The sequence below is a fragment of the Magallana gigas genome, chromosome 8, assembly GCF_963853765.1.
Source record: "Magallana gigas chromosome 8, xbMagGiga1.1, whole genome shotgun sequence".
Classification (NCBI taxonomy): Eukaryota; Metazoa; Mollusca; class Bivalvia; order Ostreida; family Ostreidae; genus Magallana; species Magallana gigas.
The window spans coordinates 5,188,697-5,245,203 of NC_088860.1; the positions used below are offsets into that span (position 1 = coordinate 5,188,697).

The 56,507-nt window shown below is 32.1% G+C and overlaps 3 protein-coding genes across 4 annotated transcripts in view; 1 reads left to right on the forward strand and 2 right to left on the reverse strand.

Moving 5' to 3' along the window:
- The window catches only part of LOC105318947 (uncharacterized), a 3,256-nt gene extending 885 nt beyond the window's left edge, over window positions 1–2,371 (reverse strand). Inside the window, exons 1-3 of the mRNA XM_011416277.4 lie at window positions 2,215–2,371; window positions 1,236–1,329; window positions 385–501 (exon numbers count right to left, since the gene is read on the reverse strand). Coding sequence (XP_011414579.3) covers window positions 385–501; window positions 1,236–1,329; window positions 2,215–2,310 — 307 coding nt within the window. The 5' untranslated portion in view covers window positions 2,311–2,371. The remainder of the gene's footprint in view (window positions 1–384; window positions 502–1,235; window positions 1,330–2,214) is intronic.
- A 7,105-nt stretch (window positions 2,372–9,476) lies between these two features.
- On the forward strand, window positions 9,477–31,130 carry LOC105318946 (prominin-1-A). The gene is made up of 25 exons (XM_066069618.1): window positions 9,477–9,958; window positions 12,555–12,613; window positions 13,032–13,237; window positions 13,457–13,577; window positions 21,308–21,377; window positions 21,486–21,557; window positions 22,847–22,944; window positions 23,996–24,040; window positions 24,162–24,216; window positions 24,352–24,437; window positions 24,586–24,665; window positions 24,776–24,928; window positions 25,134–25,266; window positions 25,624–25,706; window positions 25,793–25,901; window positions 26,317–26,460; window positions 26,610–26,654; window positions 27,190–27,222; window positions 27,403–27,456; window positions 28,094–28,165; window positions 28,266–28,334; window positions 29,684–29,776; window positions 29,982–30,106; window positions 30,403–30,429; window positions 30,541–31,130. The coding sequence occupies exons 1-25, from the start codon at window positions 9,730–9,732 to the stop codon at window positions 30,575–30,577; spliced, it is 2,298 nt and encodes a 765-aa protein (XP_065925690.1). The 5' UTR covers window positions 9,477–9,729; the 3' UTR covers window positions 30,578–31,130.
- An 11,474-nt stretch (window positions 31,131–42,604) lies between these two features.
- LOC105318945 (hematopoietically-expressed homeobox protein hhex) lies at window positions 42,605–53,078 on the reverse strand. Of its 2 annotated transcripts, none has more exons than XM_066068853.1 (4): window positions 52,319–53,078; window positions 44,517–44,698; window positions 43,295–43,345; window positions 42,605–43,143 (listed from the first exon to the last, which is right to left on the reverse strand). In XM_066068853.1, the coding sequence occupies exons 1-4, from the start codon at window positions 52,803–52,805 to the stop codon at window positions 42,976–42,978; spliced, it is 888 nt and encodes a 295-aa protein (XP_065924925.1). In that variant the 5' UTR covers window positions 52,806–53,078; the 3' UTR covers window positions 42,605–42,975. The 2 variants fall into 2 exon arrangements, with proteins under 2 accessions (XP_065924925.1, XP_011414576.1); XM_011416274.4 differs by having other exon boundaries at window positions 44,517–44,701; window positions 52,319–53,072.
- Window positions 53,079–56,507: the final 3,429 nt, after the last annotated feature.

Genomic DNA, 56,507 nt, shown 5'->3' on the forward strand with positions numbered 1-56,507 from the left:
TGCAAAGTAAATTCGATCAAAATCAGATAATTAACATCAACGGAATTAGAGAAATACTCACATTGTGTGTTTTTGAGTGATTTTTGTTGAATTATGTCCATTACGAAATGTTATGATTATTTTATACTTTTAAGTACCATTTGTAATCGATATATTAATTAGAAATTTAAAGCGCACCTCAGCTTAATACAATAAAATGAACTATTCAGCATATTAATCAAGTAAAAGATAATAGATAAAACACACATATATCGATATATCTTTATAATAGGGTTTTTTTTTTCTGTAAAAAGGTGTTTTGTATATGCAGCGCATATCACCATAGAAATGTGATACTGGTTTAAATATTTGGTATAAAAAATTAATTAAGAATTGTGGTCTAACCTTCATACGGGCCAATGGCGTTCTCTTGGCAAAGTTCCAGCACTCTTGTTTGGTTATTCTGATATAAACACAGACAATTGTCTTCACCACAGCTCACGCACGTGAACGCTCCAGTAACTGTCAACAATGCAGAACGGTCAACGAAACATGCTTGCTGATAGAAAACCACCACATTTAATGCAACAAAATAAGCTAGACTGTGAGTACACTTAAAATATATGCATTCTAGTTTTATTATCATAAACTTTTTTACACACTTGAGCGAGATCAGCATTTCGAATACGAGCATCACATATTTGTATGTATCTCACGGTGGTCCTAAGTGGGAATGAGTGACTATCCCGTGGATACAGACAGGTGAAATCACATATTTGCAGGTAAACGAGACTTTCTAATATTATTTCTTTTTCATGAAGGTCATTCAAATAAGAAAGATAAGAACTTCACTACACGATGCACACATTCTTTTACTTAATAAGATAAATGTATAACATCTGTTATTCATATTTTGTGTTCGACGCTATTCCAAGGCTACCTTGAAGTAAATTAACACGTGATCTTTAAAACAAATGATTTGCTATATTTCAAAAAATTCTTTAATCCAGACTTATTAAGTTGAGTTTTTAAAGCAATTTTATCTTATGTTTCTCATAATGGTTTAGATCATAAGAAGAACTATAATTACATTCTGGCAGCATTATTCGATTTTGAAACAGAAGAAAATCATATACTCAAAAGAGAAATTGCTGGGCTTTAAACTTTAATATATATCAATGAGATTTATTGCATGAAATCAGTATGAAATCAGCATAGAATATTTACAATCAATAAATGTACATAAAGAGCTTTACCGTTGCACTCCTGGTTTTGTGATTCTGCGCAGTCTTTAATGGCCGTTTTACAGACATCCTTATTGTAACATTCACAAGTTTTCTCTTCATCAGCCTGAAATGTTTACCGAAATCATGAAATTTAATATATTTTTACACAATGCTTAATAACAGAACATAAATTTGAAAATTGCCTTTTTGTTTGAATGAGAAATCGAGTTAAGTTATGACTGAGACGTGCATCTACTGCTGTATGATTTAAACACGTTGATGGGGTTCTCCAATAATACTGAGTCTTTTTATACATGTTTTATGATATTTAAACATAATGAATGTGTGAAATAAATGTAAAACGATTTAGAAGATGTAACACATGTTCTGACATTATTGCAACACAGTCATTATTTTAATATTGTGTTGTATATATTTTGATATTTTTGTAACCTTTTTATTGATATATTAATGTAATAATTTCTCTAAGTTACTGTAACCCGTTTGACATGCAACCATTTGTCTAAGTTTTTGTAACGTTAGCTAAGCCTAAACTCTTAAACTCCCAAATATAATTGTCAAAGAGTTCAAATCATTACAAAAAGGGACCAAAAAAAATATGCTGATAAAAGTCTTGCATTTCTGGTTTTGAGTTTGTTTTTTTTTTTACTGTTCAGAGTTCAGATGTTACAGATAGAAAACACACAACGAGTTGGATAAGAAATCATAAACCATTGCAAATCTATGCTAATTTACACCTTCTCTGATATTTCTATTACACATTTTCTAATACAATAGTAGCATTGATATTAATGATATTACAATTACACATTTTCTACTGAAGCATTCTTTGATATAGCTATGACATATTTTCCTGTATTACTATTACACTATTTCTATTATGACTGTTACAGATGGTACACGTTTTTAGATATAAATGTTACAATTTCTCTAATCCATCTATTTCATTCTACAACTGTTATACATTCTCAATTCAAGTGTTACTTACTGAGTTGTCACTGAGAGATACCCCCAACAGACAGACCAACAGGAGACCAGTTACCCTCCACATCTTGCCTCTCTCGTCCGGATGGCTCTTCTGCATCTTCACAGATCAAGTCTCTTTTATAAATTTGATGGACTAATGACTATAACCACGTGACGTTCAGGTGACGAAATGCTAGTTACCACCCTATGCTCTTAAAACAAAAAAATAACAACACGAACTTCTTCAAGCATGAATCCTTTACTTAGATAACGAATGAGTGGAAATATACGTAAGCAATATCGTAAGTATGAATATTTATAGAGTTATCTATGATATTTATTTGCTGCATTTCCCATTAATCAATCAAATAAATCGCCGTCAGAAAACAATTTATGTTTTTTGTCCTCGCTCCAGAAACATTCTTTTCTCTCGGAAAATCTACAAATAATTTACAAAGTGGAAAAACCAGCAAAAACAAATTTTAAAGTTTGTTACCTATATTGTTCTGTCTATTAAAGGAAACTTTAAAATATCCATTTTAAACAACCTTTTCTTATGACTCGGGAAAAAAGAATGCATGATAATTTAAATATTTTGATAATAAACACCCCGTTTCAACCCGCTCATCATCATTTATCTGGAAAATGTGACTTTAATTTAGCATTATGATCAATGGTGAATACATAAAGGTCATTTAACCTAATGGTGTTGGAGTTAACAATACCATGGACTTTTCATAATGTGATGCGTCAAACATCACTCAATTAATATGTAAATAGTTGTAATTATTTAAAGCAATATTAGCTGTATTTCTTCGAATTTTATTTTGTTGCAAAAACCTGCTGGTATGATAAGTCTGCATGTAACTTAAGCCTTAATGATAAATAAGATTTTAAAAAATCATTAATTTTTGTCAGAAGAAAGATTTCTCTTCTAAGGAATATATAGCATATCAATTTTTGTACAGGACGACAATAATTTAATTTTGCTCCAATTAAGGCTTCTTAACGGCTTTTTCCACAAAAATATGGCAAACAGAATTTTCAAAACCATGATATATTTTGTCATTTTAGAAAATATCATTTTCGTAAAAAAAAAAAAATTCGAGATGAAAATTGCAGTTAATATTGCTTTAATGATTGTACATTATTTGCATCGACGTTGCATTCTTTTCTTCTCTAATCATTTGATAATAAAACCTAAGACCCTTTCGTTGTCCATGCAAAACATAACATGTAAAACATAGTACCTTATGATACGAGTTGACACGATTCTCTTCATTGATTGCGATCAAACTAATCCATTTAATCCGCCTGGAAACCTCATACTTTACCTTTACTGAAAATAAAGTATTTTAAACACAGTTTTATCTCCTTCTAAATTTAAGATGTAATTCTATAGTTTTATTGAAAATCAGTGTTGATCTCTCTCTCTCTCTCTCTCTCTCTCTCTCTCTCTCCAATTAAATAATAATAACGCGTAAAGTATTAAAATTCAGTAGAAAATGATAAAGAGAGCACAAACAATCAAGAAAAAAAGTTTTCCTTGTTCAACCTATTGCTTTAAATCTTTTCTATAACATAATGCCCATTGTTCACATTGCTCGCCCGAAATGTTTGTTTAATATTGTTACATTTTTACTGTATTACGTTCTATCATGTCAAAAATAACAATGGGTTCTCTGCTACTTAATACGCTCAATATAGGCGTGGGGGCATCATAATCTATTTGTTCTGTTCCCACATTATGATCTTTTTCCGTTTGCGTTGTTTGAAAATACAAAAATCTGTAATCGATTTAAGTTCGAATGATTTGTATAACTATTAGTTGTGTATGTATCACGTTATTCCTTTTAATATCGTACAAGTTTCCATCATTGGTTTACTTATTCTCTCTATTAGAGCTCAAGGTGTAAATTAACTCGAAACTAACATTCAGCATGCGTCTTTTTTTTTTAACTCTTTTAAACTATCAGGGGTTAAGATGTGAATACACTTTGCTCTATACAAACCTTTATCTATTCCTAAGGAATCTTTTGTAATTGTTTAGTTAGTTTCTTTATTTTGTTCTTATAATGAAGAATTTTAAAACCATACACTATATGTATAATTTTTTTCTAATCATCTGCCTTTGGAAAGGGGCATGGTCCTTATTTTAAGCGACTTTCATAGGATGCTTTGTATGTTAGTAAATTTGGTTGAAATTTGCCAGTAGTTCTGGAGAAGTCAAAAGTAAACAAAATTATGACAAAAATAATCAAGGTTTTTGGTAGAGTATAGAACCATTTTAACAAGACCTTGGAATTGCGGTAGCGCGTAACTATCTTTTTTGCGTCAAAACAAGTTGAAAATGACCATGGTTTCAAGCGAAATATGTACCGACTGCGTATTAAGCTCAGAAGCTAGACAATTATTGTTGATTTCAATGAGCAATGAGATAAAAAGGCCTAAGTCACATTGCTTTTTGACACAACTACCAAAAGTCCAAGCCCTTGTTAAAACGGTTTAAAAAACAGAAATGTTATAAGATCAATACATGTATATAAGAGGTGATATATGCAGTCAACCATTTGAGCCAGCTTGTAGGGACTATCAACACAAATGATCAAAACTTCTTCATAGCTGCAAACACTATCATACAACTAAAAAGAAATTCAAATCTGATAAATAAAATAATATAATGAAAAAGAAAGATTGTTACTAGTGATCAATATACACATTCGTGAAATTTTATTAGGATTTTGTCAGTTTTCGCTTTATCTAAAAATTATGCAAGAATGTTTAAAACAAAAGTACATTATGAATTAAGCAGTTGATTTATTGGTAAGGGATTAAAACTTGTTTTACATGTAACTAGGCCAGACCAGGTCAAATTGTAAGTATATTTCAATTACAATCAAGAAATATTTGTGAGAAAAGGTAAAAATTGTATAGCATCAAAAGGCATGGTTTCAAATACAATACATATCAGAATTGTGGAAAGTTAAAGAACCTTTTAACTGATCTTCATTTATTTTACAACGATTGATAAACAAGTTCTACAACTTATATTAATATCTCTCGTTGGCACGGATGTTAGGATGTTAGAACTTTCAAAATGGATTAGCAAGTAAACGTTATATCTTTGATTCAGCATGTACATATAATTTCCTTTCTCTTGAAATTTCTTTTTTTTTTAACAATTCAACATGTACAATCCGAATTTTACCTTTTTACACAGAAAATAACCATATTGTTTTCTTCTTCACGGCGCTAAGCACAATGCTTTGAACTCCACAATCACATAACCTTGGAAAATCAGAAAAAATTCTATATTTTTGGTTAGATATATACTTCTCACCTTTCTTTGCGACACAGTTATTTGTCAGACAGTAGTTTACCGTGGTCTTCTCTAATCTATCTTGGATTAGGTTTAAATAAAAAGTATAATATCTGTATCATTAACTACTTTGTTGTATTTTGAAACCGCAGTATGTCTAGCAAGCAAAATAAATAATAAAATAAGTTTTATTTAGTATGTTTCATTTAGCTATATTTTGTTTATTATTTAGCTGTAAGAGTTTCTATCTGAACTGATTAAAGTTTGAGCTTTGCTTTTCCAGGCAAATTGTGCTTAAGAAGATTATTTTTAAAAATTTGTCCCTTTATCTTCCTCTGTAAAATTCGACCCCCCCCCCCCATTGTGACCCCATCCTACCCCTGGGGATCATGGTTTGAACAGACTTGAATCTACACTATCTGAGTATTCCACAAAAGTTACAGCTTTTCTGGCTGATCAGTTTCAGATAAGAAAATTTTTCAAGATTTTTCTCTACATGTTCATATGTAAAAATTCGACCCCCATTGTGGCCCCACCCTACCCCTGGGGATAGTGATTTGAACCAATTTAAATCTACACTACCTTAGGATACATCCACACAAGTTATAGCTTTTCTGATTGCTCAGTTTCAGAGTAAAGATTTTTCAAGATTTGTCCTTATATATTCCTATGTAAAAATTTAACCCCCCCCCTCCCCACACCATTGTGGCCCGACCCTACCCTGGGAATCATAATTTAAACAACCTTAAACCTACACTACCTAAGGATGGTTCCACACGTTACAGCTTTTCTGGCTGCTCAGTTTCAGAGAAGAAATTTTTTAAAGATTTTTCCTTATATATTCCTATGTAGAAATTCAACTCCTTATTGTAGCCCCACCCTACCCCTGGGGATCATGATTTGAACAAACTTGAATCTACACTACCTGAGGATGCTACCACACAAGTTTCAGCTTTTTTGGCCAAATATTTAAAAAAAAAATATGTAAAAAAAAATACAGACAGACGGACGGACGGACGGACGCCGGACAAAAGGTAATCAGAGTAGCTCACTTATATAATGGACAAGTTGCTGTCCTTTAAAAAAGGACTACAATACGTGGACCATTTGCATGTGTTTCCAACAAAAACGTAAAAGCCTTAAGATTTTCAGAGATTCCACCGACTCTAGCCCTCTGCTTTTAACCACTAAATTTGTACGTTGTATTACGTATACATGTATGTATAGCCCTGACTTTTTTTTTTATCTCAGAATTGAAAGGATTCATACTTCTAAAATAATTATGATCTATCTATGAATGAAGTTTGTATGTATAGTATCAGGCATTCGGTGAATTCTACTATTTGCGCACACATTACGATTCGCACTACTTTGTTAACTATACAGTGAGAGCTTTGTGTAAATTAAAAATTTCATATTTTGATGCATTTTTCTTGAGATTTTAACTTTTATACAGTGACATAATTATTCAATCATACTTTAATGCTTAAAAAAATTTAATCGGGAAGTTCTCTAGCCTCGCCTACTATAAAAGTAAAGTTAAGTTACATGTGTATTCGGAAAACAACAAAACATTGCAAATTATGCTAGTTGATGCATGTTGTAGTTTCGGCATAACATTAACTTATTTCATAATACTGACAGTTCATATCACATACCGATCATTTCTTTTAAAGGAATACTTTGTTTCTGTACTGTTTACCGACAACTTTACAATTACAGCGCCTTTGAACTTATGTGTGCATATGGCACGGAATCCCGATCCCGATTCATATAAATGTGTGCTAGCCTGGTTCCCTGAGCTACCCATTACGCACAGGAACCAGGCTAGCTCATGCGCAGGCTGAATTTTCCCCATAGCATCCGGTTTAACCTCGCTTATATATTTTCTGCGTGGACCTCAGGGTCCACGCAAAAAGAAAAATTGTTTCTAGTGACCACTTTACACATTCGTGTAATAACGATTTTGTCAGTTTTCGCTTTATCTAAATATTATGCAAGAATGTTTTAAACAAAAGTACACCATGAATAAAGTGGCTGATTTATTTGTTGGAGATTAAAGACTTGTTTTACATGTAACTAGGCCAAACCAAATAGAATTTCAACTATATTTCAACAACAATAAAAAAATAAAAAGGTAAAAGCTGTGAAGCATCTCAAGACGGGGTTTCAGATACAAGATGTATCACAATTGTGGAAGGGTATAAAACCTTCAAACTGGAGTAGCAAGCAAACATTACATCATAGATTTAGCATGTACACAATATTTCCCTTCTCTGGAAATTTCTATTTTGTTGAACATTTAAAAAAGTACAACCCAAATTTTACCTTTCTACACAGAAAATATGTCTCATTTATATTAAATATGTTGAATTTTCAACATGTAAACCCACATTGCCTCCATCTTTCTGACGCTAAGTATACTGCTTTGAATTCCGCAACCAAATAACTTTGGAGAAAAAAAATAGAAACAGAAAAAATCCAGAGTTTTGGATAGATATATACATGTACTTCCCATATTTTTTTGCGGCACAGTTATTGCTCAGACAGAATTATACAACGGTCTTCTTCAGGTCATCTAAGATTCATCTAAGATTAGGATTGATTAAAAATCATATTATCTGTATCATATACTACTTTGTTGTATTTTGATACCGAAGTATTGACCAGCAAGCAGAATTGATAATAGAATGTTTTATTTAGTATGAGTCATTTTATACTGAAAATCTGTTCTTATCATTTGAATGTAAACTTTTATTTATATTTTTTCAATTATTTAGCTGAAGAGTTTTTCAAAATAATTTTACATTAATGATTTTTTTTGAGTTTGTCATAATAAAAAAATATATGTATTCTTGTTGTATGTTGTATTGTTGAAATACATTGTGAAAAAAAATAACAAATCAAGTTAATTTCATTTTATTGCTCTCGCGTACAACTCAATTCAGAATAATATTTATAAAGCGATAACTACTCCCCCCCCCCTTCCCGCTTTCTCTAAACGTCCCCCTTTACAACATACTGACAGAAAATGACGGTAATCTAGGTACCTTCGCTCCCTTTATATCTATAAGTAAGGACAGATTCAGAGTGATATATAAATCTATTAATACAAAAATCTGTCCGACCCAATTAAAAACAAATATATAGAAAACAACAATCTGAAAAAAAGTGACAGCCGCTTATTTCTAATTTTCACTACTTTATATATAGTCGTATAGACACATATCGGCTTTTTAAGATCATTTTAGGAATATTGAACTATTTTCAAATACGTATGCTGGGTTGTCTTATCTATGAAAAATCGAATCCAAAATATCGTTAATAGGATAAAACGTCATATAAAACTGTTTTTCCTACCCGATAGCGAGAAACCGAGTTCAACAAGACATGCATAATGGTCTATAAATTCAGTTATTCAAAACCCGATTTCATTTTATTTATACGTGTTTTCTCGCCTATTTTCTCTCAAAAATTGAAATGAAAAAAAAACCCCTCACAACCAAACGATAGCAGTTGTAAAGATTAATGGCGGCAATAGTTTTACTTGTGGTATTTTTGCGACACTCAAGTCACTTTACAACTTTCATAGCTGCATACACCTAAGGGAAAATTGACAGCACATTTTAACCCGAATTTTCCCGTATAGCGTCAGATCTGCAGCAAAGATTATTACAGTGTCACCAAGAACATTTCTATATTCTCCATAATGTAAAGTACAATCTTCATTTAAGACGTTGATTGCGAGGCTTACACCCTGGACTTTATTTGCACACAGCTTTGTACCGACTGAAGTTTTTGAGGACAACATGGATTTGAAATTTTGATTTATATATCACCGGGTTTGACAATATTGATCCACCAAGGAATCTATTTACTTATAGACAAGCAATTGCGATAAGGTTTTTAATTTTGACCCAAGAAAAAATTCTCACAAAATCAAATTGCCAGAAAAAGAAGGTAGTTAACGAAACAGTTCCTATTTAATTGAAGAAGACTAAAAATAATTGTTTTCGACAGATGTAACCAAATTCTATAAATGACAGTTCGAGAAATCGACGTACCCGGAAGTCATATTGATTGATTTACAGGATTCTTATTATCCGGGTATTTGGTTAGGCTACCCCTCGTTGTGTCTTATCTCGCTGTATGAAACGTTTAATGCTCCAAACATATTACATTGAAACATTTCACAATGGTCTGAGCATAAAATAACACATGGAAGGGATGAAGTTACGAGTGTGGTTGTATCTTAGTGTGTGGGGTGCGTTGTGTGTTTGGATGGTGGTGGGAGCTAACGGCGGATTCACTTTACCCCCGGGGCCACCTTCTCCGGACTACAAAGCCGATGACGTCAAATACGAGGATGGAGGAATGGGGCCCCTGTACAACTTTGCCCGGAAGTTCATCAACATGTGTTTGTCCGACATCAAAGATGTTATAGAAGGTGATGAGACTATACTATGTGTCTTACGAATTGCCCAACATTAAGAGAAATAGGATTTTTTTTAAAAATGAGATAAGAGTGTCTAAATTGGTACAAAGTTCACTTATCGTTTGTTGTTCTGATAAACAATGTTTGGTAATTATTGTTGAGAAGGTATTTAAAAAGTTTGAATAATCTTGCCACATGGAAAAAAATGTGATTTAATATCTTACAATATCTTTTAAAAGATATTTCAACAATTTGTCTCTAAAACGCATAACATTGGTAATAAATATAAAAAAAGAAAAAGAAAGAAAATGAAAAGAAAATATGTACATGTAAAAGTCTAGTCAACTCATTGTTTAACGTCAAACTAATCGCGAAAGATATTCAGAATTAAAAATAATGTTTACAAAAGAATCTACCAAAATCGCAAGCTTCGAATCATTTTATTTGTAAATTACTACAGGGAAGCATATAGCTTTTGTCATAACTGACAATTTTGGTAAATGAGCGTAATTTCATAAAATAGCGAAAATATCATCGGTAACATTAACTGTACAGAATTTCATTTATAGCAGTATAAACAAACCTTTTTTCACACATTTAAGTTAAACTATTTCAAAATACATGTATATGTAGCAAATCCTTAACAAACAAAAATACATGTTGTAACAGGTTAACAGAAAATTAGTAAATGTTTGTCTTTATTATTTTTCTTGATTTTTCCTTATTTATCATTCAGGCTGATTAACATGAAACATCTCTCTCTCTCTCTCTCTCTCTCTCTCTCTCTCTCTCTCTCTCTCTCTCTCTCTCTCTCTCTCTCACATTAACTGCCTATTTAATTCCAAATAATGGAAAAGCATACATTTCCAAAGTAAAAAGTACAAATCAGATTTCCATAAACAACATTTCAAACTGATTTTATTTTTATAAATGAATGTTCTGTCAATTAAAACAAGATCACAAAACCTTTATCATTTTACATTTTATTCATGAGTATTTTAGCAGGCATAAAATGACAGAGTGCCATTTTCTATTATCATATTCAATAACTAAACTCATCAGTATACTCATCAGCCTACTCCTAATACTTAAACAACCCTGATGGATAGGAAAAATTCAATGACCTCTCATTTTAAGTTTCTTCTCCTTATCATATTAACACTACAACTTTATGTAGAAATTTTGTAATCGTATTTGTTGACAGAACTACATGGGACATATCCTAGAAACTTTTGAATTGTCAGTGAGTCGGGTGGTTCAATAAAATACTGTATTTGATAATCTTTATAAAAAAGTAATTATAGATTTCATTGAATTTTCGTTTGACGCTAGGTTCTATGAAAGCACAGTTTAACGAAAAACTACACTGATGTTAAACATGAATAATCAATTAAAGTTCCTTCAATTAATAATTATACTATTAACAACCTCTTTGACATTCGGTATATTTCGTGAATCACTATAGATGAGATGTGTCAAGTATTATCGAATAGAGATCGCGGCCCAGTTCGCGCTGCCACGATAAAAATCCATTTTTGTTAAATTTGACATATTGAAAGTCCTATTGAAAAATCCACATGCTGGCCTAACTGACTTTAGGAAAAACACTTTATCAAACAAGTGTACATTGATGTGAAGAGTTAATCCTCAATAGTATGAACTCACTTAAAATGTTCAGAGAAAGATAATATACTGAAATTCAAAAAAACGCATATTATTTATTTAAACATTATATTATGACTTATAAAAAAAATCAATATATTGGAAACTATTTTTTTCCTACAATATTATTCACCTCAAAATTATTTTCATTTCAAAAATTATATGACATCCATCAAAAACATCATCTACGAACAAAATAGTTTACTTAATGATAAAAAACTTGAGAATCTGCACTAAAGTGAGGTATAATCTTGCAAAAAAAAAAGCTCAGAATTTTTTTTGATAAAATACAGATTGCTTTAAAAACTCTTTGGAAGATCAATACAAGTTTACGCATTCCTCTAGTGAGATCAATAAAACAAATCCCTTATTTATTTTGTAGAGATAACGGCATTGCTTCGTCGTCTGCGATGATTTGGTGTTACAGAAAAATCCCCCCCCCCCCTCTTTCCAAAAACACACAAACAAGAAAAAATGTTGAAAAAATTACAAATATTACATGTAACCTCTGCATGAATATTGTCAGTATGGAAAAGTAACAGAAGTAAAACACATACTAAGTAATGTTATTTCGATGTCCGATAATGTTACTCTAACAAGCCTATTTGTACAATGGTTCAATAATTTTTCTAAGTATCCTAATGATGCCAATGATATTTTAGTTATATTGCGCCGAATTCACTTTTAATCGACTGGGCAACTCTATCATTGTCATCAAATGTCAAACAAAGTATGAAATATTTAATTTTTTTGTTCTTTCAAAATAATCTTAGCCCATAAACCGAGATATAGAGCAATTGATAAGTTATCATGCACAATTGATCACAAAACGGGATACGTTTTTTTTTGTTTTTTTATAAAAACTCAACATATTTTTGTTTTGATGTTGATAACCCATGCATAACTTTGCATAATAAATACACATTATGCGGCTTTATATCAACAGTTATTAAAGATGCCATCAAGGGCAAAATCGGAAGCAACGTACAAGATATTCTTCAAATGGTGAGTGGTTTTCTCTATCGTATCATCTTTTGTATACTTTACGTGGAAAGAATGCAATCGTGGCGGGATATCTCACGGCTACAGCGCTTGGTATCAAAAGCATCGGAGCGCTACAACATTTAAAGTTGGTGTTATGAATACAAATATATCATTTTTTCATAATTCATTAAAAAATAATTCACACAAACAACAAAAACTGTACATGTTTTCCATTTAGGATTAAACTTTGTTTATGTATTTTAAAGATATATTTGTATAGCACTATGCTCCATCAATTGTTAACAGTAAATATGACAATTTTTGTCTTTATCGAACCTCTGTTGTTTGATAACAATTTGTAGACATTTTTTGTATGCAGCTTTGCTCAGTCGTTAGTTAATGATGTGTGGACGTTTTTGTACGGTCTTGTTTCCTGTAGGTCCGTAGTAACTTCCTGGGCTTCTCTATCTCCGTGGTGGTCGGTCTCCTTTTCATCGTCATCTTCCCAATCGTCGGTTGCTGCTTCTGTTGCTGTAGAGTAGCCTGCAAGGCATGCTGCGCTCAGCCTGCCGAAGAGGACCCCAGTGTGTCCTGTAAAAAGGCCATCTATGGAACCATTCTTTTCGTGATTGTGGCATTCACCGCGTAAGTCCTGTTTCAATAATCTCCCGTTCGTGTGTTGAACAAAGAAAAATTAAAATATTTTTCATCAAATGGTGCATATATTCTAACCTTTGAAATATTTAATGCTGTTTATTTGAATATGAATATTTAAAATCTCAAAATTATATTTAATTATATTTTGGTTATTAAAAAAATTTTGCTCTCCTAATTTTAGATGTATAATTCATTTTTCTGTTGTAGAGCTGGAAACATCTGTGTTTATGTATCAAACGACAGGATTTCTTTGGCACTGACAGAAATCGTGGACAACGTGGACAAAAACCTAGACGACATAAAGCTATTTATGGAACACAGCTCCAAAGTAAGTCAGTGTACATGTTACACGTCAGGTTTAACTTTCACACATGCGCATCTATAGCTACCACTTTCAATTTCTACAGTCAAAGTGCAATTTAATGTACTGCTTCTATGATATTTTAAATGATTTTTCATGTTTCAGTTAGGAATATACATTTTCATTACATTAAGTACATTTAGTTTTACCTCCGAGTTAGTTTTTTTCCTACCTCAATTCGGTGTAATATAACTACATTATACTATCAATATGCTTAAACTGAAGCTGGTATACAGTGACATTGAAAGAATAAAAACCACTCGTAATTGATATCATTGTACTTGATATGATATAAAAAAAGGGTCCCTTTACACCAATGTAATTGAATATTTATGAGATTTTGGTGAATTTTTCTATAGAAGGGGTAGATATCACGGTCAATTTTCCCCCAGATAGCATACAAAGATATGACATTCTTTCTTTCCTTGACCTTGTGAGACTTAAGTTATCAGAACATCAGGTTCACTGGACGTCAACCATTGGCAAAGCGTCAGCAATGAACGAAAACCGACACAAAGTGGAATCACTATAAACATTATTTACTTGTTGAATAATCAAAGTAAACTAGACACGATCTCGTTGCGAGCAACGAGGAGGTCTTCCGTCCGATTTTCAGAAGAGGAAATAAAATTGCCTTTGATATTCGTTAACGAAACATATGAGGAAATGCGGAGGGGGATCTAAAGTGCGATTGGTAAAGGATTAAATACCCCTTTGGATCTTGAATTTGAAGGGGCAGCCCCTTTTTCTTGATGTCAAAAGAAAGCTCATGTCATATCAAACACATTTTGTTCAACAAGTGTTTAGAAATTATATACCGTGCTCGAGATATCTGGAAAAGATCATTGTAGGGGCTGACTCTATAACTCCTTTTAGGGATCGGTAAACAAAATAAATGATGGTGATATATTGTTAAGCACATTATTTTAGGTCATGTTTTGTTCAATTTTACTTTTCAAAACTTGTCTCCATATTGAGATATTGAAGATTGAAATTTCTTACTTCTGGCCCCTTAAAATCCCTAATTACGTAACAAAGGAGTAAACAATTGTCATTTATAGGTTTATAATGTTTTCATGAACATAATTATTTCTATGTATTACAAAATATTTCACAATTAAAAGTTATTATTAAAAGATGTCTAGCCCCTTAAAATTCCTAATTACGTAACATATGAGAAAATTTTTATTATAAATGGATACATAACTTAAAGATTAACATTTTTGCTTCTTAACATATTACAAAATATTTCTCAATAAAGTGCTATGGATGAAAAACTTCAGAGCCCTTTTGGCCCCTAAATGGAGGGGCCAGATCCTTTTTCTTGATGTCAAATAAAAGGTATTTTGATATCAAACATATTTTGTTCAACAAGTGTGTAGAAATTCGTTACCGTTCTTGGGCTATCTGGAAAAGAACGTTTTAGGGGCCGACCCCTTATCTCCATATTGGGGCCACGGAACGAAATTTTGATAGTTGAATATTGTTTAGATAAGCATTCTAAGCAACTATTTATTCTATATTGCTTTTCAAAATATTTGTCCTTTTTAGGATATAAGTGATCGATATTTTGGACTTCAGGACCCTTAAAACCCTTAATTACGTAATGCATGAAATTTGTTTTATAATACATAGTAAATTACTTATAAGATGAACATTTTTGCTTCTTAAACATATTACAAAATATTTCTCAGTAAAGTGCTATGGATGAAAGATTTCAGAGACCTTTAAGTCCCTAATTTGAGGGACCAGCCCCTTTTTCTTGATGTCAAATGAAATGTCTCTTAAAATTAAACATATTTTGTTCAACAACTGTTAAGAAATTCGTTACCGTCCTTGGGCTATCTGGAAAAGAACGTTTTAGGGCCGACCCCTTATCTCCTTTTTGGGGCCATTGGACGAAATTTTGATGGTTGAATATTGTTTAAATAAGCATTCTAAGCATCTTTTATTCTATATTTCTTTTCAAAATATTTGTCCTTTTTTGTGATATATGTGACCGATATTTTAGACTTCTGGCCCCTTAAAATCTTTTATTACGTAACGCATGAATTTTTTTTACAATGTTTAGTTGAATAACCGTAATATAAACATGTTTGCTTCTGAAACATATTACAAAATATTTCTTAGTAAAGTGCTATGTAAGAAAGACTTTAGAGACCTTTTGACCCCAATTTGAGGGGCCAGCCCCTTTTTCTTGATATCAAATAAAAGGTCATTTAAATATCAACACATTTTATTCAACAACTGTTTAGAAATTCGTTACCGTTCTTGAGATATATGGGAAAGAACATTTTAGGGGCCGATCCCTTATCTCCTTTTAGGGGCCGTTTCACGAAATTTTGAAAATTGCATATCATTAAATACATCATTTTGAGCATCTTTTCTTCTTTACTGCATTTCAAAATATTTTTTCTGTCTGTGATATGGGTGATCAAAATTCTGGACTTTTGGCCCCTAAAAACCCCTAATTGCGCAACACATGATAAAATTATTACATTGCTTGGATACATAACTGTAAGATAAACATATTTGTTTCTATAACCTTTCACAAAATGTCCCTCAGTAAAGGACTACAGATGGAAGACTTTAGAGCCCTTTGGTCCCCTAATTTGAGGGGCCAGCCCCTTTTTCTTGATATCAAATGAAAGGTCTTGTAGATATAAACTTTTTTTAATTTACATGTGTTAACAAAATATTTTTCAGAAAAGAGATAAACTAAGAAAACCGTGAAAAATTACGATGTTTTTTTAGTCTCAATTTTCGGGACCAGGCGAGCTTTAACGCCTTTTGAGTATGACAAATATGAATGCCAAATAGCATATCTACAATCTCTTGTCTACAATCCCTGAAAGTTTGACCTCAATATATTTTACCGTTTAGGAGGAGATCCCTGGACAAGCCGACCCTCTGAAAATCGTTAAAACGTCATTTTCTCAAGAACGGAAATGACGTCATCAAAATAAAAAACTGTATATTAAGTTCGGACCAATATCTATTAGTTCTGAAAGATTCACGAAAATCGGTTTAGCCATTTCCGAGAAATCGACTGCACAAATTTTGTAAGAAAAAAAATAATAACTAGACACGATCTCGTTGCGAGCAACGAGGAGGTCTTCCGTCCGATTTTTAGAACGGAATATGACATCATCGGATTTGATTTTCGACAACAAAATATGTTATGGAAAAGGGATTGAAGTACTAAGGCTTTATTGTATCGCTGTTTATAAGTTCTCTGACATTGTTTTTTTAAATATTTGCATTTCTTCCAATTAAGATAGAAAAGATTAAACTTGTTTACCTCTGGTCCCTAAAAACCTTAATTGGGTAACGCAAGAGAAAATCATTATATTGTTAGGATATATAAACGTATTATACCAAATCTAGCTTTATTAACCTTTCACAAAATGGCTCTCATTAAAGGGCTATAGATAGAAGATTTTATAGCTCTTTGATCCCCTAATTTAAGGGTCCAGTCCCTTTTTCTTGATATCAAATGAAAGGACATTTAATTCTGAACACATTTTGTCAACAAGTGTTTAGAAATTCGTTACCGTTCTGGAGATATATGAGAAAGAAGGTATTAGGGGCCGATCCCTTATCTCCTTATAGGGGCCGTTTGACGAAATTTTGAAGGTTGCATACTGTTAAGAACATAATTTTGAACAACTTTTCTTCTGTACTGCATTTCAAAATATTTTTCCTTTCTGAGATATAGGTGATCAAAATTTTGGACTTTTGGCCCCTAAAAACCCCTAATTACAAAACACATGATAAAATCATTACATTGCTTGAATACATATCTGTAAGGTAAACACATTTGCTTCTATAACCTTCACAAAATATCTCTCGGTAAAGGGCTACAGATGAAAGACATTGGAGCCCTTTGGTCTCCTTATTTGAGGGGCCAGCCCCTTTTTCTTGATATCAAATGAAAGGTCATTTAATTCTAAACACATTTTGTTCAACAAGTTTTAAGAAATGTCTTACCGTTCTGGATATATATGAGAAAGAAGGTTTTAGGGGCCAGTCCCTTATCTCCTTATAGGGGCCGTTTGACGAAATTTTGAAGGTTGCATACTGTTAAGAACATAATTTTGAACAACTTTTCTTCTGTACTGCATTTCAAAATATTTTTCCTTTCTGAGATATAGGTGATCAAAATTTTGGACTTTTGGCCCCTAAAAACCCCTAATTACAAAACACATGAAAAAATCATTACATTGCTTGAATACATAACTGTAAGATAAACACATTTGCTTCTATAACCTTTCACAAAATATCTCTCGGTAAAGGGCTACAAATAAAAGACTTTGGAGCCCTTTGGTCCCCTTATTTGAGGGGCCAGCTCTTTTTCTTGATATCAAATGAAAGGTCATTTAATTCTGAACACATTTTGTTCAACAAGTTTTTAGAAATTTCTTACCGTTCTGGAGATATATGAGAAAGAAGGTTTTAGGGGCCAATCCCTTATCTCCTTATAGGGGCCGTTTGACGAAATTTTGAAGGTTGCATATTGTTAAGAAAATAATTTTAAACATCTTTTTTTTCTGTACTGCATTACAAAATATTTTTCCTTTCTGAAATATGGGTGATCAAAATTCTGGACTTTTGGCCTCTAAAAAACCCTAATTACGTAACACACGATAAAATCATTACATTGCTTGGATACATAACTGTAAGATAAACATATTTGCTTCTATAACTGTTCACAAAATATCCCTCAGTAAAGGGCTACAGATGAAAGACTTTCAAGCCCTTTGGTCCCTTAATTTGAGGGGCCAGCCCCTTTTTCTTGATATCAAATGAAAAGTCTTGTAAATATGAACTTTTTTTGCTTTACATGTGTTATCAAAATATTTTTCAGAAAAGAGATAAACTAAGAAAACCATTAAAAATAACGACGTTTTTTTAGTCTCAATTTTCTGGACCAGGCGAGCTGTAACGCCTTTTGAGCAAGACAAATATGAATGCAAAATAGCACATCTACAATCTCTTGCCTACAATCCCTGAAAGTTTGAACTCAATATCTTTTACCGTTTAGGAGGAGATCCCTGGACAAGCCGACCCTCTGAAAATCGTTAAAACGTCATTTTCCCAAGTACGGAAATGACGTCATCAAAATAAAAAAATGTATATTAAGTTCGGATTAATATCTATTAGATCTGAAAGTCACGAAAATCGGCTGAGCCATTTCCGAGAAATCGCCTGCACAAATTTTGTAAGAAAAAAAATAATAATAGGGAAAAAGAAACCGAACGAAAACAATAAGGTCTTCCGTTGGAAAACGGAAGACCTTAATAATAGGGAAAAAGAAACCGAACGAAAACAATAAGGTCTTCCGTTGGAAAACGGAAGACCTTAATTACGTCTACGTTAAGTTATATTCTGTTCATTTTTTCTCACGCTACATTATTAAAATAAAAGAGAAAAGATATGCATACAATGTCAAACTGGATAAAAAACAAGACTACAACACTCCTCATCAACCTAAAAAATTGACTTCTTGATTACATTAATAAATTTACTAATTTTAATGACAAATGCTATTTTTTGTATATGAGAACAAAAACTGAGATGCACTTAGTCGAATTATAAATATTGATTTTTTTACTTAACTACTGTTACACGAATTGAGATTTTGTTTTTGTTTTTTATAATGGCTTTGTTTCGCGATATCGTCTTAATTAGTACTGACACTAGTAACATTGAAGTATTCCCTGGCACATAATCTCGACATACTCTAAACAACAACCAAGTACTAACTTATAAACGACAAAATAAAAAGCGGTGTCTTTTGCATTTCTTGTACAGATTCAAGAAACGAAAACGTTATCAATCTGCTGGGTATTCGCTTTATTTATTTAGCTTTTGAAGGGAAGATATATGATTAAATATTACGCATGCCTGTAATTTGGAATCATCGATCAGCGAAAATCGATACAAAGCTTTCCAGTTTGATTTTGTCAAGCTCGAGCTAGTTTGTAGGCAGTAAGAGGTATATAAACTGCATAGATTTTGCACTCCATATCATACTACATAGTACTATACATGTATGAGAAATGATATAAAATTACAATCAGTAAGTAGCTGTCCAGTGTATAGATGAAAGTATACTGCAAGTAAACGTGATTTAAAACAAATACGGATAATGATTAACATTTCAGATTTTTTTATTAACAGTCACGTTACATTTTTTCAACATGTATATTTGCTTAAATTTACTTTTAATCCAGCAGACATGTTCAAGAAGCTAACTTAAGACTATGGTGCATCCTAAGTACGTCTTGTGATACACCTTAGTCGTTGTCCCTTTACACCAATATCAATGATTATTTATGAAATTTTGGTGAATTTTTCTATAAAAGGGATAGATTACACGGTCTATTTTTTCAAGATAGCATACAAAGATATGACATTCTTTCTTTCCTTGATCTTGTGAGACTTAAGTTATCAGAACATCAGGTTCACTGGACGTCAACCATTAGCAAAGCGTCAGCAATGATTGAAGAGCGACACGTATTTGAACCACTAAACATTATTTGTTTATTTGTTACTTAAATGAAAGTAAATTACACACACATTAAGTTATATTCAATTCATTTATTCTTACGTTACATTTTTAAAACAACATTGAAAAGATATGCATACAATGTCAAACTGGATAAAAAGCAAGGCAACAATAGTCTCTATCAACCTGCAGAATTGACTTCTTGATTACATAAATGAATTTACTATCTTTATTGACAAAGACTATTTTTGTATATGAGAACATAAACTGATATGCACTTTGTTGGTGAGCGATGTCTTTTGCATGTCTTGTGCAGATTCAAGAAACGAAAACGTTATCAATCTGCCGGGTATTCGCTTTATATATTTAGTTTTTGAAGGGAAGATATATGATTAAATATTACGCATGCCTGTAATTTGGAATCATCGATCAGAGAAAATCGATACAAAGCGAAAAGTCGAAAATTTTCCAATTTAATGTTTTCAAGCTACAATGTAAGGCTACTATGCAGGCAATAAAAAGTATATGAGCTGCATAGATTTTTTACTTCACATCACACATCATAGTACTATATAAGAAATAACATATGTACAATCAGTATAGTAAATGTCCAATGTCTAGATGTCGATCATATACTGCAAGTAAAAGTGACTAAAAACAAAAGCAGATAATGCTTAACGTTTTAGATTTTTTTTATCAACAGTCACATTTTGTCTCCGTTAATATTTGCTTAATTTTTTTTTATTGTCCCAGACCTATAACTATAACAAATAGTTTATTTACTGTAATCTTAATGGCAGCTGTCAGGGCTGGGGCTGAAGCTCCAACGTTAACCTAATACAGAAAAGTAGAGTTTTTCTTTATCATCTCGCAGGATGACACATTCAATGTATTTATATTAATAGCAATAAAAAAAAGAAAGATATATAATGTATGTATAACTTACTATGTATATTTTGAATACATATTACAGAAACTATATCAGTAGATGTATGTAACCGAAAAGTCTTATTTAAAATTGATTTGGTAAATTGTAAATTTTATTTGAAAATGATTTTAAATTAATCATTATATAATAGTCGTGAGTAAGGAATGAGTTGTGTTAAAAATCACATTTCTTTATTACATCGAAAGTAGTTAGGTGGTTGTTAAAACTTTAAATTTATAAAATTTTATTTTTGTATAGCAAGTGGATTCCATAAAAACCAATTTCCAGACAGCTAAAACTGAAATCGATAATCATTTGGATGCAACACGTATGTCATTTAAACTTAAACTATGTATAATGATAATATAAACAAAGTAATTAATGATAATTTTGTAATGCTTAAAAAGGTAAAAATGTGTTTATTTTATTGTAACAGAATTATCAGAGGCTCTGCAGAAGAAAGCAATCTCGTTGCTGACGGGGGGTGCTGTGGACCATCTTCAAATAGGTAATAGCTCACCCCATATGACTGCCAAAAAATTGACGTCATAAACAAAAACTTGTTCAAATATCTTATATAAATTCAGAAAAAGCTATATACGAGGGTTGTCCCAAAATAATGTAGACAGGACACATAACTTAAAATCTGTTCACTGCAATTTCATTAGACTTCTATGTTTTCTTCAATGACCCTTTTGCAAACAATGCTGAAAAGTTCAAATTTGTACTTTATTTATTTCTCGAGAAAATGAATAATTAGTAACAACAGGTTTTGTCAGGCGGCGCAATGTGCGACGTCGAAAATTTCCAGTTTTACGTTGTTGCTACACCCTCCACATCCTTTACGATAACATTTACGTTTTATTTCCGATATGTCTTAGAAAAAATATTATCTTTGAACATGTACCCTGAGTGCACATTCAACATAAATTTCTTTTTTTGTTTTTTTTTTAAAAATATTTTCTAAGTACAAACGATCTGTTGGCTCCAAACGTGCCTTGTATTACTTGTTGTCTAACGTCCGTCTTGCCGAAATGTGTCGTTCAACATTTTGACGTCCATTGATATCGTTCGGAGTTTCTTTTTTCCACTTATTGTCATCATACTTTTTCAAATATTTTCAATGTTGTTTAACTACTTATTCACAAAACGCATTTCTCATCGATTTTGTTAACTTCATTTACTTCCAAAGCCGCTTAGGATTTATTTCATGGTCTTTACAAAATTGTATCGGTTACTGCAGCGCCGCCTTAAACGCTGACATCGTCATTTTATTACGAGTTAACTTTTCAACTTGTCACAAAACGCGCTATAAAATATTTAAAAGTTTTGTTATAGTCAAAACATTTTCTGAGTAAATAATAGAATTATTATCAAATATCAATGTAGGTTTTATTTGAATTTTTTCATTCAAAAAGTACTTTTCCTCGAAATTTTCATTTCATTATGTTGATTTTAACTTTTTGTTTTTGACATTGCGCCGCATGTCGAATTTCTGATCTAACATGCTTTCATTTCACTAATTTAATCTCAAACAATATTTGATTTTAAAACATTATCTGAATGCTAATTTCTCAAACCCTTTGTGGCACAAATTTCATCTACCTTTGTCTTCGATTAACTGAATAACGCCACTTGTCTACGCTATTTTGGGACAACCCTCGTATAATTCGCATCCTAAGTCAAGAGTTATGCATACTAGTACTGTCCTTCAATCAATAAATATAAGCATTAAAGTAGACAAACGTCTTACTAAAAAACGTATGTAATCTCTCTTTAATTGTTATTTTTATTTAGATATCGATGATGTCCGTTCGACTGTTAACAATGTTAGCACAGCAATGAATGCGTTCCAGACGGCCTGTCCACCAGCAGTGTGCTCATCTCCTATATCAGTGAGTTAGACCACACGCTCTTCATAGTACACCATAACTTCACGAGTAGAATGATATAGATATACTAAGAACTAAAGAGGGCTAAATGGTCATGACATAGAGAAAAGCTTAGTGTTAATTAGAAGAAATGTGCAAATTCAATTATTAATATTTTTATTCTTTTTTTTTTACTGAATAAAAGTTAATAACTTATCAAATTATTTTTAAATTATAAGGAAAAGCTGACGGTCTGATTGTTAGTTTGTTGACCCCTTGCTTTCTTAGGACAAAGTAATTAGTTGGGTGACTGAATTTTGAATCAATTAAGTGCCTTGCTAGATTACCATAACCCCCCCCCCCCCTGGCTCATAGATCCTGACCTCTTCCAACACACATTCGCTCAGTTTATTTCAAAATCTCCATTAAACTTTCAATTAATGTACAATTTCAGATTTAATGATTTTATGATAGAAATTTTGAATCTGAAAATAAGTAAATACCGGTATTCACTTAACTCATCCAAGATGAGTAATAAAGGAGTATACTAGTAGTAAATTATAAGTAGTAAATCAAAGGTTTACAAAGGTTTGAACGCATTTAAATCACATTTAATTTCTGTGGCGTCGGAAGCAAATTGAAAGGGGGGGGGGGCTAGACTAATCATCAGAATTCTTGTCAAGCCCAAAAAAAAATCTCCCTAATTCTCAAAATCATAAAATTCCTAATCCGATGGGGGGGGGGGGGTATACCTATGATTCAAACTTCTCAATAATCCCATCTTTTCCAGGTAAATATCTTTGCTGCGATAAAAAGTGGGGGGGCTGAACCCTCTATAATGCTATGTGCCTAATGGTTAGGTCTAAGTTTGCAAAAAAAGTGGGGGGGGGGGGGCAAATTTACATGTAAGTTACATGTACATGTAGCACCCCCCCCCCCCCGGTTCCGACGCCTATGCTTGTTGCTTGTAAATGTGGTTTTGACCAACAGCAAATGCCAATGAATTGGACTGGGTTTGATATGTTGTTGAAAGTTAGAAAATCAAAACGTTTTATGTTCGTATTTCTTATTTTAGCCGCCAGCTTTACCAACAATACCAAGTATTGACATATCAAATCAGGTTGGTAAATTGCATATAACTGTTGTTTAAAGTTATAATTCTTTTCTAAATATACTATGTATTTTTTATTTGATGTCCAATACATGTAGAATTTATCAGTGGTTTTATTTTGTATCATAAGGCGACAACAAGTATCAAAACAGCGATAGATACCGTATTGGGTTCGACGACCGGTGGTAAGCAACTTTGCATTGCTGTTTAAGTGACAAAATTCAATGTGATTTATTTACTCCTTATTGCAAATATGATAGGCTTGTTTACTTAAAAAAGAAAAGAAAATGTTTTATTGAGGGACTTCAATCATTTTAAAGCTATAAGTGATGCAAAAACTCAGCTGAATTCAGCAGACACTAAAATCACTAAACTGGTGGACAACACAAAGGATGCCATTCAGAAGGTAGCCGTAATTACTTAGCAGAACTTGTTTCCGAAAATTGATGAAGTAATTTCCTAACCTATTTACCAACAAACCGGTTCAATAATTTAATCTTTGTAATTCCATATGCTTTTATAAATTTTTCATAAATAATCCATTTTGATCCAAGGGAGATGTAGTGAACATTAAAGACACTAAAACAATGGTGAAAAACCAAAAGGATTTCATCACACCTTACGATAAATATAGGTTAGTTTTATACCTTGTACATAACAATGTTTTTTCTTATAATTGTAACATTGAAAGAATATTATTGATATCCAATTCTTAATCTCTAAAGATATTTACCTGAATTCCAGGTGGTATGCTGGAATTGGTTGTGGGGGTATTGTCTCCCTTATTTTGGCTCTTTACTGTTGTGGGATTTGCTGTGGTTGTTGCGGTGGGAGGTCTGTCAATGATCCTCTGGAAAAGGGCTGTGTCTCAAACTGTGCAGGCCGTCTTATGATTGGGTAATCCAAAGTATAACAATTTGGTAATCAATACACAAATTTTTAAAGCAATTCAATTTGCTTCATAATAATGACCATTTCTTTATTAAATAAAACGTTTGATTTCTGCCATTGTCTTTTATTATTTTTTACAATAACAACTATTTTAACGACTGTTTTTGTTATAAAGTTCAAAAGACCAACAATACGACTCTATTTTCCCCAGGTCTCTGGTTTTCATTTTCGTGTTTTGTCCGTTGCTGATGTTGATAACCACTCTTATGTACATACCTGGAGCCATTATTGAGAGATACGTCTGTCAACCATTCACCGATCCTAACCTGGAATTTCTGGATGAGGTTTGTATGTTAGCTATGAATAAAAACTAAAACGGTACAACTCCTCTATATGAATCTTTCAAGGAATGTATCCGTTCGCTGTGATAAACTTAGGTTTTTCTAATGCATAATTTTGCAGTATTTGTGCCTAGGTACAGAGCTTATGCACGAATTCCGAAACTAAAATTCTTAATAGAATAAATCTTTTTTTTTAAAGTACTATTTATAATCTTACATTTCTAAATGCGTTTGTAGTTTAATGCAATAACTTTGAAATGGAAAATCTATACTATCTTGTTCATTACATTACGTTAAACCTAATGGATAGTTATAAAATGGGAAAAGATCTGTTATCTCACTTTGTACATTACTTTATAGCTAATGGATAGTTTTGAAATGAATTTTGACAATATCGTCAAGCATGAGCCTGGTCATGAGATGTCCTTGAAATCATTCCTAGGGTACGTCATAACACAGTCAAGTACTTTTATCCTTGTTTATATAGATTAATTACTGATAATTTAATAATGGTATTTCTTTGTTCTAGCAACTGCAAGAATAATATGGCTATTTATAAGGCGTTGGATTTGGAACACCTGACGTTGTTTTCTTTTAAGTTTTCTGACCTTGAAAATGAAGTCCAGAATATCATGAATGTAGGTATTATTAACTTATTAATTGACTGCGCAAAATGAATAATTAGACTGCATTATTTTGTAAACCGTTACATGTACATGGATACGTTTTCCTTTTAAATAAAATCATATGCACTTTTTCAGAAGATCTTTATTTTACTTTATTTCTTATTTCCTTAAAGTAAATGATAGCTCGCGGTTTATGACATTTGTCCCCTAATTTGTTTAATCATATCTATCAGCTGAAATTCTAATATCAGTAAAAGAATGATGCTCTGCTAACTCTCAGTACCAAAACATCAGGAGTTATATGATGGAGTATATATTACGCGACACTGATAATAAATATACATTAGCAATCGATTTACGTCAATTTGCAAGCGAGTGATAAGAATAAGTAACATACTTAATTTGTATTTTAAATAACATTTAACAGCACATGAACACTGGTATGGGGACTATGCTTAATGATAAAACAGCCTTTGGTAGTGCCAATCTACTACCAGCCGGCCTAGTAACCAACTTGGATGGCATAAAGAACACGATGAGCAGCCTTGACCTTACCAGTTTAAACAACGCTGTATTTCAGTTTATATCTTTAGAATGAATATCCATATCCAAATTGATTTTTTTTATATAAATGTAAACATAAATTACATCATTTTTAGCCTTTTCTTTTAATTGTATGTCCAACCTTTTCCATAGTTTCAAAATATTTTATATAATTAGATACAGCAAATGGAGCCAGCAGTTACTGCTGCAGGTGCTCTTCCAGTAAGTATTTGTATATTTATAATTTCAAGAGGTATATTAAATGCTACTGTAGAGCAGATAATTTGAAAAATATTAGATGTTACTTTTATGTAAATATATTTGAAATAAAGACTGTTTTATAAAGTACTTTGTCTAGTAAATGAAAACGAAATAGAGTTACACAATACTATGTAAATTGTAGAAAACCGTCATTACAAATTAAAGATGGACATCGTTTTGAAAAAAAATATCAGATATTTTAGTTCTCCTTGTTAGAACTTTGTTCTTTTAAATCGCATACTTAATGAATAAAATTAAGAATAAATACATGTACTTATAAAATGAATATATTAATGATTTAAATATAACAGTGTCTAAGAGTTGCATATTTTCTTATCATGTTTTGAATAACATTTGTCTGTTCTCGACAAACGTAATGATCTAACTTTGCTCTTTCTGTTTGCTTATCTGTAAATATGTTCACATTATTTAAGAACTTGAAATTCAATTGTAACATGCAATAAATATGCTTATTTCTTTTCACATTCTGCCACAGGGTCCATCGAGTGCAACAATGCAAACATCTTTGGTAAATACAATCTTCATTTATGTTATAATAAATATTTTTACACTTTTAAAATGTAAAAAATATATAGTCTTAAATCCTCTCGTTAAACCAAAAGAACAATACTCAATCATATTGCAAGATGCATGAAAATAGTGAAATTAATAAGCAAACTTAATATTTTGTTCAATATTTTTTTTTCAGAATACTTTGAAAACTGCAAAAACCCAGCTTGCCAGGCTCAAAACAGATATTCCAGTAAGTAGAGAGAGAGAGAGAGAGAGAGAGAGAGAGAGAGAGAGAGAGAGAGAGAGAGAGAGAGAGAGAGAGAGATTATCAGACATTTTAATTAAGTCACATGTCAGACTGGAAACGTCTAGCTAGTGTCAAAACGGTCGCAATTTCTCAGACCTTTCTGACACATTTGTTTTGTATAAAGAAGGCTGGATCGTCAACAAATTGACCATCAGATCTGCCTCAAATTTTAAGATACGATTTTGTAGATAAAATATTATTTTGTAAAGAAAACCTCCATATATTTTACCTTTAAAGTTTTGGTATTTTCCTATATTTTTATATAGAACTCTCCTTCTAAAGGAGATCAATACAGTCTCAAAATCACCACGGCCATCGAGCCTTCCTATAATTGCATTGAAGATGATAAAATTCTAGTATGCAAAATAAAGCCCAATCAATTGAACTAATATTGTTTAATCATAAAATTCAAAATCGGGAGTTTGCTATTATAGCAGGATCTATTAATGGGGGGGGGGATATTCTAGATAGCACCATTTACTATGTAATTACATTTATTTAGTTACTCATTGGATTTACTGAGAGTGTCTTTTAATCCAATAACATGTTTTCCGTTTTGTTTCATGCTATTTACCTACAGACTGCTGTGGACGATGTTAAACACCAGTTAAATGCCGCCACCACTAACATGCAGTCTAATGGCATGACAAATGTGAGAAGAAACGGTTACGTGTAAAATAAAAATCTCATTTGTTCATGTTTGTTGATAATTGTAAATTATCCTTTAACGATTTGCTATAAATTTTTGGCAGATCGCTCAATCATTTGTCAATGACACTGTGAATATCATCGATGTCTACTTTAAAGATGTCAAAGGCAAAGTAAGTAATTGTACTTGTTAGCAAGCGTTAAATATATTTACAAAGCTAGCTATAAGGAGGCATGAATGCAAAACCGGAAATCTGAGTATATTTCTCGAACACTATATGATAAACTAGTATTACAACAATTCAGATGTGAAATTTTTAAGTCTTTAGAAAGCAAAGCTACATATAGCAGGTTTCTGTATATTTATATTATTATATGTACTCTTGCAAAAACAACATAAGATGCGCACGTGTCTTGAGCAATTCATATTTTTTAAAAATATATTCTATGTATGAAAAGTAGTACTCCATCGTATATGGTCTATGGTGAATCAGGTCGTTATCCTTTATACGTAACTGTATATTCTCGAATGATTTCTTATTGGACAAAAATGATCCAAGGTCAAGACAATAAGATTGTGTTTACTGTTTACAAATATTTAGCAAACCAATATATGTATAATAATGACTGTGTAAATCCATGGACTGATTTTATACGACATATTTTAGACTCATGTGGGTTCTCTAATATCTGGACAGAACAATGTACTGAAATAGTTAATGATAAGTGGATTTCTGCCGCCATCAAACACAGATTGCAGGACCAGTTCATTCAGAAATGGGCAAAAGATATAGATAATTCATCTAAAGGTCAAATATATAAAATTTATAAACAAAAGTTTGGTTTTGAAAAATACTTAGGCATTCTTACTAAAAAATTTTGGAAACCACTTATTAAATTCAGAACAGCAAATCACCGTTTACCGATTGAAACCGGTAGATGGTATGGAATTCCTGTAAATGACAGAAGCTGCACACTCTGTAATAGTGGTAAATTAGCGGACGAATACCATTTTATTCTTGAGTGTAAATTTTTCTTAACTTTACGTAAGCAATTCCTATGCACCAAGTATTTTCAAAAAACAAGTACATTAAAATTTAGGGAACTGCTGATGACAACGAACATCAAAACATTGAAAAAATTAAGCTCTTTTATATTGAATATCCAAGAGCAATTCTGCTGTCCAGCCTAAACTAGATTTGCATTTATTATTATTATTACTCTCCGCGTATTGAACACCAAAGAAACATTGTATTAAATTTTTATATGATGATCTATTTTTTTTTCTACCACTTTTTGTATTATTACTATTTTTTTTCTCTTACTTACTTATGCTTACTAACACATGTAATACTATGTTGTATTATAATTTATATATAATTTATTAGACCCTTGACATCACAATTTAATGCAAATATGTTATTGTACCTCATGTACCATTGTATGATAATGGTTTGAGAGAATAAATTGAATTGAATTAAATTGAATATGAATTATGTATCATATGATTTTTTTTCCTAAGCTGCACAACGAAATAGGGCAATGTCAGCCTCTGTGGAATCTCTACAACTCTATCATCAAAATATCGCTCTGTCAGTACATAGTGGACGCCTTTGTGAGTCTTAAATCTATTAATAAGTATTGTGGGGTTTATTCCTGATCTTATTTTTTCCCCATATTTTCCTGTTCAGAAATGTGATCAATTGCCTTGCAAATTTTAAAAATGAATATTACAATATTAAAAAGATAAAGCATATTACAACATGGCTGATTTAATAATACATGAATTTTGTTTGTGATGCTGTCATTTCAATCGATAGAACGGCTTCTGGTTTTCGATTGGTTGGTGTATTTTCTTCTTACTTCCGGGGGCGGTGGTTGGAACAAAACTCTCGAATTTCCTCCGCGATGTGAAGTATGTGTACGACAACAACCATGATGCTGAGTAAGTCAGGGCGGAATCTATGGCCGCATTAATTATCATAAAGCAAAAGAAAGTATAACCTCATGTTTTATTATAATAATTTCCTGCAAATCATTGCAGAGTTCATTTCATGTACAATTTTGATTAATTGACAACGGAGAATGGCTTGTTTATAAAAACATTAATATCATTTAGAGTCTTTATTAAAAATAAAACAAGTACGTATATTTGAAGAAATTGATCCTAAAATTTGATATTTTTTTTCTAAATATATTACCTAATAAGGTTGTGTTTATTTGTGTATAATTTTTTTACAGGAGTGGAAAATCAAAGCGTACTAAAAAGTAAGAAAAACAATTTTGAAAACTAATAGCTCTTTAACAACTAATAATATCGAATTTCTATGCTTACATCCAACAAAGTCATTTCAAACATCTGTCGATCGGTATTTTCAGGAACCAAGTTGGACACAAAGATGATGACGATGAATGAATATGAAGAGTTTTGAAGTTATTAAGATGTTTTTTTCTTTTATCAAAATTATCTTTTAAAACCGTCCAAGGCTTGCAATCAAATCTTTTCATGATGTGTTGTTGTTAATGACAAGAGTAGTCTCCCGTAGTGTTTAATCAGTTTGCAATGTATAAAAGCAGGTACAGGGAAAATACTTTACTTTTTATTTTGTTTCAAATGTATATGTAAGCAGTTCTTGTGTACATTTTTATTGTTTAGCTTTAAATACAAGTTTACTCGCTATAAACTATTTTATTAGCCCGATGACTGTCACAACAATCATTTTAAGAACGAGAAACAGGGTTATTTGTTTTGTTTGTTGATTGATTTTATTTGTTGTTGATTAATTTGTGGAGATAAACTTTGATACTGAAATGTAATTCATCAGATCAATAGTCATGCAAATGAATGTAATGATTATTTAATTGATTTTGGTATTCTTTTTATTGCTTTGAAAGTACGTGTTTTATTTATAATATTGTCATAATTTAATTTTGAATCTGTTATATGTTTTCAACTGAGATACATGTATATATAATAATTATTCTAGATTATTATAATTATGCCGTCCATTTATTTTCATTTTTTTTTTAAAAATGAATAAAAATACTTTTTGAAAGTTATCTTTCTTTGTTTAATAATGTTCTTTGTAATTTATTTCCTATGCTCGGTAGCTTATTCAAAAAGCGAAATACCGCCTTATGCTTAGACAAGCTGAAACAAGTATGTTATTCAGTTTGCGCCCCGTCCCCCTTCCTCTTCATATGGAAACCCACAGATAGCAACAACAATTGTTGTCTGTAAAAAGTAAAGATGACCAAGTCCTTAATTTTAATAATACGGTGAGTTGAAATAGTAAAATTTTTAAAAAAAATCCCAACAGTGAATGAAAACATTATGCCAAATAGAGGCATTTATATACGCAGATCTATAGTTAATGACAATTGATATAAGCCGTCAAGTTATTCTTTCATGAATTCGTAGAAAATGGTTTTAACACCACAGAAATTTAATATTTTAATTAGTTTGTTAATGTGAGAATAATCCTCTTCACAAATTATGTGTGTTTGGTTATATTCCTCTATGCTGGGGTTATCTCGAGAATCAACATTTGAAATAATGAACCTAACTGCACATCGATCACATTCCAAAATTCCTGCAGATGAAGATATGAGGTATGTTAGAAAACATAATTGGGTTTCATTGTTAATTGTAAACTTGATCTCCAACCAGTGGGCAATAATTTAATATCCACATAATCAATCAAGTTGGAACATTTCTTCTCATGAATGAATCCAAAAGGTCAGGAAAAAATCATCCATGCTATGAATTTCATTGAACATATTCTTTGCAAAGAACAAGAAGGCCCCACTCTGTCGGATATAGGTAAAGAAAAATCATTATTGAAGGAGTATCTAAAAAAGTTTTGAAATTATTAAGTAAATGCGTCAACTTTTATGCTGACTTTGATAAATGATCTATATAGAAAGTTAGAAATTTCAAACACAAACTCTTTTTTAAAACCATTTGTAACATATACCGACCCTTGTGTACCTGTTAAGTTTCTTAAAAATATATTATTGTCTTATTATTTTTAGGATCATAAAACACGGATATATACGCCGTCCATTTTATTTCAAAATTTATTCAAACCTTTTTAAAGTTACCTCTCTTTCTTCATTCACAACAGTTATATTATATGCAGATCATTTACCATGCTCTATCTTGTGCCATGAGCGAAAACTCTTTTTCTTTTTGTTTAGACATATAAAAGAATTTTGTTATTTGATCAGCTCTCGTCCTCTCACCTAAGAAGCTTATAAGGAGTGATAACACTAGCAGGCTGCAAAACAAGACGGGTGTCCCCTAGATGATCAAAACAGAATGGGTGTCCCCTAGATGATCAAGCCCCATTTATGCTTGGGTTTTATGTAAAGTATGTACAGAAAGTCAGAATTATGAAGAGTACATGTACTTTCTTTTTTAAAACAACATCTCCATAATAAAATTGTTGTCCCAAATATGCATCATTTAGGAACAAATCAAAATTTAATTTGAGTGGCGACCAAAAATTGAAAGTACATCAAAGGGACTTGGACACAATTTTAGATCATTTTTTTCCTAATTTTTATGTATAAAATGGTTCACTTGCTTCACTTGCACATTTTGAATGAATGACCGCATGTTAGAAGTCAAGTTATAAGAGGGATACAGGGGTAAGAATACAAGAGTTTTGATACTGTTGTATGTTTAAGAGCATCGTTTGTCTTAAGGATAAATTTGATCATTAATTCATTCGTTTTAATATCTTCATAAACAGAAACAAATGATTCCTTGCAATTAAGGATGACGTTTACTCAAAATGAAAAAAAAATCCACTGATGATAATGAAAAACCATCTATTAGGTGTTATAGACCTTTGCTTGTAGTTTTATTTTTCACTTTCAGAAAAGTAGGTCAATGACCTACTTTTTGAGTTAATGGCCATTGCATATTTTTTGTAAAATCAAGAAAAATCCCATAAAATTTTACACTACGATTGAGATTTTCTTAATTGTAAAAATACTACAAATGATAAAACACTTTAAAAAATAAAATACAGTTTAGGAACGGTAGTGGCACTAAAAAAGCACAAAGCATTAATATTTCTACAACAATTTTAGAAAATATTTCAGTCCGAATTTCCTCTATCAGTTTTCAAATCCCTACCCATTTTTAATCCAATTTTACAAAAAATTGAATGATGATAATACAAAAACATATATGGTATTAAACTACTTATATTAACCTTATTCTATTGGCATAAAATTTATATAAGGTCAATGATCAAAATTTTGAGATATGGTGTCTTTTATCATTTTTAAGCATTTTTCAATATTATTACAATTTGTGCCAAAAGATTATTTTAATGAATAAGTGAGGTGAAACCAACAGAAAATATGCAAAATTACATATGCTAAAATATAACATCCTATCTTTTAATATTAGAGTACTGCCAAAAATTTTTTAGCTAAAAACAAAATCTTCAAAATTTAGTCCGAATTTCCTCTGTTTGGCTAATAGTCAATTTTTGTTTGAGCCTTACTCCATAATAAAGAAAAAATATCGAATGATTTGCCAATAATAATTCATCTCATAAATACTTTTTGTGTTTAGAACAAATTTTACTGATTATATTAAACTTTATAACAATCCGAATTTGAAATCTCAAACCCTGAGTAAACAACACCCTTAAGTGTTTTTTTACATTTCTCTCTCAAAATGATTCTAGAGTTCAGCCCAATGCTGCAAGCGTTATATCTGTTTTTCCTATTTTGGCATCAAGAGAATCATTATACATTAAAACGGCTTGGAATGTTTTTAATGGAAAAAGAAATATTATATGTACAAAATCCATACCAATACTTAACCCGGTATTTCAGTGATATTCCTGTTGATAAGGAATTTAAAAAAACCCCACTAAGGATATACAGATCTCGGAGTGAAGATGATATATTTATGAAAACTGATTCATTTTAGATGCTACATGTATTTACAGCTTACCAGTTGTAAAAAAATATCTGCGCTCAATCAATTTATCAAAAGCATATCGTATGTTAAAAGTAATGAAATGGTTCCTAGATATTTGAATTTTGACAAACGGGTAAAATACATGATATAGTACATATTATTTACAATGACCGCTGTTATCGACCATAATAGTATAATTTTAATGTAAGAACCTCGAGATAAAGTATGCCTTCTAAATAAAAGAAAAATAGAGTAATTTAAATTTGGATAGAATTAGACTAAAAACAAGATAGAGACAGCTGATACATGTATATACTGAATGATAATCGGAAACAAAGAACAATCAAAGATTGAAGGTTAAAAGAATGAATCGCTGTACATGAAGAGTGTGTACTTTCATTTTTGGAGCATACAGTCATTTGAATATCTACAATGTAATTTGTTTCACTCGATGATTATTTATACAAATAATCTTGATAAAGGAACATGCTTTTACTGCGTAATTTTTTCTATCGGTCTTGGTTGAATTTTTGTTTTTACCTTGAATCATTAGTGAGCGACGACTATAAGGTTTAGGTATTTATCATTGATACCATGTAGAACGTTTACAACAGAACAGCTCAGCATTAGTAATCAGTCGGCATGGACAAGGAATCGAGGGTGTTTATAAACAAAGTTTGGTGTTAATATCCATTTATCACCAGCTATCTAGATAAGTTTTACCTTTCCTCGTGACACGTGTAAAAGCGACAGAAAAGTTCAACCTTTAATACGGAGATTAATGAAAACTTTTACCGGTGACAACGAATTTCCTTGTTAAAAGCATATCGCGACATAATCCCATTTAAAAGCAAAAACCAATTAATTACAACTGCCATGTTAGATGAGCAATGTAATTTCGATACACAGAATTAAATATACCCGGATTCCTATTGTCGGCGGGTCACTCTTTGTTAGGGTGTTCCAGTAATGGCTTTATTAAACCAGAAATAATGATAGTCTCTCAATAAACTTCAGCCTGCCCACGGCTAACATTTGTATTGGGGATCACTCTGTTATCAGTGAGGGAGTTTTGGAACCACATTACTCGAGCAATAAACTCCGGAGGCCCCTAACAACCGCTCGCGGCCATACCCGAGGTAGGTTGATTACAGATCCCCTTGGAGCCGCGGCAGTCATTACGGCACATTAACCCGCCATCACGAGGGTGCTTGGAACCGCTGTATTTACTCTCCCTTTGCCTGATTGTGTAATTTATCAGAAATCAGTCAATTGATATTATGTATTTTCTCGGCTATTTGTCCAGATTTGTTATCTTGATTGCGCTAATCCCTCTGCAAAAAGGCGACAGGTAGTGTATTAGTTAGAACCTTACATGAATCCGGAATCGTGGAATGTAATGAACGATAGACCAATCATAAAGGTCCTGATTCTTTGCTTTCAAATAGTGTAATCAATAAGCTGACAACATTAAATTGGCATTATGAATGCCTAATTTGTTTATTCAGGATGGCATGTTTGTGGAACTAAATGGAAGCACCGAAATCCAACAGCGCTTATGAACAAATCACTTTTTCATGAAAGAAAGTTAATTCTAATTGTAATTAATCAAGTTTGTAATGCTTTTTCCTTTGAGCTGGTTTTTTCATCAGATTGTCATTTATGAATTTCATACTTATGCTAAACCAGAAATTGTCAAGTTTTTGATTTTGTTTTTTGAAACACTTTTGGGTAATTTTGATTTTTGTAAATTAAAGTTCAGTCAATGGTCTGGGATCAATTGATAATTTGGTTTTCTTTCTCAATTGTAAATGAGTTAACTCCGAACTTTTAATTCAACATAGCTTTATAGTCTTATTTGAAGGATTATAAATTTGTGTGAGAAAAATATGTTGATTCGTATTCTCTGAGCTCATTGGGAGAGATTAGTAGACCAAACCTATATTTGGGATGCACTGCCCATTACAAAATATGGGCTCAGTTGCAAAGGAATTAAAATTTAACACAAAAAATTGCTTATTTATAAAGAATCTTTTTTTTATTTTCATGCGTGACTTTTGTTTTCAATCATTTTATTGAGAAGGAAGTTATGTCTTTAAAAGGGCTGATTTTTCGCGGCCATTTTAAGGCTATGTTTGAACTTTCTTAAAAGAAGTCACTATATACAAGTATAGATCGAAAAATATTGAAAATACATCATATTCTAAGCTTAAATCATTGTTTTTCTATACTAATTTTAACAGGTTTTATTAAAGAATTCTTATTGAAAACTTTTAATTGGATTTTACATGTTGTTGGTCGAATACTCAGCTTCCATGTTAAAAAAGCAGTTGACGGCAACAGGAATTATAATTATTTCTCAAGATACGTAATGTTAATAAATGTATATGTGTTACATTAAAAGTTTAAAACTTATAAATTAACTGTAATTAATAAATGTAAATATTATTGTTTAACAACTATGAAACATGGCAGGCTAATAGGATAAAAAAGAGAAAATCCTATTTCCTTTTTACTTTTTATTAACTCATCTAGAAAGTAGATGACCCATCTATTTTGGTCTAAATAGATCAATGATATTGTCATAAATAATCGATCATTTCATAGCTATCAAGCTATCCTATAGAATTTGTTATTTCCTGCAATAGTCGTCAGAATCAACCCATCTTTTTTATTTCAATGACGGCGTTTGTATTTGTTAATCTGCTATTTTTATTTCGGGGGTGGGGGGGAGGGTGAAACACTAATTTGAAGTTTTTTGATAAACAAAATAACAGATTTCAAGGTTTGAATGATTCAAATGACACAATTTTCGTTTTATGATTCTATATCCTGCATTTGTAATTTTTAGTTTTGCATAATGTATATTATTATACTTTCATGTTAAATACTAAAATCTGATTGGTTTAGACGCAGTTGATAATCCGTTCTATTACCCTCAGCGTTAGCAACACACTTAGCAACGGGTAACATAACGAATTGTTACATGCGCGTAAATGATGTGCGTACGGTTCGCAGTAGAATTCAACTTATTCCTATAGAAAAGCATTTAAGTTTTCTTTAAAATTGTGACATTCAGTATAATAAAATAAATAGTGCCTGTTTGGGAGGATAACAGTTGAAATCGACACCCCTCGAAAACCATTGTCAACCTTCGCTTCGCGTCGGTTGACAATAGTTTTCTCGGGGTGTCGATTTCAACTGTTACCCTCCCAAACAGGCACTATTTATATAATGTGGTTCTTTTTATTGCGCTTTTAAACTTGTCAATCGTTTCAGAGCAATTATCCTTTAATCGAATCCGCGTTATGTCTAGAAACTTCAAGTACTATGTTATGCCAAGAACGTTTCTATAAAAATGTCAAGTAAAAAAACTGTAAGAGGCTCTGTCAGTACTAATGTCTATTCAAGAGTATCACTTCACTGACAAAAAGGGCCAACAATAGATCATAAAATACGTTGTATTTTTGTAATATGTTTTTGTGTGTTCGATTAGGAATTCGGTCATTACATGTTCAAAATCAAAATGGAACATACTAGTTTTATCTTAAAAGGAAAAAGAATATTAGATTTTTTAAAACGGCCGAACATCAGATTTGGCCTTCAGTGTCAATGCATCTTTCACTTTATAGTTGTGTGGTTTTCGTTGTAACGGTATTTTTTAAATATTTATTTATATAAATTTTACAACACAATGTTGTATATGTAATTGTTTTTCACTCGGAGGTTGTTGATATAGCCATCACCAAAAAACAACATTACTGTTCACGTGATCACCACCACTCCTGTGGCATTTAGAAAGAGGAGTGATTAAACCTGTCTGTGTTTTAATTTCTTGCCTTTTGATAAATAAAAGAAACTCTTTACTCCTCTATATTCAATGTAAAAATCTCGAAGGCATTTTCCATAGATTCTGTGATTTCTTTTGACAAGTAATCAATGTATGGTGTATATACTTTTTAGATATACATGGTTTTTTTTTTAATTTTCAAGGTTTTTATGGGTCATTTTCTTAGAAGAGTTTAAACAATTCTATTCAGCATACACTGTCGTTCTCTGTATAAATGTAGCTCAGTCCTTGAGTACCGTGTACAATTATTTACATTTTTCCTTTCATATTTTCCCTCAGACGTATTCAGATTTATGACAACACTTGATTTTATATATTTCTGAAGTACTCACTCCAGTATGCCAATGCTTATAGTATATTCCCTTATCTAGGGTCGTTTAGAAAATGAATTGAAAACCAAACAGGTTTTAAATATTTACTTGAACAACAGACAGCAAATGAATTTTATGGTCATCTTTCCACAATTTTAATGATATCTATAAAATACGAGGAAAACTTGACACGCCCTCGTGAATTGTTGACCTTTAAGAGGGACCCTCTCTACCCAGACGTCTCTGACAGTCATTGTTTTTAACTGTTTCCTTTCTCAATTGACGTGCATTTAATGAGTTATTATCATCTGATTTATTACAATATCGTTTATGAACCATACTTCACTAACGATTGGTAAATAAATAGAGACACTATGAATTTGTATCACACAGCCCTAAAACGGAATAATTTGAAATCCGTGTCGCCTTCTATTCCACTTCATTATGTTTTATAAATTTTATGACGTTTACTCATAAATTGGCCCATTTTAGAGGAGTTATATATAGCTAATAATATAGGTATAAACTACAGGGTCAACAGCTTTTGAAGAAGTACAACCATAAATCGATTAGCAGGTTTAGATATAAACTTTTATTTTTCACAATCCTCCTGATATATATATACTGTTATCTGCACGTTTTCACGTCACTGTCTGGATTTTAATAATTATATGTTTAAAACCTCTCTTTGTTTTTGTTTTTTATCGACCGTATTATTTTACCGATTTTGAGTAGACAAAACTGTTGTTTTTTTGTGGTGGTTTTAGAAATATTTTTTTTATCAAAAGTATGCAAATGTTGATACATATATATATATACTGGTCTTTTGTTCTTTACTGATAAGTGCCACCAAATAAAAAGAAGAAAGAAGAAAAAAAACAACAGAAAAAAAAATCAACAACTAGCAAATAAATCAGTAGTCTAGGCTGAATAAAGATAAGAATTCTTCTAATTATTATCATTACTAGTTACTACAAATTATAATATTATAATGAGTATTATTATACCTGTTGCAATTTCTGGCCATATATTTCAAATATACATGAATGCATATATTTATCAATATAGTATATATTGCCATGTTGTAAATTTTGAATTTACCGGGTGGCAGTAACTACAAAATTTACAGTTGTCATGTTGTAAATTTTGTATTTACTGCCACCCGGTAAATTCAAAATTTACAACATGACAATATTATAATATTATTGTCAATATTGTACGGCACAAAATCTTGTATATTTGACTTTGACCTGGTATGTCGGAGAGGATTTATATAAGCAATGCCTGCTATCCCATCCGTTTATGTGATGCATATTAAAGTATTGTTTGAATTAAATTAATAAAGATGAGAATAGAATCTAATACTTTCGATACTAGAAAGAGTTCTGTTATGCATTAAACCCAGTCATTAAGACATCTCATATTTCATCAAAAGTTTATGGCAAAGATTGGAGCTCTAGTTAATGTACCAAACTACCCGAACTCTTCACAAGTCAACAACATGGCGGAAATAATTCAAATAAAAAATGTCTAATTGCTATGACCTCACCGAACAAAAATCCAATCATTGTTCAGTGATTTTGTTGATTTAAGGTGAGGTATTAAGTTATATGTATATATTTGCAGTAAATTGTCTGATGAGGAAATAATCAAGTGATTTATTATACTACTAGTACATTTTATCTCTGATCTTTTAAAGTACTAGAAGTTCTTATACCCATTAGCGGCAATCTATGTTTTGTAAATGATAAAACCGCTCGCCATGCATCTTTTGTTAACCACAATTTAAAGAAAATTGATGTACAATATAACTGTAAATCATGATACTGAACAAAGAACTTAATTCATTCTCGATTACCGGGGATCTGGGTGTAAAAGGTATACTAATAGACATTCCAACAGAATCAGATTAAGAGAATCGAAGCCCTAAAAGGGGGAATGTTGTCATTTCCTTCTAGAGATGCTGGAAATAAATTAGAGCGAATGGTTTTACAGATAAGGTTGTACGGAGGCAAATTGTAAAACGATGACAACAGTGTCGCCGCAATAACTGTCCGCGGACGCACACGAGACGGCGGCCATGTTGACATTAGTTCGCTAGATGGCGTTGCTTGTTTGCGCATTGTCTATTTGGCCGTCAGTGATAACGACTGCGGGATGTAAAACACCGGTAGTTTTTGTTTACTAACATTTAGTATTGGTTTGTAAAACGACGGATAATGAAGGTAGTTCGTTATAAATTGTCCTGGAGTACTGAACAAGGTGACTTTATCTTCGTAGTTGACGCACGCCTAGCTGTACCAGGTCCTGTCGGAATGCCGAGCTATCGGCTGGTGCATCCCTTCATTCTGTCACTGCCTCCTAAATCTAACCTAAGACCAACCCCGATCCCTTGTTGAATACGCGTAAACATATCGTTGAGAGGTTAAATGGTACCCCCGTGCTCGTTGTCAACATAAACTCGACAAAAAACTTGGAGGATCGTTACAGTAGAAAATGCAGCCATAGAGTTCATACACTTTATACGAACACTTCCTGAATTCTGTTTGAATTGATATTCACTTTCTTATTCACTAAGATTAGATGATATTCTGCTACTCGCCACTGATATAGATTTCTAGATGCTTGATATCACAGTTCAATACATTTGTGATATCTGATTTTTGTTTAAAACTGAAAACGCTACAATCTTACACTGAAAACTTCGATCAATATATTTTTATCATTTTCCCTTATTAGTGACCTAAAATTGACTTTTGGAAATTGAATGTCCATGAAGTTATCGTGTCGATTTTAAGAGCAAGCTCAGTGTCGTAAACCGTTTGAGTTACTGTACAATCATCATAAAAATTTGCATATGAGGCAATAATTGAAAATTTTCTCTTCGATACCCCAATAAGGACTTTAAGCACTTCACTTCCGGTAATTTGCTATCGGTAAGAACTGGTTGTTGGAGTGACCACGGCTCCATTGTTAAAATATATCCTCTCGTTTGTCTCTATGATTCCCGATAACAGATTCACACTTGCGTGTATTCGTATGGTAATATTGCAGCCATTAAGAACCGTTATATGCAATAGTGTAAACAATAACTCTCGATAAACAGAGTACGATTGCCATATTGTAAAAGAAATGAACCAACGTATGTTCCGAACCCAGCATGAGAAAATTCAGAAATCATTATGATAGATATTCAACGTCCGTAACCATCCATTTGTGAACAGAGATAATTCGGAAATCGTTGATATTCAGATCATTGGTCTAATTAAAACAAGCAGAATTGAAAACGATATAGTCTGACAAAACAAAACGTCGCAAAGTTGAAAACGTTATACACTGTAAACCTTGAATCTAGTGTTGGGGGTCATATTTTTCAAAATCACATGTTGTGTTAGGGTATTACAAATCGAATGAGCTGAAATTACTTGAGGTATTAAGAGTGTTTTTTACAATTGCCACGTCAATAGCTTCCTACAAGCCCTCTACAGTCACACAGAGATGTGTCACTATCTGTTAGTGCTACTTATCGCAGTCTGCGTCTTCCGACAATTAACAGTAAGCTTTTTTTAAACTACTTTCGTTAGTATTAAAGTCATATGTCACAATTCCCTCAAGACCCCGGCCACTTTCTGCTACTTTAGTCCGTCCCACGAACTCTACTGGAGAAGGACATCGAAATGGGAAATCTCAATAGGTTTCCCGATTGTTTTCTTTTCTGTGTTCCTTGTGGCTGAATTGCTTGTTATTGCCCAGTTGCAAAATCACTACTTGTGTTGCTTATTTTAACTCCTTCGGAATTTACGTGCACTTTTACACTTTAAAAGAAATGACTTCCCTTTTCATACTAGGATAATTAATACTCCAGAGAATGCAATACATGTAAATAGAATTATGATATAGACTCTAAATTTATTAAAACTGATTACAAAGTGGGTTTTTTTTTAGTTAAAATAAGTTAAACATGCATTTCTGAGCTGTCTACTTTGAAATAGTTGATATCTTTGGTTTTAAATTATGGGATTATTATATTTTATTCTGTTTTGTTTTAAAATTCATTTTTTTTTAAAGAATTTTAAACCAACCTTTAATATATTATTTTATGCTAAGTTCAACAAAGTAAAGATTAACGTTATATAAAGTAGATTTGTTTTCCACAGTTATGAGGACTACGATTTACATACACGCTGATAAAGTGTTTCCCTAACTAGAGAGCCATGTACGACTGGTATTTCGTGAATCAAACAGAAAACGATGAGAATAAGATGTTACTAGAGTTTGATATAACCAATCTACATTAAGACTGTGCAATCTTACAACAAATAAAAGCAACTTAGATTATGTAAAGACATTTTATTATCAACATGCACATTTCCACCAGTTCCAAGATCTTCTTTAATTGTTTATTGCATAGATTGACAAAGACATGAAACAGGGGAAGACCAGAAACCAAAATAAATATAGTCAGTGAAAATTGCACCATTCAATTCGCCATACTTGTACACGCATTCGTAATCTTATTAAAACAAAGTATCTCACGCATGCGCACAAAAAAACTTCCTTTTAAAAGAAACAGAGGGATTTCCACATTGGACAGCTCCATTTACGTATTGTCATTCGTTGTTCCTGAACCAGTTTAGTTTATTTAGCAAAGCGTCTCCGTCGCATTGTGATTTAATGTACAGACCATTCGGTACGAACACATTTCCTTATTTCTCCGTCGTTTCGTTTTCCACATCTATTTCATCATCACTGTCCTCCATATCAAAATCTTCCTCGTCCGTGGTACATCTGTTTCTTTCCTCGGAATCTTCGGCGACGTCACTTCCGGTTTTGTCTTCCGCAGATTCACCCTGTTTCTCTCCAGTTGGAGATTCCTGTGTGAAATAGAGTATTGTCTGTAAGGACCAGAACCAAAATCCTACTCCTCAACATTTTACAATTTTTAAAAATAAAAAGTGAATATACTTGTTTGTTACAGCCATGTCCATTAACGTTAAAAATATTAGTTCATGTAAGACGGCTCACCTGCTTAAGTCTTCTCCATTTTGCACGTCTGTTTTGGAACCACGTTTTCACCTGAAATAGATGAAGCAAATGAAAATAATAAATTTATGACAGCTCCATTTCTATATGATTTATTTATTTCTATATGAATTATTTATACATACACGTAACACACGTAAGAACTATGATACTATGCACACTGACGTTTAGAAATTCAAATACTCAGTAGCGATACAATTAATGTATTTATTTACTTTTAGAATTCACATATTGAAGAATTCACACAAAATATTGAATGAAAATTGTATGCTGGCTGCTACACAGTTCTCTTATCGCTAAACTTTCTAGCATTGTCCAATATATTCATTAATTTGTTCACCGCGTTGATACAGAAAAAATGTCCACGATTAAATGAAACGTATTGCCTGTATTATCTTTTATAAATCTTCATTTAACAGCAAGTTCAACAGAACTTTTTCCAATAATGTTGGAAGACTTTTTGTTTGTTGACGTTAAAATGTCAGGTCTTTTTATCTAGAATTGGTGCAATTGAAAAGTGTCAGCTATTTATATGCCCATGCCCAGAGTCAATTAAAGACCAACAAAATATTGCCGCGAAGGGAGTTTTTCAATCTACGACATTTCACGTGTACTTGCAAGAATTCACAGACGAAGAAGTTCTTCAGAGAGTGATTGAGGGGGTTATTTTGAAAAACAAGTCAACAAAGTAATGTTTGTATAAAATTTCATTATCGAAAGTAATACTACTTGGTAAAATATTGTCAATTATAATACACAACACAGGGAACATAATTCAAGCATTGGTACAAATTAAAAAAGTGATTGAACTTCGATAATAAATTGGGCGGCTTTGACTTCATATGTCCTTGTTAATTACTGAAAGACTCTTGCTAATCAAGGTGCTAGTATGTTCTTTGTGTTCAATTTTTCAACCCGATTTTGATGCATTTAAAATAAATAATTGTGTGGTGAGAAAAGTAAGCAATGAATTAAAATCGTCTTGTATTTCAAATAATTTGACTTAAATGCCCAAACTCCTATGAATGATAAAAGTGTACTTTAATAACAGTAAACTTTTTTTTATACCTAGCTAGATACATACTATTTCATTTATGTACCTTTTTGTTTTATTCTTTGAAAACTTGCTATTTTTTTTTGCATTGAATAAATTCATAATCTTGTATTGTGCGTATAGGTGTATGTAAATGCCGCCGTTATATACCTGTCTTTCGGTTAATTGCAGAGTCTTTGCCAGTCGCTTTCTCTCTGGCGGGGACAGGTATTTGTGGGATTCGAACTTTTTCTCAAGTTCCACTGTTTGGTCATTGGAGAACCTAACTTGCCCTCCCTTTCTCTTATGTAGAGGACGCTGCATGAAATGGTTCCATAAAAACGGTTTGGGTACTACTGAAAGAAACAGAAACAAACATTGAATGGATGGAAATCCCAATGTATTTGCTGGAGATTACCCAAATATTTGATCATGCAGTCGGCAATATCAGTACCATTTCATGGGTAAAAAATTACCATGTACTTAGTTGGGTTTTTTTTAGATTCGATGACCTGTCCTATAATTAATTACTGTATGTTTACGTATCCTATTATGTGCTTATATTTAGGAAGTAATGTAATTGTAATGATTTCGTTGAAGTGTAGATCATAGGGAACCTCCATAAGGGTCGTCTACCAACTAGCTACCACAGTCAACGCAGAGCGAACTTTGTTCGCCATGAATAGTAGGCATGTGACAGTAGTCCATATCTCCTAATTGGATACTACAGTATTATAGCTCGTGTGGGTCATGTGGCTGGGTGAGGCTGAGAATACCCACTCAACCTCAAAACCATTCAATGTAATCAGAAGATGACGGTCATTGCGATAAACAAAGTACTCCATATTAAGTATTTTACTTGTTGGATTAAATGAGTAAAATGCTTCTATATTTGGATAAGTGTAACAAAATGTATCACAGTACACAGCTATTTTTTTGGTTGGATTTAACGAGTTAAATTGTTCCATATTTTGTCTATGGCAGCAGAAAAAAATATAAAATAAATGTATAGCCATTATTATTGTAATCTTTTTGTTTTAAGATTCTGTTTCTGGTAGTTGAAAAATTGGAAATTTATTTAATTGTTAGAAAAGCCCTCTGAACTGCAGTACTTTACAATGTACATTGTATAGAAACCGTGCGCACCAAGGCCGTGCCGTGAGAAGCTCGCGCGACATGCAGAGAGCGCCGCCTGGCGGACGTACCAGCTTTGAATTGGCGAGTCATTCATCTCACACGAGTCTTCAACAGTCTATTATTCATTCTTATCCAGAAAACAATAACAGTCCTCAAGAAGGCGACAAAGGGGTTAATTAAAGAAAAAACTCAAGTGGTATCCGCATAAGTTCTTCCGATTGCCGGGCTTTCGGAAGGCTGATGATGAGGCCATGAAGGGTGCTCGTAATGCACCTATCCTGCCACAAGCTCATTTATTTTGGAATATGTTTCCGCCACGATAAAACCGCGAATTAGTATGGTACAATTGTTTGTATAATTATTGAAATGGACACACGACACCGCGGCCCTTACCCAGGAAACACGTGTCGTACGATTGTCGATGCCTTCTCTTTAATGTGAAGAGTCACTTACTTTCCCGCCATCTAAATACCGGAAGCAGTATAAGTTAGACAACTGCAACAAGTTCAAGTTAAATTACTTTAATTGCCACATGTGGGACAATTGATAGCAGAAACTAACAAGAAAGTTATGAAAAAACAATGGCACTTCAGCAGAGAGATCTCGCCTAAGATAAACGTTCCAGTTTTTGAAATCGCCCTTGCACAGTAAACAATATTTTTCTGCAATTTATGAAGTCCCGATAAAGCTCTTTAATTTGTTTATCTAAAAGTACCATATATCCCCAGCAAACAAAAGCTTTGGTTCCATTCTTGAATTAACGTGATTAGTGCATTGATCCCATTGTTTAGAACTAGATCAAAGTGAATTTAACCTCACTGAGGAGTCTTAGGCAACAAACCACCTTACATAAACGTTGTCTTGTCCCGTCACTAAACACGGCTATTGTTCATTCCGCAAATGACCATTACAACTCACTCATTGCAGATAACGGCAGAAACTACAAAGGGAAGTAATCGGAAAGATCCGCAATCTTGTTTACGGAAATACCCCGGTCATTGATACCCTAGTTTACATTATTTCTCGTTATCGAGCGCTTGTCTATTCAGTAATTCAGACCCTTGTTTGCACCCCTGGAGTACTGGGTCCTTCCTGAAGGCTTCGCCAGAGAAAGGGGGACTCAGTCTCCGGACAGATGAGGGTTTACCGGATTAAAGGGAGATCAGCCGGACGCCGCGTAGGGATTATTTCGGACATTGGACATCGAGCCCGATTGCAAATGCCGCAGTTGCTTTGAAGGAGTCGTGGCAAATTGTAAATAATGGCAGAGTTTGAAGAATTTAGCTCGATTTTAAATAAATTTTAATTTGGGACTCTAACTGTTTTTTAACTGTTTTTTTCTTTGAAATAAAATTATTTTTACTTAAAATCCTTTAACTTCTCACATTTTCTTGTGACTCACTTGAGAAAAATTGTATATAAAATTACATTTTATAAAGTTTCAATATTTGACCAAAGATATGCATGTATACATATGGAAAATAACTATAAATTTGAAAATATTGAGAATTACATGGTAAAATAATAAAAAGTTCAAAAGAGTCTTGCAAGATACATCAAACTTTGAAAGAAAAAATGTTTAGAAATATCGTTTAAGAGTCTTTAAAAGCTATAATCAAAGAGCACGTTGAAACATAGCAGTGTGCTTTTATTAAAATTCATGTAAACAGGAACTAAGAAAGTTACATAATAAAATTTTTTTTCAAACGAGATGATTGGACAGTAGAAACGAAGTCATTTCATTCGTCAATTTTTACACATCGGAAATTCTTTCTAGTATCCAAAATGTGCTTAACTTATCTTACTGATTTCGTTGTTTGAATAGAAGCCTTAAAAACGGAAATTCAAATTTGTTGACAATATTGCCGTGAATGAAATAATAAAAATACCAACTTGATAATCAAGTGTTGAAAATATATGATATTATTGTCATATTTGCAATGAAAATTGGTAAATAAAATATGATATTCTTGTGGAAAAAATGAACCAAAGATATGACAAAATTGAAAAAAAAAAATCAAATAAATTCCGAGAACCTCGCTTCGACCTCCTTTTTCGGGTACATGCTGCATGTATGAATATCCCTTTACGTGGAATTTTATTTACCTTTCACAAACGATTTTGTCAATATTAAATTCCTAATGTCTCGCAAATTTTACTTAATCAAAAACATTAGCAAGCTTTGATTTGGAACAATAGAAGGACTAAATTCAACAAACGAGGGCTTAATGGTTGTATTTAGATAGCCAACTGAGTCTTGAAATCAAACCTTTATTGTCCTATCTCATCTTGATCGATTATTGTCAATTGAAAGCGAAAACACTACACATTTTTCTTTCCTAAGATATTGCCCTATAATGGTTGAATTTGAGTTATTTCAAGCGCCAGGGCGATTTTACGGGTCATACAAATGTAGATCTGAACAAACGTTTCAATGACTCCCTTAGGTCACACGCATGGGACGAAGAAAGAAAACAAAATATGAGAAATTTAAATCTAATGCGGGAAAAATGATAAAAATCCGTTTGTTATTCGTTCATCCAAATCAAAAACAATTAGTTGAAAGAAAAAATTGTGGGAACATTTTTCCGTTGTCCTAAAAAAATCGACCATAAGCTTTCCGTCAACTTGACGAAGTCTGAAATATCAGCTTCTTTTATGTTGAGTTTCGTTGCAATCCTTGAAAATAATATCTACTATTCATTATCAAGTTCATATCAATTTTACTAATTATTTCTTGTGTTTCTTTTCAGTTGAAACAAAGCATTGACCCATTAAAGACAAGTAAATAAGGCTGAAAATTATAGGCATTTCTTGAAACACTTGATTTGAAAGATCCTGTTGCAAATTAATCTGCTTTTTAAGATTTTGTGATTTTTTTTTTTGACGAAGAGGTGATTAATTTCTTTATTATGTAAAAAACGAAGTTGTAACAAGTTGATTATGAATTGAAAAAGTCATTTTTACAAACAATTAAAGACGTTCATCATCTTAATAATATACATCATCTTGATAATATACATACGATTAATTAATTTTTTTGCTTATAAAAAAATTAACATGCAGACTAGAGGGAAACCCGTTCTTCAAATATTGATATGGGAAATATATATTAAGTGTGTTAGCTCTGCTGTGTAATCCTTTCAGTGGTTAATATTCTACACACCCCGTGGACTATCACCATCCCTCGTTTTAAATCGATTAGTAAGATATCTTTATCGTTTAATCGCCTTAGCGGCACCCGGTAAATGTAGTTCCTAGACGAAGACACTGCCACCTAGCGGATGTCAAGGCCCGACTTTCACTCAGATTTTCTATCGAGTAGTACTCTACCCGACCAAAAAATAATAATTAATTTTTATTTTTAATTCAATTTTTTACAAGTCAAAAATTTGTTGGTATTTATTTCGTATTTTGCATTGCCTTGTTTCGATTTATTTAATTTTTTCCGTTGTTTTTAAGATTAGAATTATTATATCTTGTGCCATTTAGGAAATTACATTTATAAATTAATTTTGAAATATCCCGTTCATTATTGGAGTACCTGCTAGTAGGTAAACCTTTAAAATAAATTATAGCGAATATTATTACTGTTGACTAAATTTTTATTTTGTTTCAATTTTATTCCATTCTTTAATTGTTACATAAATTCTGACGACATGGAGAAGGCACTTGAATCTAATTGGAAACAAATGGTTCACCGTCTTTCATCAGGAAGACCCTTCAAATTCGGCAGACAAGTCGTTAAGGACAATTGAAATAGTAATTGTCCTTAATTATTTCGCCACTTGATCGCTTTTTATGCTCTCGATAATGAAAGAGGAGAATTTTGCAAGTGCGTTTTTGTTTCTTGTGGTTTCATAGAAGCAACTTCCTTCTATTTTTTTCAGTGAATTTGTATTTCATATAGTTAAAAACTGATTTTTAAAGATTTTCAATTTCTGATGAAATTTACTTACATAACGACAGAGAGTTTGTAGAGGCTTTATAGGGAGCCGCGTGAGAATTAAAATAAATTAGGGTTAATATATCAGTGTTTGCAAATTGTTAAATATGATATGACTTACAATGAATGCGCGTGCTGAGCAGTTCTGGCCCGTGTTATAGTTGTGCTATTGTGCACGCAATACGTAGTTTCCTTTGATGGTTAGTTCTACTAGGACTAATAAGATCCACACAGTTATAGTTTTGTACAAGAACACCATCTAATTCCAACGTACATTTTGTTTAAGGGAAACTGGTTGTTCATATATATTTTGCAGATAATTGCTAAAAAAAAATCAAATTCTGGGGATAAATACAGTACATATTGTTGACTCCTGCCCTGCGTCTCTAATTCCTCCCTCAATATTGCTGCCGCCCACCGGTGCTACTGGGCACACTCTCCGCGAGATATGATTGTCTGTTCAGGTGGAAATCAAGTCTGCATGATGTCTTTTCTATAATTTGGAGTCTTCTATCAGATTCGGGATTAACTCAGAGCCCGTATATCGGCGCTAGATCCTCAGATATTTTCGGTTTGGCGACACATAGCTCTAATTCTTCTGATCAAGGCATTAGTATTATTTGCTTTTACACATCTTTTACTGATTATCTATACGTTCTCTCGACCTGGGTCTCTTGAACTTATATTTTGAGTCCAATTCGCGAATCATTATGAGGTACTCTTTTTGCTAGCTATCTGTTACCCGGTATATATAGGGGTCTGCAGACCGTATGCTGGACTTAGTCGCTGGCCATTCAGGATTTTCTTTATAATTGAAAGATAAAATTTAAGTTGACCATATATTTACTCACGTAAAGAGACTTTAAAAATCGGACATCTGTCAGTGACCTTAATGGTAACTTCTTTAAGGAGGCTGGATGGCCAACAGATCTATCTAAAAAAATTTGACTTTGTATTTTTGGCCATTAAGTATTGCTTAGAAAAGAGAAAATCCTAATATTTTAGCTTTAAAAGAACTATATATGATAAGAGTTAAATTTGGCCCCCATTAATTTGCCATTTTTAAAGTGTTTCGGGTACAATAAAATGTTTGCTAATTTTTTAGAAGAGTTCATATAAAATATATTTTTCATCTATTTATTTGATTTATTTGCACTCACTGGCCGTAAATGACGTCAGAAGTGACGCCATTTCTATAATTCAATCAAAATCAGCCAAAAATTGACATTTTTCTTATCTTTTTACGAATGGAAAATATAGAGCGCATGCTTGAACAAGGAAAAATTTTTCGTCACTTATTAGTCTTGGCTAGGTACATCTCTGATTAAAATATTTTATTTGTTCAAGAATGCGCTCTATATTTTCGGAAGGAAAAACTGCTTGAAAACAAGCTGTTTTACGCTAAAAAATTCAAAAATGGCGGGAAAAGGTTGTCTTTACAATGTCATATTTCTAAATTGTGGACACTTGAATCAAAATGAATATAATGTAAACACATCACATACATATCTGTACTAAGAAAAAAAAGAATGATAGTAAAATGATGATGTTCATTTTAGGGGGCCATTTTAGGCCCTTATCATATATAGTCCTTTGATGTTTCCCATATTTTTATACAGAGCTCTTTTTAATATAAGCAAATTCGCCAATCAGGTTCAGTTTGTATTGCTTTTTGTCACATTACTACTACAAAATCTTAAGAAAATTAACATGTATACATGTGAAAGAATTTCTTAATTCTTATATTGTTATATTTTTACAATATAAAAATGTAAATTAACATGATATACGATTGCTAGATAAAAAGCATGGACGGCGTTTATGAAAATGAAATTGACAATATAAAGTAATTTTTTAATAAGATTTACTCGAGAATAATAATTTTTTGGTACATTAGGAATGCATTTATCTAATTGATTAACATATTTTGGTGGGGTTTTTTTTATATGAAACGATGGGGCGGTACAATATATCATTATTTCAAGGTTTCTTCCCTCAACAACGCAGATTGAAGTGAGACATGGTTTTATGAATGGGCATCTATAAAAAGGACAGGAAGATGCTAATTAGATCGGCATAATGAATTGAGGCTCGTTCATGATTTCCTAATACTGTTAGATTTCCTTCTTAAGGCAGATATACGGCGGCTTTATTTAACGGGATCAGGACCACTCGTTCTTAAGCTTCCGTTGGACGGGTACGGTACTCTATTTATTCGCCCTAATTGGTTTTATTTGTTTTGATGGTTCCGAGGAGATCGTTGAAGTTAAATGCTGTTATCCTTAAACGGATTTGGAATGACATAAACCAAAAACACCCATCCTATTCACCATTAATTAATGTGAAACACGTGTAATTAAGCATTTACATGCAACTCATGTAGCCTTTCTTGTCACCAATGTACGATATTTTTCTTCGGTTAAAATATTTTGAAAAATAATTAGTATTTTCTAAGTTTGGAATCAATAGTAAATCAGGTTCAATTAAGGCAATTTCTTTTTAGAATTCTACAACAAGTTAACTAAAAAATTAGGACCAATGACCAGAAATATTTTTCTTTCCATCTTTTTAAATATGTATGTATATCTTTTTTTCATAAATTATTAAACATTCATATTTTTAGCTGATCTCAAATGATTGTTAAATATCATTGTCAATAATTACCCGTTTAAAAATGATTTTATGTTATATACTATTGTAAAAATCATATTAAAAAAATAAATAAGCCAAAATAGGAAATGAGAACTTAAGTTTTTTTTAGTTTGGTTAACATTAATGTTTTAAAATGCATTTTTTTTTTCAAAAAAGATTTAAACAGAAAATAAAAATCATGCAAACGCAACCATGGGAAAATAATAATAAAAAAAAAACATAAAAATAAAATAAATACCTTTTGAAAATGCATGATGTCTGTCTAGGAGTGCATATTCTGGTCTCATGTATGGCATAGGGTACATGTGGCTCATGAAAGCGTTGGTATAAGACATATGGGAAGGGAGATAGGGGGACTGGGGGAGCATAGGGTGGTCGTACATCGACATCGGTTTGTACAGGGAGGGGGCGGTCAGCACCCCAGAGGCGTGCAGGGCCGCCGGGTTTATGGGGGTCGGTTTTGCAAGTCCACTGAGAGAATTGGAAGCACTCGATGAAGAATTTGGCGATGTTCTTAAAATGTCATCTATACGGAACGATGAGGATGATCCCGTGGGTGAGGTGTTAGTCTGTGAGGGTGCGGCCTCCGGTGGGGAGATGGAGGGGTGCATGTGAGGTCCGTACAGTGACGTCATTGCATTAACTAAAGCAGAATGCTGAGGGTTTGGATGGATCATAGTAGAGCCACAGAAATTTACAGTAGTAAGTTCGTTGTCGGCTTTCATTCACAAAAAACTTAGTTCCCTGTTCAACTCTTTCGTAGTTCAATAGGATTCAATCAGAAGCACATGTTCGGTAGGTAGACAGTATTCAGTTTTGATCAATGTTTTTCTCCATATACGGTTGGAAGCACAAAACAGTCAGCGGTGGGAACAGGCAAGGTCCGGACAACAGAAGCCAGCAATAGTACAGCAATAGTTGTCACATATCCCAACAGTCAATCACCGCAAACAATCGGCAAATACACTGCTATTTCAATATTATCCCGTTATACTGGGTGATACTTTCACTCGTGCTCGAGGGGGGCGGAGCTCGTCAGCTATCCAGTGCTCGCTGAGAGAGGAGGGGGGAGCCTCTTGAGGATTTCTAGCTTCCTTCTTTAGATTGGTCGGCGTTAATCAGTAAGTAAACAACGTGGTCAAGTTCAAGGGTCGCTTCATACTGTTTGTCGTTTACGCGCACAACATACTCGATAAATAAACCGCTCGGTTTTTGCTTTAAAGTTAAGCAAATATGCAGATTAGGCACTTTGATGTACGAGGTAGTGTTTTTTCTACCATTATTCAAAGTGTACAAACGTCGACTTGATGATTTTGGTTTATCTGTAAATTATCGGGGCGGAGAAATACTCCAGACCAGAGGGGTGCCTCACATAGTCTCGAAGATATTCCACAGAAAGGACCAAGATATGGCTAGTTCCTCGGCAAGGGAATTAGCGACGATTATTTGACTCTTCAAAATAAAATAAAACGTAATGGTAAATATGTTTTGTTTTAATTTATTACGTTTTCCAGTATCCAAGTGAAAGTTTTTTTTTTAATAAATGTTTTTTTTTTCATTCCCACGATAATTTTTATCAAAAACAATAAATACGAACAATTCGTTTTGTATTATTTGAATATACTTTCACTAGCTTAATAAAAAAAAATGATAAGACGATCTTATATGGACTTGTTTAAACCAATTTGCAACAATAAAAATAATTTGGCGCTTCACAAATATAAAAATAATATCACAAGTACAGAAAACGTACGCATATTTTTTTTCTTTCTTTTTTTAAAGATTTAAAAAACATGTGTTGGAAAGGATCGCTTTACTGGATGTTATAAAACCATAAAGGAATCGAATTATATGTTTGTAACCGTTTCCTTTGTACATAGCTTAACATTTTTGGCAGTCTTTTCAATTCAACAATGCGAACTATGGACAAACTAAATTAGACAATACTTTCGGTCAATATAAAATGTAAAATTTAAGATTCAATAATATAATCTCTTGATGTGATCAAGCCTCTAATTATGCAACAATAGAATAAAAGAGTTTCTCGAAAGTAACAAATATTTTGTTTTTCTATCAAGTGTCTGATCTCATGCCACTCCAACTTTTTGCTTTTTTGTTTGCTTTCAAAATTGTTCTGTAATGATCCGTACGTGAATGGTGTTACTGCACAAATCATTAAAACTATAGGGAGCAATCATCAAGAGATTTTCTTTTCTGTCTTTTGTCTACCAAGAATGTTCAAGGTATCAAAGAAATCTTTGTCCATACAACTTTCGATTACGATTAGATATACCAAAAAGAAAAAATTCGAATAATTTCAAACCGACATATCTAAATGGGACATATTTCATTGTTCTTTGATTGAGTTTATCTATTAATTTAGATATTATTTTTTTTTATTTGTTTATTTTTTATTTATTTATAGTTAATTTATTTATGCAATCTTTGAATGGAACAAAGACTGTATTTTATCGAATTTTGTAATTAAATCAAAGCCTTTTGGTTTTGGACAGCGGGATATTCTTTTACGACAGATTCCGAGCATATAATATATTATCTTTTATAAAGAAGGAGATTAAGCAAGAAATAGAATTTTACTCTACCCAGTTGGACCGTCCGAAGAATAATCAAATCAGAGATTGCTATCCAGCAGATAACTAAATGGGGTTTTAATGAATATTTTCACATCTTTTATTCATATATACATGCAAATAGAACTAAAATTTTGAAATTGCTAATAAAAACATAAGAGAAACTAAAAATATATAAACGATTTAATAAAAAACACTGATACATGAGAGTAATGGCCCAAATCTGCTTTTAAACGAAGAGAGAAATACAGAAAGTCCTAAGGTACACTATAAAGTCAACTGTAATGAAAGTAACAACAACATTTGATGTATATAATAATACAATATCGCTTTCATAATCTGACCTTATATTATTTAGATGGTCGATATTTAAAACGTTATCTATCATTCCATAAGAACTATTCTACATTTTTATTCATCACCGATCACGATGCCAATGGCTACCAAAGTAACAGATTTTTGTTTTAATATAATTGATAATTCTTTGTGTTCATGTGGGGAAAATAAAGATGCGTATCATTTCCTTTTGGCTTGTAGAATTAATCTGACTGCTAGAAATGATTTTTTTTATCCCTGATTATTTTTGCTCAATCTGAACATTATTGTTACAAATCTATTGTTATCGGATTATATAAAATTGCCTTTACGGATTAATAATAATAATAATAATAATAATAATAATAATAATAATAATAATAATAATAATAATAATATTTTTGCTGCTGTTTACAAATTTATAAACGAAAATTGTATACTATTATTAAATCAGTTATTGTTTTCTGTAACCTCATTCCATATTGCAAATTCTTGTACATCTAAATTTTCTTCAAACACGTTCATAATATTTTGAAATAATTAAGGTAGTATGGGACACTTCCATATTGTGACGTACCGTTTATTGAAATAAACAGTTAAATCAAGTGTAATTCTATAAACAGTTTCTTTCCCGAAATAGAACACTAACAGCGTACAGCAGTTTGTTAGAGGGTGGGCTTCGAATTAGTAAGTCATGGGTACGTATCCTGTTGAGTTTTTTTGTTTTTTTTAAACTTTTAACTTTCAGAAAAAATTTAAATATTGCAAAAATTTGAAAGTTCTAAACCAATGAAAGTATTCTGATTTTAATGCAAATTAATCCACATTAATATCGACATATGTCCTATTCCACCTTAAATAGGGAGGGAACTAGTAAGTTATCAATTTTCCAATCCCATTGACTTGGTAAATAAAATATGTTCAAACCAATACTGGATAACTTGTAGATATACAGTTTTTAATCAATCGTAGAAATATTTACTTTTTGTCAATGATACAGTGTAAACTCTTGTTAAAAAGAAATTTGCGTCCTTCAACATATATTTATTGTATATGTATGATTGTATACATATGATATGTATGATTGTATCATATTGAACCTTTGAATGGTAAATGGAAATTCCTTTTCAGATAAAAATTTCTAGTTTATCATTGTACAATTATATAATATTGTTTTAATATATATTAATAATATATTTGTTTAATATGTACAAAAAGTTCATCACAAATTACAAATTCAAATCTCTACTTCAATTCTTCAATCCATTTACTGAAAACCACTGGCACTTGAAGAATTGACCCCCCCCCCCCCACCACATTTCGCATTTTTATTTCTTCCTCCTAAATTCTGAGGCCAATACTCACATCCTTCCTATTAAAACAATCTGGTTTGCATATTATTTTATAGATAATAGAAAAGAAACAATTTCGAATTGCCTGTGATAAGAACAAAATCATTTGGGCTGTTATCATATTTCGCGGTTCTTTCTTTTCAGTATTTGATTTTAGGACGAATTGAGG

Coding starts and splice junctions, on each gene's coding strand:
- LOC105318946 (XM_066069618.1), top strand. CDS start 9,730: ATGGAAGGGATGAAGTTACGAGTGTGGTTGTATCTTAGTGTGTGGGGT. Junction 24,217..24,351: donor ATTGGGTTCGACGACCGGTG/GTAAGCAACTTT, acceptor ATCATTTTAAAG/CTATAAGTGATGCAAAAACT. Junction 24,666..24,775: donor ACACCTTACGATAAATATAG/GTTAGTTTTATA, acceptor CCTGAATTCCAG/GTGGTATGCTGGAATTGGTT.
- LOC105318945 (XM_011416274.4), bottom strand. CDS start 52,805: ATGAAAGCCGACAACGAACTTACTACTGTAAATTTCTGTGGCTCTACT. Junction 44,702..52,318: donor ACATCATGCATTTTCAAAAG/GTATTTATTTTA, acceptor TGTTTCTTTCAG/TAGTACCCAAACCGTTTTTA. Junction 43,346..44,516: donor TGCAATTAACCGAAAGACAG/GTATATAACGGC, acceptor CATCTATTTCAG/GTGAAAACGTGGTTCCAAAA.